Below are 72,089 nucleotides of genomic sequence, written 5' to 3' on the forward strand. Positions count from 1 at the left end.
CAGTAATTAGTATCTAGATTGCGGATTGTAGAGTGATTTATCTTTATCCTTTTTTTATATGGTACTTTATATTCAAGAAATCAAGTGCTAGGTAATTTTTTTTTTCATTTTTTTCTTCTTTTGTAAATTTTATTTTATTAAGTGGATTATATATATATATATTTATGATAGTTATTAGTATTTAGAGTGTGGACAAGAAGTGATTTATCTTTTTTTTTTTTTTTTTTCGTTTTATATGGTACTTTACTTTCAAGAAATCAAGTGCTAGATAATTTTTTTTTCTTCTTTTGTAAATTTTACGTTATTAAGTGCATTATAAATATCTATGATAGTTATTAGTATTTAGAGTGTGGAATAAGAAGTGATTTATCTTTATCCTTTTTTTTTATATGGTAATTTATTTTTAAGAAATCAAGTATTGGGTAAATTTTTTTCACTTTTTTTTTATATAAATTTTAGATTGTTAAGTGGATTATAAATGTTTAAGATAGCAATTAGTATTTAGATTGTGGAATATGGAGTGATTTATCTTTATCTTTTTCATTTTCATTTTTTTTTTGTATGATACTTTATTTTCAAGAAATAAAGTACTAGGTAAAATTTTTTTCACTTTTTTTTTTCTTTAGTAAGTTTTATATTATTAAGTGTCTTATAAATATTTAAGATTGTAATTAGTATTTAAAGTGTGGAATGTGAAGAGATTTATCTTTATTATTTTTTCTTTTCATTTTATATGGTACATTACTTTCGAGAAATCAAATACTAAGTAAATTTGTTTTTTCACTTTTTTTTTGTTGTAAATTTTAGATTATTAAGTGGATTATAAATATTTATATTGTAATAAGTATTTAGATTGTTGACTGCGAAATGATTTATCATTATTTTTTTTCTCTATTTTATATGGTACTTTAGTTTCAAGAAATCAAGTACTAGGTAAAAAAAATTTCACTTTTTTTTTTTTGTAAATTTTAGATTATTAATTGAATCACAAATATTTAAGATAGTAATTAATATTTAAATTATGGAATATGGAGTGATTTATCTTTATAATTTTCTTTTTCTTTTATGTTTTCTTTTTTTTATATGATACTTTACTTTCAGGAAATAAAGTATTAGGTACATTTTTTTTTGCACTTTTTTCTTTTGTAAATTATTAACTGTCTTATAAATATTTAAGATTGTAATTAGTATTTAAAGTGTGGAATGTGAAAAGATTTATATTTATTATTTTTTCTTTTCATTTTATATGGTAGTTTACTTTCTAGAAATCAAGTACTAAGTAAATTTTTTTTCACTTTTTTTTTGGGTATATTTTAGATTATTAAGTGGATTATAAATATTTAATATTGTAATAAGTATTTAGATAGTGGACTGTGAAGTGATTTATCATTATTCTTCTTTTTTTCCTATTTTATATGTTTCTTTACTTTTAAGAAATCAAGTACTAGGTAAAAGTTTTTTTTTTTTTCACTTTGTAAATTTTAAATTATTAATTGAATTATAAATATTTATGATAGTAATTAGTATTTAGATTGTGGACAATAGAGTGATTTATCTTTATCTTTTTTTTTCTTTTTTTATATGATACTTAGTTTCAAGAAATAAAGTACTAGGTAAATTTTTTTTAACTTTTTTTTCTTTAGTAAATTTTATATTATTAAGTGTCTTATAACTATTTAAGATTTTAGTTAGTATTTAAAGTGTGAAATGTGAAGTGATTTATCTATATTATTTTTTCTTTTCATTTTATATGGTACTTTACTTTCTAGAAATCAACTACTAAGTAAATTTTTTTTTTCACTTTTTTTTTTTGTAACTTTTAGATTATTAAGTGGGTTATAAATATTAAATATTGTAATAAGCATTTAGATTGTAGACTATGAAGTGATTCATCATTATTTTTTTTTCATTTTATATGGTACTTTACTTTTAAGAAATCAAGTAATAGGTAAAATATTTTTTTCACTTTTTTTTGTTGTTGTAAATTTTAGATTATTAATTGAATTATAAATATTTAAGATAGTAATTAGTATTTAGATTGTGGACTATAGAGTGATTTATCTTTATCTTTTTCTTTTTCTTTATCTGTGTGGTACTTTACTTTCATGAAATTAAGTACTATGTAATTTTTTTATCACTCATTTTTCTTTTGTAAATTTTATATTAATAAGTGGATTGTAAATAAATAAGATAGTAATTAGTATTTAGAGCATGGACTGCAGAGTGATTTACCTTTTCTTTTTCTTTTTCTTTTTCTTTTTATATGGTATTTTACTTTTAAGAAATCAAGTACTGAGAATTTTTTTTTTCACTTTTTTGGGGTAAATTATTTATTTTTAAGTGGATTAGAAATATTTAAGATAAAAATTAGTAGATTGTAGACTGTGGAGTGATTTATCTTTTCGTTTTCTTTTTCTTTTTTTTTTATAGTACTTTATTTTCAAGAAATTAAGTACTTGGTAAATTTTTTTTTTCACTTTTTTTTTTTATTTTGTAAATTTTATATTATTTAGCGGATTATAAATAATTAAGACAATCATTAGTCTCTAGATTATGGATTGTAGAGTGATTTATCTTTATCTTATTTTTTTATATGGTACTTTATTTTCAAGAAATCAAGTGCTAGGTAATTTTTTTTTTCATTTTTTCTTCTTTTATAAATTTTATATTATTAAGTGGATTATATATATATATTTATAATAGTTATTAGTATTGAGAGTGTGGATAAGAAGTGATTTATCTTTATTATTTTCTTTTTCGTTTTATATAGTACTTTACTTTCAAGAAATCAAGTGTTAGGTAATTTTTATTTTCATTTTTTTTCTTCGTTTGTAAATTTTATGTTATTAAGTGGATTATAAATATCTATGATAATTATTAGTATTTAGAGTGTGGAATAAGAAGTGATTTATCTTTATCCTTTTTTTTTTATATGGTACTTTATTTTCAAGAAATCAAGTATTAGGTAAATGTTTTTCACTTTTTTATTTTATTTTATAAATTTTAGATTGTTAAGTGGATTTTAAATGTTTAAGATAGTAATTAGTATTTAGATTGTGGAATATGGAGTGATTTATCTTTTTCTTTTTCTTTTTTTTATATGATACGTTACTTTCAAGAAATAAAGTACTAGGTAAATGTTTTTTTAACTTTTTTTTTTTCTTTAGTAAATTTTATATTATTAAGTGTCTTATAAATATTTAAGATTGTAATTAGTATTTAAAGTGTGGAATGTGATGAGATTTATCTTCATTACTTTTTCTTTTCATTTTATATGGTACTTTATTTTTGAGAAATCAAGTACTAAGTAAATTTTTTTTTTTTTTCAGTTTTTTATTTATTTTTAAATTTTAGATTATTAGGTGGATTATAAATATTTAATATTGTAATAAGTATTTAGATTGTTGACGGTGAAGTGATTTATCGTTATTCTTTTTTTTCTCCATTTTATATGGTACTTTATATGAAGCGAAGGAGTAGTGTATGATCAGTTATTAAATAACTGATGGTACACTACTCCTTCGCTTCATCGCTTATAAGGCAGAATAACTGATCATACACTACTCCTTCGCTTCATCGCTTATAAGGCAGAAAGTGGGGGAAGTTCTCTTCGATGTGGGACACAAATGTGTCAAGCCTACGAGATTACAAGGCCAGCCCTTGCTCCGAGGTGAAAATCCTGAGTACCCACAATACTTATTTGTAAAAATATCTCATACATGTGCATGAGGTTACATGCTAGTTTAACTAATGTAATATAGAGTGTATCTCAATAAATGTTTTTAATTAAAAAGAATGTTTAACCAACATTTTTCTTAACGGATTGGTTTGTTTGTTTTTTTTAAAGTGACAAGATTTAGGTACAGTACTTAGGTTCTGATATTTAGATTCTCCTTTTAAAATTCTGCCGTGTAACTTTTTTCTTAGGGATAATTACACTTTACTCACCTGTGGTTTGCCTCTAATTTGACTTGCTTACTAGTGATTTTAATTTTAACACTTTACCTAACTGTGATTTCCTCCGTTACTGATCCGTAACCCACTTCTTCTTCAGCCGTTATTCTAACACATAATATGTCAAAAACAAAAGCCCAAACAGATCAAAACACTCATCACATGAAGAACATACACAAACATGAAGAACATACACCCAGAAAACTAATACAAATCAAATCAAATCAAGCAATACTATCAAAGTATAAACCGCAGATCTATCAAAATACAACCCCAAAACCCAAGTCAAAATGCAAACATCAACACACCCACACACATTCAAACCCACGGATCCATCAGTAACCATGCCTCAAATCCCATTTTTCAAACCCCAACAACCAAAAGAAACCTAATTCCTAAATCAAAAAAATGGAGCAAAGCAGCTGTGATGTCCATCTCCTTTGCCCTCATCGCCCGAATGGGCCACATTCATAAACGCTCTGTCCCTAAATCATATTTCCTACTTCAAAGACATCAAAAGAGAAATGGAGAAGAAAACTCTGGCAAGTGTATGCTCGGTAAGTGTCAATCGCACCCTAAAATGACTTATTGGCCGAGTGCCGAATTTTTGTATTGAAAAAGAGCAAGCGGTGAAACAATAAATTGTTACAGTTCATCACTCTTCTTCTGGACCAAATATTTTTCAGGAAAATGAGGAAGCGATTGAACACTATCAATGCTGGGTTTGGAAATTTTTACTAGAGACAGGAGATGAAGATAAAACGGTTAGAATTGATTACAAAAATTTCATCACAGTTCAAGATACGAGTCGAACTAATATTGGTGCCGCTGAGGCTGGAGATCGGTTTGTGTGCTTGGATTGTTGTTTTTTATTTGCTGACTTGTCATGGTTCAATTTGGGTTTAAAGGGTTGGTTCGGTCATGGTGTTTCATGGTTGGGTTTTTCATGGTGTTTCATGGCTGGGTTTTTCATGGTGCTTTCTTGGCTGGGTTTCTTTTCTATCTGAATTCTTTTCTTTATCTGTGCTTGTTTCCATGTGCTTGGCTTCATTTGGATTTTTGTTTTGATTTTTCATTTGAATACCCAGAAAATAGATCAAAACAAAAATCCTAGATGCTACAATGCAGTTTGAGGTGTTGCAGTCTGCTTTGTTTATTGAGTACATACTTATTGAGGTGTTGCATGGTATTGCTTAATTTGATTTGTATTGGTTTGTTGGGTGTATGTTCTTCATGTGAGGAGTGTTTTGATCTGTTTGAGCTTTTGTTTTTGACATATTATGTGTTAGAGTAACGGCTGAAGGGGAGGTGGGTTACAGATTAGTAACGGAGGAAATCACAGGTGGGTAAAGTGTCAAAATTAAAACTACGGGTAGGCAAGTCAAATTAGAGGCAAACCACAGGTGAATAAGATGGAAGTGTATTTTTTTTTTTAGTTAAGTAATCACATGACTGAATTTTAAGTGCAAAATTAAAAAACAGCACTTAAAGTACTGTGCATCAATTAAGGTAACATTTTTTTAGGGACACATTTAGCATAAAATTACTAAAAATTATATTTTTGCTAGCAAAAACTAGGGGTGGCAATTCGTGTTCGCGTGTCGGGTTCGTGTCGTGTCAAGTCATGAGTATTCGATTACATAGCTCAACACTAACCCGACATGTTTATTAAACAGGTCAAGATTCCTCAACCCTAACACGACCCATTTATTAAACGGGTCAGTCGTGTCGACCTGTTTATCAACTTTTATCAAAATGAAAAATAATAATTAATGAAAATTTTTTTTTAATATAAAATTCAGAACTAATAAGTAATTGCATCACAAATAATTATCCAAAATTAAAGCATATCCTAATATCACAAATAATCAATCACAATATGTCAAAGAAAATAAATCACAACAACTAATAAGTTTATATACCAAGAGTTTGAAGGGTATATTGGTAAAATATCATTTAATTAAACGGGTCAGACGGGTCAAACGGGTTCTATGTGTTCAATACTAACCCAACCCATTTATTAAACGGGTTAGCCGTGTCAATCCGAATATGACACGAACTCGTTAAGCCTCAACCCATAACCTGTTAATTTTGTGTCGTGTCGTATCGGGTTCGCGGGTCATGTCAAATTTTGCCACCCCTAGCAAAAACTACAAGACACCAAATAGAAAATACTCATTTTGACAAAGTGATGGACTGAATTGGCAAAGAATAATTAAAAAAAGAAAAGAAAAGTGTACCGTAGAGAGGTTACGGGACACATCCATGGACTCCATGTAGTAATAATATGCAAAAGTCTCCGATTAGCGAAGAACAACTGAACAAGGCACTTACGTAGCACACACTACTGGCAGTGGCACTGCTCTTTACTCTTTAGATTAGTCCACTGCACTAATCTAGTAAAAAAACAAACAGCAAAAGAGACATGGGCTCGTCGTCAATGAGAGCATTTGGATCAATTCTTCACAGATTCTCTAATGGGTTTTCCTCCAAATGCCCCATTCCCATTCCCTTTGCTGTCAAAAGTAATTCTTTCTCAATTCACTCATTCTCACTTTTTTTTTTATAATCTTTGTGAGGAACTCATATCATATCACCTTATGATTCAGGAAACTGTTTGCTAAGCAGAAAGTTATCATCTTTATCAACAATATCAACGTATACCTCGTTGTTTTTGTATGAAAACAAGTGCATTGATAATAATAATGTTCTTCAAGTGAGAAAGTTATGGACTGTCTCTCCTCTCTGTATGGGCAGGCGTTCCAGCAAAATCGCTGGCAGAAAGGTTCTCTCTCTCTCTCTCTCTCAGTTTTTTGTTGTTGTGAATTATTAGTTTGGGGACTGATTATAGTGGTGTTTTGCTTGTTTGTGCTCACTGACTCAATGACCTGTTCGGTAAAGTTTTGTCTATGGTTTCCAATTTTATGTGTTTGATGAAATGCCTAATAGAAGTTAGGTGTTTTACTTCTATCCTAAAATGGGTGTGATTTGTTTGGAACCATTTTCTTACGTGAACACCATGTGTTTGATGCAATGTTTGTATCAATCGTCATGAGTCTGGAAAAGTTAGGAAGACATTTTTGTGGCCTTCTACTTCAGGTTTCTAAATGTGACAGTAATTGCAGGGGGCACAAGATGCAAAGAAGGCAAAGCTGTATTCGAGGATCGGGAAGGAAGTCGTATCTGCGTGAGTTGGTTACTCTCTATTTGACTCTTTCTTGGATTGACATGCTGAAACTGCTAAAAAATAAATAAATAAACATAAGAAAAGTATATAGAGCACTGCTCTTACCAATTACCAGTACCAAAAATTTCTTTAGAGTGGGTTCTGCTTGGTAGTAATTTCTAGTTTTGAGTGATATTAGGAAGAAAGTGCCAGGAATTTTTTACCTGCCATTATATACTTTAGATGTACATTAAATTTTTTATTGATTTTTTATGGGTCATACTTATAATATGCATTGAGCAGTGTTAAGAAAGGGGGTCCAAGTCCTATATCTAATATGACTTTGGCTGCTGTACTTGAGAAAGCCAAGGAGCTTGATGTACCAAAGGAAATTCTGGACCGCAACATCAAGAGAGCATCTGAGAAGGGACAAGAAGCTTACATCGAGAAAATCTATGAGGTTGGTGTGTGTATATATAATTTTTTATATTGGGGATACTATGATTTTTAACTATTGAGGGTAAGTTTGGTTTGGATTTTTCTCTATTATTTTACTTGATATTGATACATTGGGAAGTTTTTAAGCTCTTAAAAAGATCTAATTTATTATTTTCAGGTATATGGTTATGGTGGAGCTAGTATGGTAGTTGAGGTGTCAACTGATAAGATTAATCGCTCTGTGGCAAAAATTAGAGAGGTAGTGAAGGACTATGGGGGAAAGATGGCAGATTCAGGATCTGTAATGTTCAAGTTCAGACGTGTCCGGGTCGTAAATGTAAAGGTCACAGATGTTGACAAAGATCAGCTTCTTGTCATTGCATTAGATGCTGGTGCTGAGGATGTTATTGAACCTCCAGTGTATGAAGATGAAACTGAAGAAGATAGGTTGGAAAGGTAATATTCCACTTTTTCTCTGTAGAGATTATGTCTCTGATCTTATTTTAAATGCCTAAAACTCTAGTTTTTATGACCTTGTTGTCAATATAAAACTCTGCTAGATGTGCTGACAGTCTTTTTCTTCAATTACTTTTTTTTTTTTTTTAATGTTCTAATGGTAGAGGGAAGGGTATTAGATCCTGACAAGAGTAGAGCATTAGAGTTGGCATGTGCAAAAAAGTTAAGTTAGACAGAAATACCTCTTATGAGCAATGTTATAGTTGTGCATGTATCACAACATCAACACTGATCATCTTTCATTAAAGAAAAGGTAAGTGATTTATTCCATTGAGGTTTTACCCGGAATATTAAAGATTAGCAGGTTGTAAATGAATCAATTTGTAATTGTTAGTATAAATAATTATTTGTGTGAATTAAGCCGACCTCCATAGGGATTTTTGGAAATGTTAGGGACCACGACCTATTTTTAGAAATGATACTATAGCACTGAGCCTACTTGTTTTACTTTCTATTTCCCTGATTTTCCTTATCATCTAACCTGCCTGATTAATAACCAATATTTAAGGTGAATTGGAATTTTCTTATGTATTTGCTTAAGCAGTGTGGCTTTTCTAAAAAATAGAGAAGGTGGATTATGTGGTGTATATCAACTGTCAAATTTTCTATTCTAATCAATGGTCCTCCAGTTGATTTTTTTTGGAAGCACAAGGGGTGTTTGTCAAGGGGACCCATTATCTCCGCTCCTTTTTGATATTGTCATGGAGGCTTTGAGTCGTATGTTGGATGCGGCTGCTATGTTGGGACAGTTTTTGGGCTTCTCAGTAGGTAATTCAGCTAGGAAGTTGCTAATGGTGTCCCATCTCTTATTTGCAGATGATACACTTATTTTTTGCGATGTTGACCCACATCATTTAGCTGCTGTATGTGGAATTCTGGCCAGATTTGAAGTGGTATTAGGGTTAAAAATTAACTTATTGAAGTCAGAATTGATAACAATTGGTAACGTGCCTAATATGGATGAATTAGTGGAGATTTTGGGTTGTTAGCAGTCTTCACTTCCATTGAAATATTTGGGCCTTCCATTGGGTGCCTCCCATAAAGAGGAGACAATTTGGAACCCTGTTTTGGAAAAGATGGAGCAGCGTCTAGCTGGGTGGAAAAGATTGTATTTATCTAAGGGGGGCAAAGTAACTGTTATTAAGAGTACTTTGTCCAATTTACCTACTTATTTCCTTTCTCTCCTTTCTATTCCAATAAAGGTGGCAAATTGTATGGAGAAATTACAGAGAGACTTTCTTTGGAGTGGTATTGATGCTCCTAAGGTTCCTCTGGTGGAATGGGCTAAGGTTTGTATGCTGGTGCAGAAGGTTGGTTTAGGGATTTGACGGCTGAGAAGATTTAATTCTGCTTTGTTAGGCAAATGGTTGTGGAGATATGGAATGGAGAGAGATGCCCTTTGGAGGAAGGTCATTGAGGCTAAATATGGGGATGAAGGGGGTGGTTGGTATACCAAACCGGTGTTAGGGACCTATGGTGTTAGTGTGTGGAAATCCATTAGAAGTGGCTGGCTGGACTTTTCTAAATTTCTTCAGTTTGATGTGGGTGATGGTACTAGGATAAAGTTTTGGGAGGATGTATGGTGTAAAGATTGTTCCCTTAAGGAAGCATTTCCAGAATTGTATAGTATTAGTCGGGCAAGGGAGTTTTTGGTGTCAGAGGTGATGTGTTTCTCCAATAGGAGGCTTCATTGGGACATTCGGTTCTGTCGTTCACCTCAAGATTGGGAGTCATTTGATCGTTTTTGGGTTATGCTTTATTCCACGAATGTGCGGGGTGTTGGTGACGACAAACTTTGCTGGAAGCTAGCAATGAGGAGAGGTTTTGAGGTTCGAGGCTTCTACCACTCGTTATCTCCTTCTTCTATCATTGATTTTCCTTGGAAAATGGTGTGGCAATCCAAGGTTCCTCCTAGAGTAGCGTTCTTTTCTTGGACTGCTGCCTTAGGTAAGATCTTAACTACGGATAATCTATGGAAGAGGCATATTGCAGTGTTAGAGTGGTGCTTTATGTGTAAAAGGTGTGGAGAATCAGTGGATCATCTTCTTCTTCATTGTCCTGTAGCATATGAGTTGTGGTCTATGGTTTTTTGTTTGTTTGGTATACATTGGGTTATGTTGTATAGTGAGGAATTAGCTTCTTGGTAGGGGAAGTTTGGTAGACATTGAAATATAGGTTTATAGAGGTTTATGCCGTATATAAATTACAAACATGTGTAAACTGTCCTTGAAAATAGGAAGTAAATCCTAATATTTCCCTAAACCTTGACGGAGGTTAGTGTAATTTAAATTTTGGAGTGGACGTTCTTGTAAAAAATATGCGACTTGGTTTACCAATATAATGAAATCTCTCATCATTTCTCTAAATCAACTAAAAGCTTAGTTTTTTAGTTTCCACAAGTATGTTTTCTGTATCTCACATATGTTTCGTTACTTTCAATGGAAATGATAACTAGCTAGTGTTATTGGATGGGTTGGCACAACTGCGATCTTTCAGTCAGCATGCTATGCTATCTAAGCAGCTGTAATATCTGAAGAATGAGACATTGGGAACCCTTCTGTTTTTTGAGAAGGGGAGTTTTAAAAAATAATCATGTTAGCTGGAGAAAATATCAAATTTCTTGTGCTGTGAGCTGTACCCTGAGTTTGAAGTCCAGAATCTTTCTCTGCTTGATGGAAGTGTGTATTTGGTGTTGGAAGGGGCATGTCTGCTTGCGGGGTAGTGATTCTAGTGAAATTAACTTATGCGTATTCTTTTTCTTAGCTGTTGATATTAGGTTTAGTTGTTGTATTACCACCCTATATTCTCTTAATTTTCAACTTTTGCATATTTGCTTGATTTCTGACTGTTGTGATAGAATTTATGTAGGTAATATAAGTATTGTATTCAATTTTTCGAACCTAGTGGGTTTTGAACCTATGACCTCACTCTTCAGCTAAGATTTGTAAGGGGAGGATATTCTGATTACATTAGAGCTCATTGGCAATATATACATTTTTTTTCCTCATTATAAACTATACAACTTTCTCTACGAAGTTCTAATACTTTGTTGCTTTTTCTTGAAGCCAATATAAAATTGTAAGTTCATCAGATAACTATACAGCAATATTGTCAAAACTACGTGATGAAGGAATAAAGTTTGAGCCTGATAATGGTTCTGAGCTGCTTCCATTAACCGCTATAGAGGTATGTTGCTCTTGTACCCTATGGTTTTGTTGATACTTTGTATAGTACAAAATCTTTGTCCTCAACAGCAAAGGAAAATAGTTAGCTATAATTTCTTAGTTTGGCCTTTTTCCTGAGAATAGGCTACCGCTGAATATTTTGTTGTGCATTTGGATGGGTGTTTTTTTTGGTTGAAATTTTTATTCGCTTATTTGTAGAAAGTTGGCAAAAGCGCATTTGTAGCTAAAAAAAGCTGTAAATAAGCAAAAATAAGCCAAAAAGTAATCCAAAGATTCCAAACTCACAGTTGGCATTTGGATTCCCCCCTCGTCTTTCTTTCCAATATTTCATTCTCCATTTGCTATGTGCTAAGCCCTTTGGTTTATACACCATCTTTATAATGTGGTGAATCAATTTGTTGCTTTGTTTTTTGGTTTGTAATGACTCCAATTATCTCCTATAATTTTCCTATTTCATATGTTTAAAGTAATGACTACAATAAGTTGTTGGGTTTTAGGTAGATGATGAGGCTATGGACTTGAACAAAGAACTTATGAGCAAGTTACTTGAACTTGATGATGTTGATGCCGTTTATACGGACCAGCTGTGATTATATTTTACGTCTCTAGTTGCCATCTCAACAATGGAGATTTTGTTGCTGTTGGGCAATAGTTGGTACATCGGGTTCGTGTATAAAGTACGGTGATTGACTGGTCTTCTTACTTGATGGATAAAGATACCTTGCTGATATGAGCAGGTCCTTGTTTTGGGGGCATTGCTGTGGATGACAGGGGATGGTTGGGGAGACGAGCTTGATGCTTTGCTGCTTATATTATTATGCTTTCACAAGCAGAGAATTTCTGTGACAGCTTGGTTATTAGTTATTACTTCTGGAAGAACAGGGAATACTAAAAATACTATTTCTTTTTTGGTAGGTAAAGTGTTTATTTGTTTCTGAAGGATAAATCATAAAATTCTTTTCCTCCAATAAAAGTACAAGGATTAATTCTTGATGTCCATTGGCCAAGTGGTTCAACGCTTAGATAGGATCCTCTTAAACAACAAATTGTGTTGTCCATGCCAATAGGAATTTGTAGTTTTATCTGTACTATTTGTTGCTAAAGATTATAAGAGCATTCTCATCAAAGGTGTTAAAAATGTTAAATGTTATTTTTTAACATTTTTAACACCTCAAATCATAAAAACATGACTACATTACAGATACTAAATGCTAAATAATTTAGCATTAAGCTACAGTGAGCTGTCATTGATAACAACTCACTATAGCTTGATTGTAAATTTTTTATTTTATTTTTTATTCCTCACTGGTTTGATCTTTCCCACTATTCTATTCTTTCTTTTTCTCTCACAAGTCTCTTCTCTTTTTTCTTCTTTCTTTTGTCTCTCACTGGTCTTACTTCTTCTCTCTTTTCTTCTTTCACCGGCATCAACTGAAAAATCACTGTGGTAGTGGTGGTGTTGAATTTTTATTTTTTTATTTTTTGAAGAGGTAACTTGTGATTCTAATGGTGGTTGTCACGGTGGTGATATGAATATGATTTGGTGGTGATGTGGGTTTGATTTGGTGGGGCTCGGTGCTAGTGGGTCTTGGTTGTTTTGTATTGGTGGTGCCTCGACAATGGTTTTGATGGGTCTCAGTGGTGTTGTTGATGGGTTTGGTGGCACAGTTGGTTGTTGATGGGTCTTGGTTGCTCGGTTGATGGGTTGCTTGATGGGTCTCGGTGGTGTTTCTCAGCGGAAGTGGGTGGCTTAGCTCGTGGATCTTGCAATGGGTTTGGGTTTGTGATTTTGGTAGGTTGTTTTTCTTTTTCTTTTTCCGGTTGTTGGTGGTTATGAGGTTGTGGGTTTGGGTTTGTGAGTTTGGTGGGTTGTTTCTCTTTTTTAGCTTTTTGGTGGTGATGAGGTTGTGGGTTTAGGTTTTGTGATTTTGGTGGTTGGGGATTGTGGTGGCTGCCAAATTGTGGTTTTTTTTTTGTTTGCTTTTGGTGGTGGTGGCTAGCAGTGGCTAGCTGTGGGTGTGGCTATGGCTGTGGTTGTGGTTTGTTTGGATTGAGAAGAAAGTTGTGGGTTTTTTCGGAGAAAGAGAGAGACACAGATAAGAATAGAGAGAGAGAAAGAAATATAGTGAGAGAATAAAAATAATAATATTTAAATGTAGTTGTAAAAACAATAGAACCTTTGATGTTTGGTATACTATAAAATGAGGTGATAGAGCAACCTAAGAACCTACTTTTTCTATTTTATACTACAACTTTTCCAAAACATCTACATCAGTTCATCTATTTTACAATTTATTCTTTTTAAATAATAATATCTTTTTAATTTTTAATTACTATTCTTTTGTCACTGTCTCTTTATCTTTTCTTTCTACTTATCTCTTTATCTTTATCTTTTATCATTGACCTTATCTCTCTCAGACCACTCTCCGCTTCTTCTTCTTCCTTTCACGTGTCAAATCACCTCCCCCCCACAAGTAGATTCTTCTTCTTCTTATTCTTTCTCTCAAAGTCAGATCAGCTCTCCACCACAAGCACCAATCTCCACCACAAGCTCCACAAAAATCAAAACCCACAAGCATCGATCTCTGTCGACCCACACACGCTGACTCTGTCATGGGTCTCGCAGTGGGTTCGGGTTTGTGATTTTAGTAGGTTGTTTTTATTTTTCTTTTTCCAGTTGTTGGTGGTGATGAGGTTGTGGGTTTGGGTTTGTGATTTTGGTGGGTTGTTTCTCTTTTTCTGCTTGTTGGTGGTGATGAGGTTGTGAGTTTGGGTTTTGTGATTTTGGTGGTTGGGGATTGTGGTGGCTGTCGGCTTGTGGTTTTTTTTTTTTGGTGGTGGTGGTGGTTGGCAGTGGCTAGTTGTGGTTGTGGTTTGCTTGGATTGAGAAGAAAGTGGTGGGTTTCTTCAGAGAAAGAGAGAGACACAAATAAGAATAGAGAGAGAAAGAAATATAGTGAGAGAATAAAAATAATAATATTTAAATGAAATTGTAAAAAAAAAAAAAAGAACCTTTGATGTTTGGTATATTGTAAAATGAGGTGTTAGAGCAACCGCATCCGTTCGGCTAAATTTTTCCGTCTATTTTACACTAAGAACCTACTTTTTCCATTTTATACTACTACTTTTTCAAAACACACATATCAGTTCATCTATTTTACAATCTATTCTATTTAAATAATAATATCTTTTTAATTTTTTATTATTATTCTTTTGTCCCTATCTCTTTATCTTTTCTTTCTACTTTTCTTTTTATCTTTATCTTTTATCATTGACCTTATCTCTCTCAGACCACTCTTCGCTTCTTCTTCTTCCTTTCAAAACTACTTCTTCCTTTCATGTGTCAAATCACTTCCCCTCTACAAGTAGCTTCTCCTTCTTCTTCTTATTCTTTCTCTTATAGTCAGATCAGCTCTCCACCACAAGCACCAATCTCCAACACAAGCACCACAAAAATCAAAACCCACAAGCACCAATCTCTGTCGATCCACACTTACTAACTTCGTCGACCCATAAGTACTGATCTTTGTCGCTAGCACCAATCCACAAGCATCAAAACCTGTTATCGTCGACCCACAAGCACCCATCTCTGCCGCTAGCACCGATTCACAAGCATGCAAACCCATTTCCATCAACCCCCATCAACCCACAAACTCTGATCTCTGCCACCAGCACTGACCCACCGATCCACAAGCGGCCAACACTAGTACCAATCTCTCTCTCTCTCTCTCTCTCTCTCTCTCTCTCTCCGTTGGTTTGTCCGTGCGGGTGTGTTTTTGTATCTCTGTGTTGATTTGTCTGTGTGGATGTGTTTGTGTGAGTGTGTTTGTGTGTACATGAGGAAAAAGAAGATGAGGAGAGAAGTCTGAGACTGAGTGTGTTTTACACACGGAGAAGAGAGAGAAAAAAATGTGTGAAATTGTGAAATTAATAAAATAATTGAAAGTTCAATTAGCGTATAAAACACCAATGAATATTTAGACCTCTAATATTAAAATTACCAACACAAGCTTATACACAAACAATATATGTGCGGAATGATGAATATAAACTAAACTCAAATTGGTAACACACTCTAAATCAAAATTAATCACAAACATAGCAGTAATTAAAAGGTAAAAAGTAAGGGAAGAGAGATGCAAACACAAAGATAACACGGTGATGTGTTATCGAAGAGGAAATCGAAGTACTCGGCGAAAAATCTCTCCGCCGCACTCCAAGCGGTCAAATAATCCACTAGAGAATAAAGTTGGGATACATGAATAGCAATAGACCCTCCAAGCCTAATCTACCCGATGCACCTAAGGTCTCCAAGTTTCTTGCTCCAACAGAGTAACGCCAAACCTTGTCTTCTTTAGCTTACCGGATCTTGCAATAAGCCCATTGCATCAACCAAACGAATTGGTCATCTCTGAACTGCTTCCCAAGCACCAAAATACCTCCTCACTAATATGAGTATGGTGAGATAAGGATTTGACAAATGAACCTCTCAAGGATGTGTCAATGGAGAGGGTGAGAGTAGAGGAATTTGGAGAATCAAATAACAAAGATTGTAGATGAGTCAATCTTGTTTTTCTCTAGGATTATATCTCTCTCAATATTCTCTCTAGAAGCTCTTTACATTTTGTGGGTATAAGGGTATTTATAGTAGGATACATGAGGAATGTGAAAAGACACTTTTCATCCAAATAGGGCATTCTGGCGATTCGGCCTTGCGATTGGAACTAGTCGTGAGTCTGAGTTGCAGGTTAACTGCTAGGCCAGACTGTACTTTTTGTCATGTAGTGCTCCAGCTGTCGTGACCCTTCAGCTCCCTGCGTGCTTCACACGTATGTCACTTTGGCGACTTGCTAGTTGTGAGTCAGCCGCGAGATCCAGTCATGAGACTCCTTTGAGTGCACACATCTTGAGTTTTCTTCACACTCTCACACACACAATCCTTACATAATTCCCACCTAAATATAGGGTATCTACTTGCTAAATTACAAGCAAATTTGGCACAGAATAAAGTTAACACATAATTGAATAAATTCAACTTTACAATAATAATATGTACAGCTACAGTAACTGTGTATATATATGCACGATTATTGTAGTAAATGTGTAAATATACACAATTTTAAAAGAACTGATGTGGGAAGTTTTGTGACTTAAATGTGTAAAATTCATCTATTTTTTATTAATCAAGAGTATACAAGATCTGATGTGAATGCTCTTAAAATTATTAAAATAGTGTTTAAAAATGTTAAATACTAAAAATTTTAACTCCCTCTGTGGGAATGCTTTAATGCAGTGCAAAAATTCACAACTATGAATGTTGTGGGTTCTGTGCTATATGCAGTAGTCAGGGCTCTTAAATTCCTACTTTTCCACGTAATGCATCCACATATTTCTAGAATAAAATCGTGTTTGCAGCCGAAAATTGAACTGAGTTCCATAACTTTCTGCATTGAGAATATAATTTTTGTAGTACTGAGAGTCCTTTTCCCTTTAAATCAATCAGAGGTCCTTCCCTTCTAGTGTAACTTGGATTGCATAACTCGCTCAGTAAAATGTCCTTATTCATCAATAAGCAAAATTTAAATAATTCAGCAAGAGTTCTTATTCATCAATAAGAACTGATTATTATTGGAAGGTGAGATCGTTCATAAAGTGAATCCATTAATTTTTAGTGACTTTTTCTAAATACAAAATAAAAATAAAAATTATGCTCACCTTAGAATTCCCATCAACCACATTTGGTAATATAATTAACCTGTTCATGATCTTCAATTGACAGAATGGGTCCAAATTAACAAGTAGTGGTGTACATTTTAGGTAAATTAATTGCATATATGAAGTATAAACTATATGTATGTGTTCTAAGAAACCATTTGGCCTTTGCTAAGAATTTGGCTGGTAGCAAACAGTTTTAGTAATTTACAAAATTTTAAAACGCTAACTAAGATTTCATTCAACAAACAAAATAAGATTTACATAATTAATCAAATATCATGAGAAATAGAAGCCCTGACCTTGCACACTTCTTAAACATAGTAACCACACCAACTGACCTAGTAACCACTATATAAACATATAGCCTAAAAAAAAAAAACCACCATAACAATATAATGTCTGTGTACATTGCATATCCATGAGCATGGAGATGCATTTTGGATCAGTTTGGATGGGAGCATAATTTTTACTATGACTAAGGGTAAGGGATGCATGATACTTGTAATTTAATTAACCATTTTCACTTCTTTGGAACCCAGCAACCGTGCAAGCCGTATGGAAGACCATATGGGAACTTTGCTCTGGCAATCTCTTTGAAGCTGGATCCATCCAATAATAATGCATATCCCTCTCCATTTTTCTGACTAATCATAGAGATTACAACACCTGCAATTACATTGCAACGTTATTAATTAATTAGGATTTAATTTTGTCATTGTCCTCAAATTTGATATTAGGATTATTGAAAAAGATTTTCTTTAAAATAAGTTGTTGAAAATTTCGCAAACAAAACTTAAGAATTCACGTGACATTTACAGGTGCAAGAAGACAATGCCAAACTCATGCCCTTTTATTTTCTGGACATAACAAGGTTACACATTTTTTGAGTTCTGACACCAAATATACGAATATATTCTGGGAATTGAGAACAAAAATGGAAAGGAATCAAGGACTTGATCTTGATTAAAACGTTGTTGAGTGGGACACAGTAAACAACAAGAAAAAATATAGACTTACCGTCGTCTTCCTCTGTTGCCCCTGGCCTAGGCACAAAGTATGGTTCAGAGGGCACAGCACCCTCCTCGTACCAATTCTTGGCCTTCTTTCCAAATAAATCAAGCTGCAACATAATTTCAAATCGTATTATTATTAACCCATATGGACCATATCTAAAATACACACATAGCATAGCCTTACAAAATATTAACTTATTGTAGGTGTTTAATAGGGAAGTGTGTAAATTAATAATAAGTTTACCTTGGTGAGGATGTTGGGGAAATTGCATGGGCGATGGGCTCCGCAAGCATAAGCATATCTGTATTTTTTGCCTAGATATTTTGGGTTGATGCTACACATGTCCATGCCTCTCCCATGTTCATTTGGATCCAATGCTGTCTCCAATTTCCCATTTGAACTCCCATCAAAGGGTATAATGAACCGTCCAACCCTGTCACATATATATTCACCAATATTGTCAGATTCATCACTTTCAGGATTTATAAAAGCCAAGATGTTATTGGTCACGTCATGGCAGGGAAGGGTTTAAAATTTTGAATATGCATGTCATTTGATCATAATACTTCATCTATTGCACGGTCATGATTAATTTTCTGCCATGACAGATATCACCTAGCTTGATATCACACTTTAAAGGCTTCGCATAATTGGCCCACAGTAAATCAACCAAATAAAAAAATTTTGAAGGTCAACAATTTTGTCTTGTAAAAGCCATGTTTGTCTTGTAATAAGCCATGCATGCAAATTGACGTATACTAGATATGCTTAGGTACCACTACACGTATCTTTGCTGCATGAGACACCGGCGGGCTTGGATAAGAGTACTACTACTGCATTTAGATGGTGAGAGCATCCGCACGGGGAAAAGTTTGCAAAATGCAAAAAGTAATCAATTTTACACATTTTATCTTAAAATTTTTTCACATCAATCATTTTAAAATTGTGTATATTTACATATTTGCTACAGTAACCGTGCATATATACACGGTTACTGTAGATGTGTATCCTACTATTTTATTAATTTCATTTTTGGCTTTTTTATTTTTTATTTTATTTTTTATCTCCATTTGCAAAACCAACTTAGACTCATCATTTTCTTCTTCCTTTGATACATACAATTACACAAACACACCCACACTTGCACAGAACCTACAAGAGCACTACCACCAAAACGCAGATCTCACCATCCACCCAACATCATCCAACCATCACCACACAACCACCACCACCATCACCCGTTGAAACAACCACTACCACGACTACCAAAACCCATTAAAACAACGGAAACCCAAAATACAATGAAAATCAAACCTAATCTACCCAAAATCCACAAAAAATCCATAACCCAAACCCAAAAAATCAACTTAAAATGAAACCATCAACTGAAAATCCATAACCCAAAGCCAAAATCAGAATCAAAATACAATCTCAATGGTGGCAGAATGCTTAAAATTATATGAGAGAGATTCAACCATGCAAGCTTCGACCGAGAGGGATTTCTTTAGATCTTTGAGATCGGTGCTTGTGGTGGAGATTGGTGCTTGTGGTGGAGAGTTGATCTGACCATGGGACAAAGAAGAAAAAAGAAAAGGAAGAAAAAAGAAGAAGAAGATGGTTGTGCTTGACTTGTGGTGGAAAGGTAATCTGACCGTAAAAGTGAAAAAATGAGATCAAATGAAAATGGTAAAGGAGTGGAAATGAAAGTGAAAAAATGAGATCAAATGAAATGGGATAAGGACAAAAGAAAAAGAGATAAGGACAATAGAAAAGGATAAGATAATAATAAAATATTATAGAAATATTATTATTTAAATAGAATAGATTGTAAAATAGATGAACTGATGTGAGTGTTTTAAAAAAGTAGTAGTGTAAAATAGAAAAAGTAGATTCTTAGTGTAAAATGGACGGAAAAAATTGACTAGACTGATGCGGTTGCTCCGAGGGTTCTTCTTTTTTTCTTTCTAAAATTTTCAATTATTATTTTCCAAATTGATGCTCCATGACCATGAGGAGCAACTTTAACTAATAGGCTAAGCAACATAAAGGGTATAAAAAAGTGTATACTCTAGATGTCTAAGAGCATCCACACTAGCTCCTCTATTTTACACATTCACTTTTACACTAAAAACCCACTTTTTCTATTTTACACATTTAATTTTACAAAACCTCCACATCAGTTCATCTATCTTACCATCCTTTTTAATTAAATAATTAATTTTCTTTAATATTTTATTATTTTACACCAACTAACTCTTAAATTACCGCTCTCTCTCTCTCTCTACCAGCTCATTTCTCACTTTTGCTCTCTCTCTCCAAATCCATCTCTCAGACTCTCCCTCTCCCTCTCCCTCTCCATCAACTACCTCTCGGATCACCACCTCAGATCAGCGTCCGCGAGTCCGATCGGCGAGCTCAGATCACCAACCGCGAGCTCCGATCGGCGATCCGAGAGCGATCGGAGCTCGCGGATCGGCGATCCGCGCTCTGCGATCGGGGCTCTCGGATCGGCGATCCGCGAGCTCGGATCGCGATCCGCGAGCTCGGATCGCCGATCCTCAAGCTCCGATCGCGATCCGCGAGCTCCGGTCGCCTGTCCACCAGCTCCGATCGCCGATCCGCCAGCTCCGATCCACGGCAAGACCCACGAGCTCCGACCAGTCAAGCACCGATCCATGTTTGTTTGTGTATGTCTGTGTTTTTTTTTTTTGAGCAAAGTTTATATCTGTATATTCTGTGTTGTGAAAAAGATGAGAGGATGAGTCTGTTGCAAACGGATCAGAGAGAGAAAAAAAGGAGCGAAGGAAAATCATAAAATATTGTATAAACGAGCTACAGTAACCGTGTATATTTACACGGAACTGTAGCTCGGGGATGGGTTTACACTATTTTAGCCAGTTTTAGCTCTACTGATGTAGTTCAAAATGTGTAAAATTGAAAAAAATTTGTATTATACATGATTTTAGATACACTGATGTGGATGCTCTAATACCATTGTTATAGGGATTTCGTTGCAAATATACATATGAAATGATATATACCTAGCATCTGGTAAGACATCTTCCCCGTTGAATGATCGAAGATTTTGCAGCCTGAGCTTCTCCAGAATCGCTGCGTCAGCATTGTGTTCACAACAATCTGCAATTATTGCAGTCACCCTCCCATCTTCATCCTCCTCTTCATACGCATTAATGAAGTGGAATGTTACATATAATGGCACTTCCACGCTAGCAACCTTCAAAATTCAGTGAAATTTAGAACTCTTTTTTTCGATGAATAAAGTTCAAACAAAAAGATTACAACAAACCCATCTATAACAAATAACATCATAAGAAAATTATTGTTTCACACTTTATTAGGTATAAACTCCGAACAATAATATTTACACTTTTAACACAAAACGTCCATAATTTTAAAAAATGTTTACATGATGTAAAAGAATGTGAATACGATTAGATTCGAAACTATAAAACCCCTTTTATATATATATATATATGAATTTTTAATGTATTTATATTATTTCTTAATTCTATAGAAAAAATTTGAGTTTGAATCCGCAGGTGTGGAAAGAAACAAGAAGAAGAAAAGAAATCTACTTTAATGGAAGAGAGAAGTGAACTTACAATTTTGCCACTAGCTTTACACACGACATGCATAAACGCTTTAGAATCAGGGTGCCATTCAAACTTGTACAGTGGAGTGGGCTCGGCCTTGAGCAAATTTTGGGCACAATACCTTAGTGGCATCTCAGGCACAATAACATAGTGCTCAGTCACCGGGAAAGAGTGAACCCACCCTGCTGCCGGACCGCCACGGCAATCCACCCGCCCGATCACCTTCCGCTCATTCGTTCCCGGCTCCATCCTCACCACCAAGTACCCCGGAATCACCAAATCAGGTAGCAAAGTCAAGAATTCTGTGTCAGTCACAATAGGGTGTGCTGAGTGAATTAGACCACCTAATGTGTCACTATACTCAAATTTCCCCAATGTGTCCAATGTGTCGGGGTCTACGACTATTGACCCTTTTTGTGTCTCCGTTAGACAAACCACACGACCATCACCAAGTTTGACAACCCCAGTGTTTGCATTATCGGTTAGTGATACACCTGAGAATAAATTTGCAAGCTCACCAACATAGGAAAGGAAATTGTCAGTTTTAGGAACCTCAGAGAATTCACGGTAGCATAATTTTTTGTTCTTCTTTGCAGCCTTATAGGCCTCGGACTCAATTTGGCGATGGCCTGCGATTACTCGACCATTTTCAAAGTAGAGCTTGACTAGAGTGGCGTAGCCATCAAATAGGTGGCGAAAGTTGTAGTCCCCTATGTGCCACAAGCCTGGACCATTTCTTAGGTACGTTCCACTCTGCATGAAATTAATTAAATTTTAGGCTATCCATTAATTAATCCAAATAGCTAAAACATAGGATGTCTACTATTATAGGCATTATCTGGTTTTTTGTGAATAATTTTTGTCATATAGAGTGGACTTTTGCTTGTTCCCACCTCTGGCCCATCTATAATATTTATGTAAGTAAGACCCTCTTATGAAAAATAATTTGGAATGAGACTCATATACATACGTCACCCTCCTAAGATCTCCATTAATGTATGAAAAGAAAGGGACAATGGGCACGATGCACAATACTATTTTTGTCGATATTATATGGCAATATTAAATGAATTTATATACTGTAATGAATATGCTTAATATCTCCTCCTATTTTTTATTTTATTTTTTTTATACTCATATGAGGAAGGTACAATCCAACCATCGATTTGATCAATTTTGTAATCTAATGTTATAACTTAAAGCGCGTGTTTTGTTTTATACTACAGTAATCATCTGTCTGTTTTGGATTAGCTGTTTAAAAATAATAATTTTAAAAGCATACCTCTAGGACTAAGAGTTTGGTAAAATCCGTGAAAAGTTTTGTTTCTTTCAATTCTTGTTTCGATGCATATTACCAAAAAAGAGAGAGGATAAATTGCAGCCTTAACTTTTTTTTTTTTGATTCAAAACCATAGGCAGCTTTAATAGTTAAAATTCCTGCATGTTCTCCATTCGGCAACTACAAATCCATTACAAATCCAAATTGTGCATACCTAATTCAATTAGAGTGCCACCTGATTGAACCAAAAAATATAGTTTTTTTTTTTCATTAATACTTACATAATATTAAAGTTGTAGTTCTGCAAATAGATAAGCATAAAAATAGATGGTTAGCCGAAAAAAAAGAGAGCATAAAAATAGATATATATTGGCACCAAAAGAATGAGTGTATGTTTGAATACTTAAGACTGAAAAATGTGTCTGTCAGTGGCTCCGGTGCGTTGTTCATGGGACCCATAAACTCTTTTTTTCAGCAAAATTTTCATTAAAAATAAGTTCTACGGCACTATTTACACATTTAAAAATTATTTTGTTATAGTATTTTCAATATTCAGTTATCAGCAATAAGCGGTATCCAAACAGAGCTGAACATAATTAGATGAAAGTTGAAACACTATGCATAGCCTATTGACATCATGTCATGGCAAGTTTCATGCTATGTAGAATTGTAGTATATGGATGGAAATAGGTTTTAAAAAAAGAAACCAAAAGAATGAACATAATTAGTTGAAAGTTGAAACATCATACTTAGCCTGTTGACATCATGTCATGGCAAGTTTCATTCTATGTAGAATTATCGTATAGGGAAGGAAATAGGTTTAAAAAAAAGGAAAACATGCACCACTGATATTGGGTACGGTTGTGAATACAAAATAGGCCATGACATGACAGAAATATTCAGATTGTATCTTAGGTAGCAAGAAGAATTACCCATTAGGAGAATAATAGAATATGAGGTCTTTTCTATTTTAATACACAACATGCACATGTTATTATGATTATAAAGAAACTATTCCAAAAAAAGAAAAGAAAAGAAAAGTGGACACATACCAACCACAACGGTATTTCTCCTTCTACAGCCAGCTCTCCTTCCCATCTTTCCTGTCTCACACTTGTCCATGCGACATGATTCCAGTCGCCATGATCACTTTGTTTTTCCCTTGATGATGGAGGAGCAACGTCTATTTCCGGCAACTGATGAGTTGCAACACTCATGATCCTCAAGTCTCGAACATTGCGCTTCCTAGTAAAGTTGCTACTCCTAAAGGAAAACCCATCTAATACACAACCTGACTTATCTGAAACCTCCACTGTGGCTGGACAAATGGAGTTTCCGATTGCCAGATATTTCATGGAAGCCATGAGTTAAAACTTAAAAGAGAGGTGGAAGATGTTTAAAGGGTTTTTGTTTTGTGGTTGATATCTAGGACGAGTTAAAGGAGAGTGAAATTAATGGTATATTTATAGAATGGCTTGAAGCCAAAAGTTTATGGAGTTAGTAACTATGCTCGATCATGTTGGAATCTTGATTGGTAGAATGCCTTTCTACCAGCGGACGTATACGTCATTGTTTCATAAAATATTAAGTCAAAGTCAAAATATTAAGCGTCTTTTTTAATATCGTTTATTTTGTTGAAAATTAAAAATTTATTGCTGAAAAAACTGTAACAAAATAATTTTTAAATATGAAAAGTGCCGTTTGGAACCTAAGAATGCATGGTTATGCGCGTTTTTCAAGTTTTTGGCTAGGTTATAAATAGTGCTGTGGGATCTAGCCAAAAACACAAACGCAAAATAATTTGCACGCAAACACATGCTAAGGCAGAAATGGAAGGAAAATTATTAGGCATCACACTGATGATAGTATTTCATTCTCTTATATTAATGTTGGATCCTATCATAAACTTAACTATTGGAATCCATCATATTCATATAACATCAATGTATTTCAAAAATATCTAATAATTACTCAAAAAATCACTAGCTATACTCGACACATATTGAGAAGAATCATTAAATTGATTAATTCTGGATCTTGCCATATCCAACCATAGTTCAACTAGATGTGGTAGTTTTCAACCAGTTCCTACTGAATTTCAGCCAGATCTAGCGAGTTTCAACCAAAGCCCTCTTCCCCAAAGCTAGAACTAACTCATCTTACCAATTGGCGATAGGTCCAAATCTTAGAGAAACACCAATCTGTAGATAGCCTTAATTTTAAGATTTTTTTTTTGGGATAAATTTGGAAATTTGCAATATAATTTAGGCCTATTATGTAAATTTTAATAATTTATTAAAAAGTAATTAAATGATTAATGAAAATTTATTTTTTTTATAAGGCTTGAAACATGTAAGTACAACCTACCAACCCAATTTAACCCATGTGGGTTGGGTTGAAAAAACTTTCAAACCTGATTCATGCACGCTTTTAAATAGAATGTATAGTTTCATATACAAACATAACAATAATAAAAACCTATTAATAATTCCCATAATTATATATTTAATAGTTTCATATAAAAAAAATCGTAATAAAAACTCATTAATATCTATCATAATGATCGAATTTCATATTCAATAATGTTTCATATAAAAAAAATAATTATAATAAATTTCTGTTAATAACTATCAAAATATCAACTTTCATATTTACATAAAAAAAATATAAGAATTGTTTTTATAAATCATATTTTATTAGATTGTTTGGTGCATTGCATAGGTTGTTGACTAGTATATATAAAATTGAAGAGATTTGCCTTTTAGTTGCACTCATAATATTTAGTGGAATAAGCTTTTAGGGTCACATAATTTTACACATCATTATTTAATTATATATTTTCTAATTAATTATAAGTTTTTTTAATATTTAAATTCTCTGTTAAAATCTTACTAAATCATATTTTCTTTTAGTAGTAGAATATATATTTCCTTATACAAACACAATAAAAAAAAACATATTAATAATTATCATAATTATTAAATTTCATATTTAGAATTTTTTTGTGTGTTGCACAAATTGCAGACTACTAATATATAAAAATACTGAAGATGTTTGACTTTGGTTGATCTCATGATATTGTGAAACATAAAAAAGTTATACAATTTTACATGTCAATATTCTAAAATATGTATATTTTAATTTCTTTTGAATTATCTACTTTAAATTTAAATTATCCATTAAAATCTTGCCAAATGATATATTATCAATATATTGTAGAATAGATAGTTAGAAAATGATCATAATAAATACCATAATTATTAAATTTCATATTTATACAAAAAAATGAAAAAGGGAAAAAATATCATATTCAATTAAACATTTCCGTGCATTGCTCGGGATACTGACTAGTTTTATATTAAAAATCTAAAAATGTATAACACTCTGTACATGAAAAACTCTTGTTGGCTTTGGAATAGAGGGGTACAATGTTCTAAACTTCTTCAATGACATGATTATCTTTTTCAAATATAAATGACAGCCTTATAATTGTCCATCATGCACCCAACTAGATACATGCAAGAAAATGACCATAAAAGATGCAAGTTTAAAATACAAGGGGAAATTACTACATAAATAGGAAGTACAAAAAGCATTAACTTTTACATCCATTAATGTTTTATTGTGTGACACCCAACATTTCACTAAGGTATTGAAACTTATTTCTTAGAAGAGCTTTAATAAAGATGTTAGCTAGTTGATCTTTGGTCCTGCAATATTTAAGTTGAATCTCATCATCTACCACGACCCCTCTAATGAAGTGTCGTTTGATGATGATATGCTTTGTGCAACCATGGTAAACAAGATTCTTTGTCATAGTTAGATTTTTTGTTACTTAAAATTGGAGTAGTTTCTTCTTTCTTCTCACCAACATCTACTAAAATTCTCCTTAGCCGTATTGATTGTAAAGCAATATTTAAAGGTTAAGAGAAGGGTGAACAAAGTGTGCACACAGAAAAAAAAAAAAAAAAAATCTATTTGGGCATATAATAGAAACAAGCTTGATTAGTGACTTAAGTATTAATTGGAACACCAATGGTTGACATTACACCAGTGGCCTTTAGTTGACCTTTCTCGTATAGTTCAACTAGTTTACATGCTAGTTTAACTAATGTAATATAGAGTGTATCTCAATAAATGTTTTTAATTAATAAGAATGTTTAACCAACATTTTTCTTAACGGATTGGTTTGTTTGTTTTTTTTGAAAGTGACAAGATTTAGGTACAGTATTTAGGTTCTGATATTTAGATTCTCCTTTTAAAATTTTGCCGTGTAACTTTTTTCTTAGGAATAATTACACTTTACTCATCTGTGGTTTGCCTCTAATTTGACTTGCTTACCAGTGATTTTAATTTTGACACTTTACCTACCTGTGATTTCCTTCATTACTGATCCGTAACCCACCTCTTCTTCAGCCGTTACTCTAACACATAATATGTTAAAAACAAAAGCCCAAACATATCAAAACACTCCTCACATGAAGAACATACATAAACATGAAGAACATACACCCAGAAAACTAATACAAATCAAATCAAGCAATACCATCAAAGTATAAATCGCAGATCTATCAAAATACAACCCCAAAACCCAAGTCAAAATGCAAACATCAACACACCCACACACATTCAAACACACGGATCCATCAGTAACCATGCCTCAAATCCCATTTTTCAAACCCCAACAACCAAAAGAAACCTAATCTCTAAATCAAATAAATGGAGCAAAGCAACTGTGATGTCCATCTCCTTTGCCCTCATCACCTGAATGTGCCACATTCATAAACGCTCTGTCCCTAAATCACATTTCCTACTTCAAAGACATCAAAAGAGAAATGGAGAAGAAAACTTTGGCAAGTGTATGCTCGGTCAGTGTCAATGGCACCCTAAAATGACTTATTGGCCGAGTGCCGAATTTTTGCATTGAAAAAGAGCAAGCGGCAAAACAATAAATTGTTATAGTTCATCGCTCTTCTTCTGGACCAAATATTTTTCAGGAAAATGAGGAAGTGATTGAACACTATCAATGCTGGGGTTGGAAAATTTTTACTAGAGATAGGAGATGAAGATAAAACGGTTAGAATTGATTACAAAAATTTCATCACAGTTCAAGATACGAGTCGAACTGATATTGGTGTTGCTAAGGTTGGCGATCGGTTTGTGTGCTTGGATTGTTGTTTTTTATTTGCTGACCTGTCATGGTTCAATTTGGGTTTAAAGGGTTGGTCAGGTCATGGTGTTTCATGGCTGGGTTTTTCATGGTGCTTTCTTGGCTGGGTTTCTTTTCTATTTGAGTTCTTTTCTTTATCTGTGCTTGTTTCCATGTGCTTGGCTTCATTTGGTTTTTTGTTTTGATTTTTCATTTGAATACCCAGAAAATAGATCAAAACAAAAATCCTAGATGCTACAATGCAGTTTGAGGTGTTGCAATCTGCTTTATTTATTGAGTACATACTTATTGAGGTGTTGCATGGTATTACTTGATTTGATTTGTATTGGTTTGTTGGGTATATGTTCTTCATGTGAGCAATGTTTTGATCTGTTTGGGCTTTTGTTTTTGACATATTATGTGTTAGAGTAACGGTTGAAGGGGAGGTGGGTTACAGATCAGTAACGAAGGAAATCACAGGTAGGTAAAGTGTCAAAATTGAAACCACAGGTAGACAAGTCAAATTAGAGGTAAACCACAAGTGAATAAAGTGTAATTATCCCATTTTTTTAATAAGATGAAAGTATATTTTTTTAGTTAAGTAATCACATGACTGAATTTTAAGTGAAAAATAAAAAAACAATACCTAAAGTACAATGCATCAATTAAGGTAACATTTTTTTTGGGACACATTTAGCATAAAATTACTAAAAATTATATTTTTGCTAGCAAAAACTACAAGATACCAAATAGAAAAGACTCATTTTGACAAAGTGATGGACTGAATTGCCAAAGAATAATTAAAAAAAAGAAAAGAAAGGGGTACCATACAGAGGTTACGGGTCACATCCATGGACTCCATGTAGTGATAATATGCAAAAGTCTCCGATTAGCGAAGAACACCTGAACAAGGCACTTACGTAGCACACACTACTGGCAGTGGCACTGCAATTTACTCTTTAGATTAGTCCACTGCACTAATCCAATAAAAAATCAAACAGCAAAAGCGAATGGGCTCGTCGTCAATGAGAGCATTTGGATCAATTCTTCACAGATTCTCTAATGGGTTTTCCTCCAAATGCCCCATTCCCATTCCCTTTGCTGTCAAAAGTAATTCTTTCTCAATTCACTCATTCTCACTTTTTTTTTTTTTGATAATCTTTGTGGGGAACTCATATCATATCACCTTATGATTCAGGAAACTGTTTGCTAGGCAGAAAGTTATCATCTTTATCAACAATATCAACGTATACGTCGTTGTTTTTGTATGAAAACAAGTGCATTGATAAGAATAATGTTCTTCAAGTGAGAAAGTTATGGACTTTCTCTCCTCTCTGTATGGGCAGGCGTTCCAGCAAAATCGCTGGCAGAAAGGTTCTCTCTCTCCCTCCCTCTCTCTCTCTCTCTCAGTTTTTTGTTGTTGTGAATTATTAGTTTGGGGACTGATTATAGTGGTGTTTTGCTTGTTTGTGCTCACTGACTCAATGACCTGTTCGGTAAAGTTTTGTCTATGATTTCCAATTTTATGTGTTTGATGAAATGCCTAATAGAAGTTAGGTGTTTTACTTCTATCCTAATATGGATGTGATTTGTTTGGAACCATTCTTTTACGTGAACACCATGTGTTTGATGCAATGTTCGTATCAATCGTCATGAGTCTGGAAAAGTTGGGAAGACATTTTTGTGGCCTTCTACTTCAGGTTTCTAAATGTGACAGTAAATGCAGGGGGCACAAGATGCAAAGAAGGCAAAGCTGTATTCGAGGATCGGGAAGGAAGTCGTATCTGCGTGAGTTGGTTACTCTCTATTTGACTCTTTCTTGGATTGACATGCTGAAACTGCTAAAATAAATAAATAAATAAACATAAGAAAAGTATATAGAGCACTGCTCTTACCAATTACCAGTACCACAAATTTCTTTAGAGTGGGTTCTGCTTGGTAGTAATTTCTAGTTTTGAGTGATATTAGGAAGAAAGTGCCAGGAATTTTTTACCTGCCATTATATACTTTAGATGTACATTAAATTATTTATTGATTTTTTATGGGTCATACTTAAAATATGCATTGAGCAGTTTTAAGAAAGGGGGTCCAAGTCCTATATCTAATATGACTTTGGCTGCTGTACTTGAGAAAGCGAAGGAGCTTGATGTACCAAAGGAAATTCTGGACCGCAACATCAAGAGAGCATCTGAGAAGGGACAAGAAGCTTACATTGAGAAAATCTATGAGGTTGGTGTGTGTATATATAATTTTTTATATTGGGGATACTATGATTTTTAACTATTGAGGGTAAGTTTGGTTTGGATTTTTCTCTATTATTTTACTTGATGTTGACACATTGGGAAGTTTTTAAGCTCTTAAAAAGATCAAATTTATTATTTTCAGGTATATGGTTATGGTGGAGCTAGTATGGTAGTTGAGGTGTCAACTGATAAGATTAATCGCTCTGTGGCAAAAATTAGAGAGGTAGTGAAGGACTATGGGGGAAAGATGGCAGATTCAGGATCTGTAATGTTCAAGTTCAGACGTGTCCGGGTCGTAAATTTAAAGGTCACAGATGTTGACAAAGATCAGCTTCTTGTCATTGCATTAGATGCTGGTCCTGAGGATGTTATTGAACCTCCAGTGTATGAAGATGAAACTGAAGAAGATAGGTTGGAAATGTAATATTCCACTTTTTCTCTGTAGAGATTATGTCTCTGATCTTATTTTAAATGCCTAAAACTCTAGTTTTTATGACCTTGTTGTCAATATAAAACTCTGCTAGATGTGCTGACAGTCTTTTTCTTCAATTACTTTTTTTTTTTTTTAATGTTCTAATGGTAGAGGGAAGGGTATTAGATTCTGACAAGAGTAGAGCATTAGAGTTGGCATGTGCAAAAAAGTTAAGTTAGACAGAAATACCTCTTATGAGCAATGTTATAGTTGTGCATGTATCACAACATCAACACTGATCATCTTTCATTAAAGAAAAGGTAAGTGATTTATTCCATTGAGGTTTTACCCGGAATATTAAACATTAGCAGGGTGTAAATGAATCAATTTGTAATTGTTAGTATAAAATAATGATTTGTGTGAATTAAGCCAACCTCCATAGGGATTTTTGGAAATGTTAGGGATCACGACCTATTTTTAGAAATGATACTATAGCACTGAGCCTACTTGTTTTACTTTCTATTTCCCTGATTTTCCTTATCATCTAACCTGCCTGATTAATAACCATTATTTAAGGTGAATTGGAATTTTCTTATGTATTTGCTTAAGCAGTGTGGCTTTTCTAAAAAATGGAGAAGGTGGATTATGTGGTGTATATCAACTGTCAAATTTTCTATTCTAATCAATGGTACTCCAATTGATTTTTTTTGGAAGCACAAGGGGTGTTTGTCAAGGGGACCCATTATCTCCGCTCCTTTTTGATATTGTCATGGAGGCTTTGAGTCGTATGTTGGATGCGGCTGCTATGTTGGGACAGTTTTTGGGCTTCTCAGTGGGTAATTCAGCTAGTAAGTTGCTAACGGTGTCCCATCTCTTATTTGCAGATGATACACTTATTTTTTGCGATGTTGACCCACATCATTTAGCTGCTTTACGTGGAATTCTGGCCAGATTTGAAGTGGTATTAGGGTTAAAAATTAACTTACTGAAGTTAGAATTGGTACCAATTGGTAATGTGCCTAATATGGATGAATTAGTGGAGATTTTGGGTTGTTAGCAGTCTTCACTTCCATTGAAATATTTGGGCCTTCCATTGGGTGCCTCCCATATAGAGGAGACAATTTGGAACCCTGTTTTGGACAAGATGAAGCAGCGTCTAGCTGGGTGGAAAAGATTGTATTAATCTAAGGGGGGCAAAGTAACTGTTATTAAAAGTACTTTGTCCAATTTACCTACTTATTTTCTTTCTCTCCTTTCTATTCCAATAAAGGTGGCAAATCGTATGGAGAAATTACAGAGAGACTTTCTTTGGAGTGGTATTGATGCTCCTAAGGTTCCTCTGGTGGAATGGGCTAAGGTTTGTATGCCGATGCAGAAGGGTGGTTTAGGGATTTGACGACTGAGAAGATTTAATTATGCTTTGTTAGGCAAATGGTTGTGGAGATATGGAATGGAGAGAGATGCCCTTTGGAGGAAGATCATTGAGGCTAAATATGGGGATGAAGGGGGTGGTTGGTGTACCAAACCGGTGTTAGGGACCTATGGTGTTAGTGTGTGGAAATCCATTAGAAAAGGCTGGCTGGACTTTTCTAAATTTCTTCGGTTTGATGTGGGTGATGGTACTAGGATAAAGTTTTGGGAGGATGTATGGTGTAGGGATTGTTCCCTTAAGTAATCATTTCCAGAATTGTATAGTATTAGTCGGGCAGGGGAGTTTTTGGTGTCAGAGGTGATGTGTTTCTCCAATAGGAGGCTTCATTGGGACATTCAGTTCTGTCGTTCACCACAAGATTGGGAGTCATTTGATTGTTTTTGGGCTATGCTTTATTCCACGAATGTGCGGGGTGTTGGTGACGACAAACTTTGCTGGAAGCTAGCAATGAGGAGAGGTTTTGAGGTTCGAGGCTTCTACCACTCGTTATCTCCTTCTTCTATCATTGATTTTCCTTGGAAAATGGTGTGGCAATCCAAGGTTCCTCCTAGAGTAGCGTTCTTTTCTTGGACTGCTGCCTTAGGTAAGATCTTAACTACGGATAATCTATGGAAGAGGCATATTGCAGTGTTAGAGTGGTGCTTTATGTGTAAAAGGTGTGGAGAATCAGTGGATCATCTTCTTCTTCATTGTCTTATAGCATATGAGTTGTGGTCTATGGTTTTTTGTTTGTTTGGTATACATTGGGTTATGCTGTATAAAGTTAGTGAGGAATTAGCTTCTTGGTTGGGGAAAATATAGGTTTATAGAGGTTTATTACGTATATAAATTACAAACAGGTGTAAACTATCCTTGAAAATAGGAAGTAAATCCTAATATTTCCCTAAACCTTGACGGAGGTTAGTGTAATTTAACTTTTGGAGTGGACCTTCTTGTTAAAAATATGCAACTTGGTTTACCAATATGATGAAATCTCTCATCATTGCTCTAAATCAACTAAAAGCTTAGTTTTTTAGTTTCCACAAGTATGTTTTCTGTATCTCACATATGTTTCGTTACTTTCAATGGAAATGATAACTAGCTAGTGTTATTGGATGGGTTGGCACAACTGCGATCTTTCAGTCAGCATGATATGCTATCTAAGCAGCTGTAATATCTGAAGAATGAGACATTGGGAACCCTTCTGTTTTTTGAGAAGGGGAGTTTTAAAAAATAATCATGTTAGCTGGAGAAAATATCAAATTTCTTGTGCTGTGAGCTGTACCCTGAGTTTGAAGCCCAGAATCTTTCTCTGCTTGATGGAAGTGTGTATTTGGTGTTGGAAGGGGCATGTCTGCTTGCGGGGTAGTGATTCTAGTGAAATTAACTTATGCGTATTCTTTTTCTTAGCTGTTGATATTAGGTTTAGTTGTCGTATTACCACCCTATATTCTCTTAATTTTCAACTTTTGCATATTTGCTTGATTTCTGACTGTTGTGATAGAATTTATGTAGGTAATATAAGTATTGTATTCAATTTTTCAAACCTAGTGGGTTTTGAACCTATGACCTCACTCTTCAGCTAAGATTTGTAAGGGGAGGATATTCTGATTACATTAGAGCTCATTGGCAATATATACATTTTTTTTCCTCATTATAAACTATACAACTTTCTCTACGAAGTTCTAATACTTTGTTGCTTTTTCTTGAAGCCAAAATAAAATTGTAAGTTCATCAGATAACTATACAGCAATATTGTCAAAACTACGTGAGGAAGGAATAAAGTTTGAGCCTGATAATGGTTCTGAGCTGCTTCCATTAACCGCTATAGCGGTATGTCTCTCTTGTACACTATGGTTTTGTTGATACTTTGTATAGTACAAAATCTTTGTCCTCAACAGCAAAGGAAAATAGTTAGCTATAATTTCTTAGTTTGGCCTTTTTCCTGAGAATAGGCTACCGCTGAATATTTTGTTGTGCGTTTGGATGGGTTTTTTTTTTGGTTGAAATTTTTATTCGCTTATTTGTAGAAAGTTGGCAAAAGCGCATTTGTAGCTAAAAAAAGCTGTAAATAAGCAAAAATAAGCCAAAAAGTAATCCAAAGATTCCAAACTCATAGTTGGCATTTGGATTCCCCGCTCGTCTTTCTTTCCAATATTTCATTCTCCATTTGCAATGTGCTAAGCCCTTTGGTTTATACACCATCTTTATAATGTGGTGAATCAATTTGTTGCTTTGTTTTTTGGTTTGTAATGACTCCAATTATCTCCTATAATTTTCCTATTTCATATGTTTAAAGTAATGACTACAATAAGTTGTTGGGTTTTAGGTAGATGATGAGGCTATGGACTTGAACAAAGAACTTATGAGCAAGTTACTTGAACTTGATGATGTTGATGCCGTTTATACGGACCAGCTGTGATTATATTTTACGTCTCTAGTTGCCATCTCAACAATGGAGATTTTGTTGCTGTTGGGCAATAGTTGGTACATCGGGTTCGTGTATAAAGTACGGTGATTGACTGGTCTTCTTACTTGATGGATAAAGATACCTTGCTGATATGAGCAGGTCCTTGTTTTGGGGGCATTGCTGTGGATGACAGGGGATGGTTGGGGAGACGAGCTTGATGCTTTGCTGCTTATATTATTATGCTTTCACAAGCGGAGAATTTCTGTGACAGCTTGGCTATTAGTTATTACTTCTGGAAGGACAGGGAATACTAAAAATACTATTTCTTTTTTGGTAGGTAAAGTGTTTATTTGTTTCTGAAGGATAAATCATAAAATTCTTTTCCTCCAATAAAAGTACAAGGATTAATTCTTGATGTCCATTGGCCAAGTGGTTCAACGCTTAGATAGGATCCTCTTAAACAACAAATTGTGTTGTCCATGCCAATAGGAATTTGTAGTTTTATCTGTACTATTTGTTGCTAAAGATTATAAGAGCATTCTCATCAAAGGTGTTAAAAATGCTAAATGTTATTTTTTAACATTTTTAACACCTCAAATCATAAAAACATGACTACATTAAAGATACTAAATGCTAAATAATTTAGCATTAAGCTACAGTGAGCTGTCATTGATAACAACTCACTATAGCTTGATTGTAAATTTTTTATTTTATTTTTTATTCCTCATTGGTCTGATCTTTCCCACTATTCTCTTATTTCTTTTTCTCTCACAAGTCTCTTCTCTTTTTTCTTCTTTCTTTTGTCTCTCACTGGTCTTACTTCTTCTCTCTTTTCTTCTTTCACCGGCATCAACTGAAAAATCACGGTGGTAGTGGTGGTGTTGAGTTTTTATTTTTTATTTATTTATTTTTTGTAGAGGTAACTTGTGATTCTAATGGTGGTTGTCACGGTGGTGATATGAGTATGATTTGGTGGTGATGTGGGTCTGATTTGGTGGGGCTCGGTGCTAGTGGGTCTTGGTTGTTTTGTATTGGTGGTGCCTCGACAACGGTTTTGATGGGTCTCAGTGGTGTTGTTGATGGGTTTGGTGGCACAGTGGTTTGTTGATGAGTCTTGGTTGCTCGGTTGATGGGTTGCTCGATGGGTCTCAGTGGTGTTTCTCAGCGAAAGTGGGTGGCTTAGCTCGTGGGTCTTGCAATGGGTTCGGGTTTGTGATTTTGGTAGGTTGTTTTTCTTTATCTTTTTCTAGTTGTTGGTGGTTATGAGGTTGTGGGTTTGAGTTTGTGATTTTGGTGGGTTGTTTCTCTTTTTTAGCTTCTTGGTGGTGATGAGGTTGTGGGTTTAGGTTTTGTGATTTTGGTGGTTGGGGATTGTGGTGGCTGCCAAATTGTGGTTTTTTTTGTTGTTTGCTTTTGGTGGTGGTGGCTAGTAGTGTCTAGCTGTGAGTGTGGCTATGGCTGTGGGTGTGGTTTGTTTGGATTGAGAAGAAAGTTGTGGGTTTTTTTGGAGAAAGAGAGAGACACAGATAAGAATAGAGAGAGAAAGAAATATAGTGAGAGAATAAAAATAATAATATTTAAATGAAGTTGTAAAAACAATAGAACCTTTGATGTTTGGTATATTGTAAAATGAGGTGATAGAGCAACCGCATCAGTCCGGCTAAATTTTTCCGTCTGTTTTACACTAAGAACCTACTTTTTCTATTTTATACTACCACTTTTCCAAAACATCCACATTGGTTTATCTATTTTATAATTTATTCTTTTTAAATAATAATATCTTTTTAATTTTTAATTACTATTCTTTTGTCCCTGTCTCTTTATCTTTTCTTTCTACTTATCTCTTTATCTTTATCTTTTATCATTGACCTTATCTCTCTCAGACCACTCTCCGCTTCTTCTTCTTCCTTTCACGTGTCAAATCACCTCCCCTCCACAAGTAGATTCTTCTTCTTTTTATTCTTTCTCTCAAAGTCAGATCAGCTCTCCACCACAAACTCCACAAAAATAAAAACCCACAAGCATCAATCTGTCGACCCACACGCGCTGACTCTGTCGTGGGTCTCGCAGTGGGTTCGGGTTTGTGATTTTGGTAGGTTGTTTTTCTTCTTCTTTTTCCAGTTGCAGGTGGCGATGAGGTTGTAGGTTTGGGTTTGTGATTTATGTGGGTTGTTTCTCTTTTTCTGCTTGTTGGTGGTGATGAGGTTGTGAGTTTGGGTTTTGTGATTTTGGTGGTTGGGGATTGTGGTGGCTATCGGCTTGTGGTTTTTTTTTTTTTGTTTTGGTGGTGGTGGTGGTTGGCAGTGGCTAGTTGTGGTTGTGGTTTGCTTGGATTGAGAAGAAAGTGGTGGGTTTCATCAGAGAAAGAGAGAGACACAAATAAGAATAGAGAGAGAACGAAATATAGTGAGAGAATCAAAATAATAATATTTAAATGAAGTTGTAAAAAAAAAAAAAAAAAGAACCTTTGATGTTTGGTATATTGTAGAATGAGGTACTAGAGCAACCGCATCTGTTCGGCTAAATTTTTCCGTCTATTTTACACTAAAAACTTACTTTTTCTATTTTATACTACCACTTTTTCAAAACACACAAATTAGTTCATCTATTTTACAATCTATTCTATTTAAATAATAATATCTTTTTAATTTTTTATTATTATTCTTTTGTCCCTATCTCTTTATCTTTTCTTTCTACTTATCTCTTTATCTTTATCTTTTATCATTGACCTTATCTCTCTCAGACCACTCTCCGCTTCTTCTTCTTCCTTTCAAAACTACTTCTTCCTTTCATGTGTCAAATCACTTCCCCTCTACAAGTAGCTTCTCCTTCTTCTTCTTATTCTTTCTCTTACAGTCAGATCAGCTCTCCACCACAAGCACATCTCCATCACAAGTATCACAAAAATCAAAACCCACAAGCACCAATCTTTGTCGATCCACACTCACTAACTCTGTCGACCCACAAGTACCGATCTTTGTCGCTAGCATCAATCCACAAGCATCAAAACCCGTTATCATCGACCCACAAGCACCCATCTCTGCCGCTGGCACCGATTCACAAGCATGCAAACCCATTTCCATCAACCCCCATCAACCTACAAACTTTGATCTCTGCCACCAGCATTGACCCACCGATCCACAAGCGGCTAACACCAGTACCAATCTCTCTCTCTCTCTCTCTCTCTCTGTCTTTCTCTCTCCGTTGGTTTGTCTGTGCGGGTGTGTTTTTGTATCTCTGTGTTGATTTGTCTGTGTGGATGTGTTTGTGTGAGTGTGTTTGTGTGTACCTGAGGAAAAAGAAGATGAGGAGAGAAATTTGAGACTGAGTTTGTTTAACACATGAAAAAGAGAGAGAAAAAAATGTGTGAAATTGTGAAATTAATAAAATAATTGAAAGTTCAATTAGCATATAAAACACCAATGAATATTTAGACCTCTAATATTAAAATTACTAACACAAGCTTATACACAAACAACATATGTGGGGAATGATGAATATAAGCTAAACCCAGATTGGTAACATACTCTAAACCAAAATTAATCACAAACACATCAGTAATTAAAAGGTATAGAGTAAGAGAAGAGAGATACAAACACAAAGATAACACGGTGATGTGTTATCGAAGAGGAAACCGAAGTACTCGGCGAAAAATCTCTTTACCGCCTTCCAAGCGGTCAAATAATCCACTAGAGAATAAAGTTGGGATACGTGAATAGTAATAGATCCTCCAAGCCTAATCTACCCGATGCACCTAAGCCCTCCAAGCTTCTTGCTCCAACAGAGTAATGCCAAACCTTGTCTTCTTTAGTTTACCGGATCTTGCAATAAGCCCATTGCATCAACCAAACGAATTGTTCCTCTCTGAACTACTTTCCAAGCACCAAAATACCTCCTCACTAATATGGGCATGGTGAGATAAGGATTTGACAAATGAACCTCTCAAGGATGTGTCAATGGAGAGGGTAAGAGTAGAGGAATTTGGAGAATCAAATAACAAAGATTGTAGATGAGTCAATCTTGTTTTTCTCTAGGGTCATATCTCTCTCAATATTCTCTCTAGAAGCTCTTTACATTTCGTGGGTATAAGGGTATTTATAGTAGGGTATATGAGGAATGTGAAAAGACATTTTTCATCCAAATAGGGTATTCTGGCGATTCGGCCTTGTGACTGGAACTAGTCGTGAGTCTGAGTTGCGGGTTAACTGCTAGGCTAGACTGTACTTTTTGTCATGTAGTGTTTCAGCTGTCGTGACCCTTCAGCTCCCTGCACGCTTCACACGTATGCCACTTTGGCAACTTGCCAGTTGTGAGTCAGCCGCGAGATCCAGTCATGAGACTCCTTTGAGTGTACATATCTTGAGTTTTCTTCACACTCTCACACACACTTACATAATTCCCACCTAAATACATAATATCTACTTGCTAAATTACAAGCAAATTTGGCACAGAATAAAGTTAACACATAATTGAATAAATTCAACTTTACAATAATAATATGTACAATTACAGTAACTGTGTATATATATGTATGGTTACTGTAGCAAATGTGTAAATATACACAATTTTAAAAGAACTGATGTGGGAAGTTTTGTAACTTAAATGTGTAAAATTCATCTATTTTTTATTAATCAAGAGTATACAAGATCTAATGCAGATGCTCTTAAAATTATTAAAGTAGTGTTTAAAAATGTTAAATACTAAAAAATTTTAACTCTCTCTGTGGGAATGCTTTAATACAGTGCAAAAATTCACAACTATGAATGTTGTGGGTTCTGTGCTATATGCAGTAGTCAGGGCTCTTAAATTCCTACTTTTCCACGTAATGCATCCACATATTTCTAGAATAAAACCGTGTTTGCAGCCGAAAATTGAACTGAGTTCCATAACTTTCTGCATTGAGAATATAATTTTTGTAGTACTGAGAGTCCTTTTCCCTTTAAATCAATCAGAGGTCCTTCCCTTCTAGTGTAACTTGGATTGCATAACTCGCTCAGTAAAATGTCCTTATTCATCAATAAGCAAAATTTAAATAATTCAGCAAGTGTTCTTATTCATCAATAAGAACTGATTATTATTGGAAGGTGAGATCGTTCATAAAGTGAATCCATTAATTTTTAGTGACTTTTTCTAAATATAAAATAAAAATAAAAATTATGCTCACCTTAGAATTCCCATCAACCACATTTGGTAATATAATTAACCTGTTCATGATCTTCAATTGACAGAATGGGTCCAAATTAACAAGTAGTGGTGTACATTTTAGGTAAATTAATTGCATATATGAAGTAAACTATATGTATGTGTTCTAAGAAACCATTTGGCCTTTGCTAAGAATTTGGCTGGTAGCAAACAGTTTTAGTAATTTACACAATTTTAAAACGCTAACTAAGATTTCATTCAACAAACAAAATAAGATTTACATAATTAATCAAATATCATGAGAAATAGAAGCCCTGACCTTGCACACTTCTTAAACATAGTAACCACACCAACTGACCTAGTAACCACTATATAAACATATAGCCTAAAAAAAAAAAAAAAATTACCATAAGAATATAATGTCTGTGTACATTGCATATCCATGAACATGGAGATGCATTTTGGATCAGTTTGAATGGGAGCATAATTTTTACTATGACTACGGGTAAGGGATGCATGATACTTGTAAATTAATTAACCATTTTCACTTCTTTGGAACCCAGCAACCGTGCAAGCCGTATGGAAGACCATATGGGAACTTTGCTCTGGCAATCTCTTTGAAGCTGGATCCATCCAATAATAATGCATATCCCTCTCCATTTTTCTGACTAATCATAGAGATTACAACACCTGCAATTACATTGCAACGTTATTAATTAATTAGGATTTAATTTTGTCATTGTCCTCAAATTTGATATTAGGATTATTGAAAAAGATTTTCTTTAAAATAAGTTGTTGAAAATTTCGCAAACAAAACTTAAGAATTCAAGTGACATTTACAGGTGCAAGAAATCAATGCCAAACTCATGCCCTTTTATTTTCTGGACATAACAAGGTTACACATTTTTTGACTTATCAAAAAAAGTTACACATTTTTTGAGTTCTGACACCAAATATACGAATATATTCTGGGAATTGAGAACAAAAATGGAAAGGAATCAAGGACTTGATCTTGATTAAAACGTTGTTGAGTGGGACACAATAAACAACAAGAAACAATATAGACTTACCGTCGTCTTCCTCTGTTGCCCCTGGCCTAGGCACAAAGTATGGTTCAGAGGGCACAGCACCCTCCTCGTACCAATTCTTGGCCTTCTTTCCAAATAAATCAAGCTGCAACATAATTTCAAATCGTATTATTATTAACCCATATGGACCATATCTAAAATACACATAGCATAGCCTTACAAAATATTAACTTATTGTAGGTGTTTAATAGGGAAGTGTGTAAATTAATAATAAGTTTGCCTTGGTGAGGGTGTTGGGGAAATTGCATGGGCGATGGGCTCCGCAAGCATAAGCATATCTGTATTTTTTGCCTAGATATTTGGGGTTGATGCTACACATGTCCATGCCTCTTCCATGTTCATTTGGATCCAATGCTGTCTCCAATTTCCCATTTGAACTCCCATCAAAGGGTATAATGAACCGTCCAACCCTGTCACATATATTCACCAATATTGTCAGATTCATCACTTTCAGGATTTATAAAAGCCAAGATGTTATTGGTCACGTCATGGAAGGGAAGGGTTTAAAATTTTGAATATGCATGTCATTTGATCATAATACTTCATCTATTGCACGGTCATGATTAATTTTCTGCCATGACAGATATCACCTAGCTTGATATCACATTTTAAAGGCTTCGCATAATTGGCCAACAGTAAATCAACCAAATAAAATTTTTTTGAAGGTCAACAATTTTGTCTTGTAATAAGCCATGCATGCAAATTGACGTATACTAGATATGCTTAGGTACCACTACACGTATCTTTGCTGCATGAGGCACCGGCGGGCTTGGATAAGAGTACTACTGCATTTAGATTGTGAGAGCATCCCATCAGCATAGGTAAAAGTTTGCAAAATGTAACAAGTAACCAATTTTACACATTTTATTTTAAAATTTTTCCACATCAGTCATTCTAAAATTGTGTATATTTACACATTTGCTACAGTAACCGTGCATATATACACGGTTACTGTAGATGTGTATCCTACTATTTTAATAATTTCATTTTTGGCTTTTTTTTTTCCCTCTATTTGCAAAACCAACTCAGACTCATCATCTTCTTTTTCCTTTGATACATACAAACACAAACACACCCACACCTGCACAGAACCTACAAGAGCACTACCACCAAAACGCAGATTCCACCATCCACCCAACATCGTCCAACCATCACCACACAACCACCACCACCACCACCCGTTAAAACAACCACCACCACTACTACCAAAACCCATTAAAACAACAGAAACCCAAAATACAATGAAAATCAAACCTAATCTACCCAAAATCCACAAAAAATCCATAACCCAAACCCAAAAAATCAACTTAAAATTAAACCATCAACTGAAAATCCATAACCCAAACCCAAAATCAGAATCAAAATACAATCTCAATGGTGGCAGAATGCTTAAAATCATATGAGAGAGATTCAACCATGCAAGCTTCGACAGAGAGGGATTTCTTCAGATCTTTGAGATCGGTGCTTGTGGTGGAGATTGGTTCTTGTGGTGGAGAGTTGATCTGACCATGGGACAAAGAAGAAAAAAGAAAAGGAAGAAAAAAGAAGAAGAAGATGGTTGTGCTTGACTTGTGCTTGACTTGGGTTCTTTTTTTTCTTTCTAAAATTTTCAATTATTATTTTTCAAATTGATGCTCCATGACCATGAGGAACAACTTTAACTAATAAGCTAAGCAACATAAAGGGTATAAAAAAGTGTATATTCTAGATGTCTAATACCATTGTTATAGGGATTTCATTGCAAATATACATATGAAATGATATATACCTAGCATCTGGTAAGACATCTTCCCCGTTGAATGATCGAAGATTTTGCATCCTGAGCTTCTCCAGAATCGCCGCGTCAGCATTGTGTTCACAACAATCTGCAATTATTGCAGTCACCCTCCCATCTTCATCCTCCTCTTCATACGCATTAATGAAGTGGAATGTTACATATAATGGCACTTCCACGCTAGCAACCTTCAAAATTCAGTGAAATTTAGAACTCTTTTTTTCGATGAATAAAGTTCAAACAAAAAGATTACAACAAACCCATCTATAATAAATAACATCATAAGAAAATTATTGTTTCACACTTTATTAGGTATAAACTCCGAACAATAATATTTACACTTTTAACACAAAATGTCCATAATTTTAAAAAATGTTTACATGATGTAAAAGAATGTGAATACGATTAGATTTGAAACCATAAAACCTCTTTTATATATATATATATATACATATATATGAATTTTTAATGTTTTTATATTATTTCTTAATTCTATAGAAAAAATTTGAGTTTGAATCCGCAGGTGTGGTAAGAAAAAAGAAGAAGAAAAGAAATCTACTTTAATGGAAGAGAGAAGTGAACTTACAATTTTGCCACTAGCTTTACACACGACATGCATAAACGCTTTAGAATCAGGGTGCCATTCAAACTTGTACAGTGGAGTGGGCTCGGCCTTGAGCAAATTTTGGGCACAATACCTTAGTGGCATCTCAGGCACAATAACATAGTGCTCAGTCACCGGGAAGGAGTGAACCCACCCTGCTGCCGGACCGCCACGGCAATCCACCCGCCCGATCACCTTCCGCTCATTCGTTCCCGGCTCCATCCTCACCACCAAGTACCCCGGAATCACCAAATCAGGTAGCAAAGTCAAGAATTCTGTGTCAGTCACAATAGGGTGTGCTGAGTGAATTAGACCACCTAATGTGTCACTATACTCAAGTTTCCCCAATGTGTCCAATGTGTCGGGGTCTATGACTATTGACCCTTTTTGTGTCTCCGTTAGACAAACCACACGACCATCACCAAGTTTGACAACCCCAGTGTTTGCATTATCGGTTAGTGATGCACCTGTGAATAAATTTGCGAGCTCACCAACATAGGAAAGGAAATTGTCAGTTTTAGGAACCTCAGAGAATTCACGGTAGCATAATTTTTTGTTCTTCTTTGCAGCCTTATAGGCCTCGGACTCAATTTGGCGATGGCCTGCGATTACTCGACCATTTTCAAAGTAGAGCTTGACTAGAGTGGCGTAGCCATCAAATAGGTGGCGAAAGTTGTAGTCCCCTATGTGCCACAAGCCTGGACCATTTCTTAGGTACGTTCCACTCTGCATGAAATTAATTAAATTTTAGGCTATCCATTAATTAATCCGAATAGCTAAAACATAGGATGTCTACTATTATAGGCATTATCTGGTTTTTTGTGAATAATTTTTGTCATATAGAGTGGACTTTTGCTTGTTCCCACTTCTGGCCCATCTATAATATTTATATAAGTAAGACCCTCTTATGAAAAATAATTTGGAATGAGACTCATGTACATACGTCACCCTCCTAAGATCTCCATTAATGTATGAAAAGAAAGGGACAATGGGCACGATGCACAATACTATTTTTGTCGATATTATATGGCAATATTAAATGTATTTATATACTGTAATGAATATGCTTAATATCTCCTCCTATTTTTTTTTAATTTTTTTATACTCATATGAGGAAGGTACAATCCAATCATCGATTTCATCAATTTTGTAATCTAATGTTATAACTTAAAGCTCGTCGTTTTGTTTTATACTACAGTAATCATCTGTCTGTTTTGGATTAGCTGTTTAAAAATAATAATTTTAAAAGCATACCTCTAGTACTAAGAGTTTGGAAAAATCTGTCAAAAGTTTTGTTTCTTTCAATTTTTGTTTCGGTGCATATTACCCAAAAAAAAGTGAGGATAAATTGCAGCCTTAACTTTTTTTTTTTTTTTTTTTGATTCAAAACCATAGGCAGCTTTAATAGTTAAAATTCCTGCATGTTCTCCATTCGGCAACTACAAATCCAAATTGTGCATACCTCATTCAATTAGAGTGCCACCTGATTGAACCAAAAAAATATAGTTTTTTTTTTTTTTAATTAATACTTACATAATATTAAAGTTGTAGTTCTGCAAATAGCTAAGCATAAAAATAGATGGTTAGCCAAAAAAAAAAAAGCATAAAAATAGATATATATTCGCACCAAAAGAATGAGTGTATGTTTAAATTGCGTTTAAAGTCTGCGTTTGTGAGTTTGCGTTTTACACACAGTGGAACCCACGATTACAGTAGTTAAAATATCACGCACAAGACTGAAAAATGCGTCTGTCAGTGGGTCCTGTGTGCGGTTTATGGGACCCATAAACTCTTTTTTTCAACAAATTTTTCATTACAAATAGACCCCACGACATTATTCATACATTTAAAAATTATTTTGTTACAGTATTTTCAATTTTCAGTTATCAACAATAAGCAGTATTCAAATAGAATCGAACATAATTAGATGAAAGTTGAAATACTATGCATAGCCTATTGACATCATGTCATGGCAAGTTTCGTGCTATGTAGAATTGTCGTATATGGATGGAAATAGGTTTTAAAAAAAGAAACCAAAAGAATGAACATAATTAGTTGAAAGTTGAAACACCATACTTAGCCTGTTGACATCATGTCATGGCAAGTTTCCTTCTATGTAGAATTATCGTATACGGAAGGAAATAGGTTTTAAAAAAAGGAAAACATGCACCACTGATATTGGGTACGGTTGTGAATACAAAATAGGCCATGACATGACAGAAATATTCAGATTGTATCTTAGGTAGCAAGAAGAATTACCCATTAGGAGAATAATAGAATATGAGGTCTTTTCTATTTTAATACACAACATGCACATGTTATTATGATTATAAAGAAACTATTCCAAAAAAAAAAGAAGAAAAGAAAAGTGGACACATACCAACCACAATGGTATTTCTCCTTCTACAGCCAGCTCTCCTTCCCATCTTTCCTGTCTCACACTTGTCCATGCGACATGATTCCAGTTGCCATGATCACTTTGTTTTTCCCTCGATGATGGAGGAGCAACGTCTATTTCCGGCAACTGATGAGTTGCAACACTCATGACCCTCAAGTCTCGAACATTGCGCTTCCTAGTAAAGTTGCTACTCCTAAAGGAAAACCCATCTAATACACAACCTGACGTATCTGAAACCTCCACTGTGGCTGGACAAATGGAGTTTCCGATTGCCAGATATTTCATGGAAGCCATGAGTTAAAACTTAAAAGAGAGGTGGAAGATGTTTAAAGGGTTTTTGTTTTGTGGTTGATATCTAGGACGAGTTAAAGGAGAGTGAAATTAATGGTATATTTATAGAATGGCTTGAAGCCAAAAGTTTATGGAGTTAGTAACTATGCTCGATCATGTTGGAATCTTGATTGGTAGAATGCCTTTCTACTAGCGGACGTATACGTCATTGTTTCATAAAATATTAAGTCAAAGTCAAAATATTAAGCTTCTTTTTTAATATCGTTTATTTTGCTGAAAATTAAAAATTTATTACTGAAAATACTGTAACAAAATAATTTTTAAATATGAATAGTGCTGTTTGGAACTTAGGAATGCATGGTTATGCGCGTTTTTCAAGTTTTTGGCTAGGTTATAAATAGTGCTGTGGGATCCAGCCAAAAACACAAACGCAAAATAATTTGCACGCAAACACATGCTAAGGCAGAAATGGAAGGAAAATTATTAGGCATCACACTGATGATAGTATTTCATTCTCTTATATTAATGTTGGATCCTATCATAAACTTAACTATTGGAATCCATCATATTCATATAACATCAATGTATTTAAAAAATATCTAATAATTACTCAAAAAATCACTAGCTATACTCGACACATATTGAGAAGAATCATTAAATTGATTAATTTTGGATCTTGCCATATCCAACCATAGTTCAACCAGATGTGGTAGTTTTCAACCAGTTCCTACTGAATTTCAGCCAGATCTAGTGAGTTTCAGCCAAAGCCCTCTTCCCCAAAGCTAGAACTAACTCATCTTACCAATTGGCAATAGGTCCAAATCTTAGAGAAACACCAATCTGTAGATAGCCTTAATTTTAAGAATTTTTTTTTGATAAATTTGGAAATTTGCAATATAATTTAGGCCTATTATGTAAATTTTAATAATTTATTAAAAAGTAATTAAATGATTAATGAAAGTTTATTTTTTTTATAAGGCTTGAAACATGTAAGTACAACCTACCAACCCAATTTAACCCATGTGGGTTGGGTTGAAAAAACTTTCAAACCTGATTCATGCACGCTTTTAAATAGAATGTATAGTTTCATATACAAACATAACAATAATAAAAACCTATTAATAATTCCCATAATTATATATTTAATAGTTTCATATAAAAAAAAATTGTAATAAAAACTCATTAATATCTATCATAATGATCAAATTTCATATTTAATAATGTTTCATATAAAAAAAATAATTATAATAAATTTCTGTTCATAACTATCAAAATATCAACTTTCATATTTACATAAAAAAAATATAAGAATTGTTTTTATAAATCATATTTTATTAGATTGTTTGGTGCATTGCATAGGTTGTTGACTAGTATATATAAAATTGAAGACATTTGCCTTTTAGTTGCACTCATAATATTTAGTGGAATAAGCTTTTAGGGTCACATAATTTTACACATCATTATTTAATTATATATTTTCTAATTAATTATAATTTTTTTAATATTTAAATTCTCTGTTAAAATCTTACTAAATCATATTTTCTTTTAGTACTAGAATATATATTTCCTTATACAAACACAATAAAAAAAACATATTAATAATTATCATAATTATTAAATTTCATATTTAGAATTTTTTTGTGTGTTGCACAAATTGCAGACTACTAATATATAAAAATACTGAAGATGTTTGACTTTGGTTGATCTCATTATATTGTGAAACATAAAAAAGTTATACAATTTTACATGTCAATATTCTAAAATATGTATATTTTAATTTCTTTTGAATTATCTACTTTAAATTTAAATTATCCATTAAAATCTTGCCAAATGATATATTATCAATATATTGTAGAATAGATAGTTAGAAAATGATCATAATAAATACCATAATTATTAAATTTCATATTTATACAAAAAAATGAAAAAGGGAAAAAATATCATATTCAATTAAACATTTCCGTGCATTGCTCGGGATACTGACTAGTTTTATATTAAAAATCTAAAAATGTATAACACTGTACGTGAAAAACTCTTGTTGGCTTTGGAATAGAGGGGTACAATGTTCTAAACTTCTTCAATGACATGATTATCTTTTTCAAATATAAATGACAGCCTTATAATTGTCCATCATGCACCCAACTAGATACATGCAAGAAAATGACCATAAAAGATGCAAGTTTAAAATACAAGGGGAAATTACTACATAAATAGGAAGTACAAAAAGCATTAACTTTTACATCCATTAATGTTTTATTGTGTGACACCCAACATTTCACTAAGGTATTGAGACTTATTTCTTAGAAGAGCTTTAATAAAGATGTTAGCTAGTTGATCTTTGGTCCTGCAATATTTAAGTTGAATCTCATCATCTACCACGACCCCTCTAATGAAGTGTCGTTTGATGATGATATGCTTTGTGCAACCATGGTAAACAAGATTCTTTGTCATAGTTAGATTTTTTGTTACTTAAAATTGGAGTAGTTTCTTCTTTCTTCTCACCACCATCTACTAAAATTCTCCTTAGCCGTATTGATTGTAAAGCAATATTTAAAGGTTAAGAGAAGGGTGAACAAGGTGTGCACACAGAAAAAAAAAAAATAATAATAATAATTTGGGCATATAATAGAAACAAGCTTGATTAGTGACTTAAGTATTAATTGGAACACCAATGGTTGACATTACACCAGTGGCCTTTAGTTGACCTTTCTCGTATAGTTCAAACTTAATCAATAGATGCTCACCAAAATGCTACCATTAAGTTAAGCAAACTTATGCCTATAATGACCCATTAATTGAAGGTACTGGTACTTGAGCAACAAGCGAAAGCCTTGGCACATGGTTTCCTTTCCCTCCCTTGTCCTGGGCTTTATCTTGTCTCCCTCTAAAATTAAAATAATAATAATAATAATTACAAATATCATTATTGTGGTTCCCCCACCACTTTCTTTCTTTTTACTTTCTTTTTTAAAATTCAAATTATTGTGGTTGCCCGTAAAATATGGAGTTACTCATGATTTGATTTGTGACATTTAACTTAAAAAAAGAGGGATTCGGATCGGGTGCAATACCATCAGTGTACTTAATCTCGTTTTTTCTCACAAATTTTTTTTTCACACTTATTTTTTAACTCTCTCTTATTATTTACATTTAATAGAAGAGATTGAAAGTTATATTTTTTTTTTAAACTCTCAATTTTAACCATCCAAAATTATTGCATCATGCGCAATACCACTTGATCTCAATATTGAAAAGAAGGTTTCATTAAAAAAATAATTGTCAAACTATGTAAGTTCCTACGAATAAAAAATATATTTACTCGATACCTATTACCATTGTTTCACACTAGTACTTGTGCTGACAAGTGACAAGTGAAAAGAAGCTCAACTTGTTAACATCAGATTTAAGCGATCCTTCAACCCCTTGCAAGGTGTAGTTTTTGGAACAGTCTGTAATTAAGGCTTACGTTGACGAGAATGTTAAAGTTGGCCTCAAATCAACTAGATGTGGTTGCAAATGTAATCAAATTATCAATCAACTAGATAGCGAAGCCTTGGTGTACTTGGCGGAGCTTGACTTGGTTGTTGAGATAAGTTGCAACCATGGTGTATTGTGCTGAAACGACATCGAAGAGGAGCAACCCCATGGATTTGAGTTTGGATTGCACTGCCATAGCTCCACCTCAGAGAGAGAGAGAGAGAGAGAGAGAGAGAGAGAGAGAGAGAGAGAGAGAGAGAGAGAGAGAGAGAGAGAGAGAGAGAGAGAGAGAGAGTAGTCATATGAAATTTGTATAATGATTTTGAATATTGGAGTATACTAAAAAATAAAGTTCTTAATCTTATTAGTATAAAAAGACATTTGATCAATTTGGCTTTGTTGATTTGTGGCCTAATTTGTTATTAATTTTTAATTCGATTACCTATTTCTGTTAGTTTTGTTTTTTAATTCAACAATTACAATAACATATATGGAAGAATCCAAATAACCAACCTTAATTCTCTGACATTATTTACAAAAAAGTAACAGTTGAGTTCAATTGGGACTAATAGATTTAGTTGGCCTTTAGCTTTGATATTTAGTAAGTTTGTAGGATATACTTCCTTTTGGAATTCGAATCCCCATTTCTATTCTTTCCGTTTGTCAAGAAAGTGTAAAATATGAGTAAGTAATGGCATGTGAAGATTTCTGCGTCATATTGCTTGAGAAGGTGTATCTATGGTGTGTCAGAGAGATAGGATGGTCTTTTTTCTAATTTTTGTCTCAACAAATGATATTGGCATTTGTCATATATATTCTGTCAAATTAACGAAATTGTCTCTGAGTTAAGCGCAAGAGTAATAAATGCTACTAATCAAAGCACAACATGGACGATAGAAAAATATAATCCATGAAACTAAATGTCCTAGTATCATATCATATGTATAAAATTTTAGCCAAAATCCCACAATATTTTGAAAAGGGAGAAGCAAAATAGAAAAATTCGAATCGGTTTGCTCTAATGTGTCAAAACTCAACAATCGGCATTAATGTGAACAAGGCTAAGGAAACCTAAAAAAAATTCCTCGGAAAACTCAATTTAGAAAAAAGACAAGAAGAAAAAGGTTAAAGAATGTAAAAGAACATTCATGAATGGAATATTAGGCCGTCCAAAGTGGAGCCAATTAAGCAAAGCAGCCTTGTTGGTTGGGAAAAAATCAATTCCAAAGCAAATAATTATGTTTTCCATGAAGAATACAACCATTTTTAATGAATCTGAGTTTAATTTTCCCACTCAGTTTCCTGGTCCATACCTCTTTCGGAAAGTGGGAGCCCTAGAATAATGCCACTTTATGATTTTATACTGTAATTTTAGGTTCGGTGACACGTATTATCGGGGTCCTTATGTTTGCCACCAATTTCTGACTTCATGTAAAACATTTCTAGATTTTAATTTTTCGTCCATATGGAAACAAAAGTGTACCTCTTACCATACTTTGTCATCATAAAATATAGAATCTAATCATTAGCTGCTTCGGTGGAAAGAAAAGTGTTGCGTAAGGGCTAACGTGGATTTGCCCATTTGTACGTACTCATACTCTGTCAATATTCTTTTAAATTTAAGTTTTATATTTATAATAAAAAATTTTAATTTCTTAAAAAAAATATCACAAATTTGATAGGAAAATATAATACTCGGTCTCCTCTATAAGGAAAACTAAGAAACAGAAACAAAAAAAATAAAAACCTAAGGTTCAAATTTTCCTCCCACTTTTTGTAATAAATATATAAATGTTGTAAGATTCTAATGGAATGTATAAATAAATGATATTTTATAGGAAGGAAAATGCTAAATATGCTACGAGTTTTACAAAATCACATTTACAAATTTACGTGACAAAATATGTGATTAGAGAATTTTAAAAGGAAAATGCTAAACTTTTGACAAATTTTACTATATAAAACTTACGAATTGATGTGATAATTAATGTAATTGGTGAACTAAAACTATCTAATACATGAATAATTGAATTGTTTAAACAATTTAAATATTTACCAACAAATTTGTTGATGATTGATGGCACATTAGTTTGTAAGTTTTATGTTGAAAAAACGAGCTTAAGGGTCCTCTGTGTACTTGGCGCTAGTAACTATTTCAACAAAGTTTTAAGAATTATAAGTCTCTTCAATAATGACCTTTCAATGGTATTTCTTCATTGATTATATATACAATTATAATCCATTTTTTTTATAGTAATTATTACCCACTTTTAAAGGAAAATTCCCATAATTCTCTTGAATCACTATATGTATTATTTTGACTTTGTTGTATCTCGGAGACAAACACTTGTAACTTTTTAACAAACTCTTTGAACGAACAAAATTTCATCTAAAGAAAGTGATTAATTATGCCTCTATGGCTACATTAATTCCTTTTCTTTCTTCCATTATTTCCCTAATTTTCCCAACAAGGAACACCATGTACATTTGGTGCAATGAAAAGCAAAATTCTACTTTGGATGGAGAGTAAACAATTTTTTTTTTTTTTTTTTTTTTTTTTTTTTTTTTTTTTTGTATATAGTTATGTTAACTAGCCTAAACATAATTATTTTGCTCTAGAAGAATAATAAATGAGTGATCCTCATTCTCACATAATAGCGAGTTTTAAATAATTATTCCTAGGTTGAGAAAATTATATGAGAACTTTGGTTTTGGGTAGAGGTGGCAAAATTTGACACGATCCGTAAACTCGACACGACACGAAATTAGCAAGTTATGGGTTGAGGCTTAATGGGTTCGTGTTATATTCGGATTGACATGGCTTACCCGTTTAATAAATGGGTTGGGTTAGTGTTGAATACATAAAACCTGTTTAATTAAATGATATTTTACCAATATACCCTTCAAACTCTAGGTATATAAACTTATTAGTTGTTGTGATTTATTTTCTTTGACATATTGTGATTGATTATTTGTGATATTGGGATATGCTTTAATTTTGAATGATTATTTGTGATGCAGTTACTTGTTAGTTCTGAATTTTATATTAAAAATATTTATTTGTTTGTTTTTTCATTAATTTTTATTTTTCATTTTGATAAAATCTGATAAATAGGTCAACATGACTAACCCGTTTAATAAATGGGTTGTGTTAAGGTTGAAGAATCTTGACCCGTTTAATAAACATATCGGGTTAGTGTTGACCTATGTAGTCGAATACTAATGACTTGACACGACACGAACCCGACACGCGAACATGAATTGCCACCCCTAGTTTTGGGTAAGGAATTGATTAAACTTATTCAACTTTTATGATCAACTTGAATAGTAAAATATAGTTTAGATTAAATAGTAAATAATAAATAAATAAATAAATAAAAACTCTCAAACAATTGTTTAGCTTCATCTTCATTAGGGGTGGCAAAATTTGACATGACTCGCGAACCCGACACGACACGACACGAAATTAGCAGGTTATGGGTTGAGACTTAACGGGTCCGTGTCATATTCAAGTTGACACGGCTAACCCGTTTAATAAACGGGTTGGGTTAGTGTTGAACACATAGAACCCGTTTGACCTGTTTAATTAAATGACATTTTACCAATATACCCTTCAAACTCTAGGTATATAAACTTATTAGTTGTTGTGATTTATTTTCTTTGACATATTGTGATTGATTAATTATGATATTGAGATATGCTTTAGTTTTGAATGATTATTTGTGATGTAGTTACTCGTTAGTTTTGAATTTTATATTAAAAATATTTATTTGTTTGTTTTTTCATTAATTTTTATTTTTGATTTTGATAAAATCTGATAAACAGGTCGACACAACTGACCCGTTTAATAAATGGGTCGTATTAGAGTTGAGGAATTTTGACCCGTTTAATAAACATGTCAGGTTAGTGTTGACCTATGCAGTCGAATACTCATAACTTGACACGACACGAACCCATCACACGAACACGAATTGCCGTCTCTAATCTTAATGCATTCAATCATCTAGGCACCTTTGGCTGCCTTGGATTTGCTGCCAAACATGCAGTAGTTATTCGGTAGTATTTTCACACACTCTCTTTTTATATATATATATATATATATATATATATGTGTGTGTGTGTGTGTGTGTCACATGTTTGGCATATTTATAGTTAGAAAAATATAATTGACCTATGAAGAAAGCTTGAATCAATATTTGTTAACCTTCTACAAATATATCTTGATTAATTTTTTTATTTGCATGAATCAACATTGGAGTTAATAAATGTGCCATATTCACCATGATCAAATGTTTTTTAACCTTCCTCCATACATCTTTTTTTTTTGTTGTTGGATTGAACCTTCCATACATCTTGATCAGTTGTAGAACAGATCTTTTACACCATATCTTTGAATATACGTACGGTACATGGCGTTCCACTAATTATTCTGTAAAATAGATTTTTAATAAAAGATAAGTTATACTTTTTTTTTTTTTTTTGGTGTGGAGAAACACTAAAAGATAAGTTATACTTAAGTCGTTAATAAAAAAAAAAAAAACATAATACGCAAATCAAATGCTATTATTCGATGAAATTTTAAATTAATAAAAAAATGTGAGGCACTCTGATTTGTAATAGTAATATATTAATTATCTATCCTTTGTTTTCTTTTTGTGTTTTTTTTTAATATCTCTTTTATATGTCTAAGTTTCATCAAATAAATAAATAGATATATATATATATATATATATATATATATACATATATTTTTTTTTCCTTAGGTTCAAAAGTTAATAACAAAATAAAGAAAATACTAACAGATGCTCTTAGGGTATTGGTTAACAATCCATTTAAAGAAAGTTTTTATGAGAAAAGAAAAGAAAAAAACAATTAATATTATGACAATTTTTTTTTCATTTTCCATAAAAGTGAAGTTAAAACTTTCATAAAATGAATTGTTAACTATTGCCCTAATGACACTTGTTAACAAAGAAACAAAATTTTTTAATTAAGGACAAAAATTAGGTACAGTATTTTAAATGTTGTTCCTTAGGTTCTCCTTTTAAGATTTAGCCATGTGGTACTTAATAATAAAATGCACTTCCATCCCATGAGAAAAAATTCACATGACAGAATCTTAAAAGGAGAATATAAAAGCATCTGCATCAGTAGATGCAAAGTCTTGCATAATAGAAAAAATAACTGGTTTTACACATTTTGAGCAAAGAAAACTCACATCAGTGGGTGTAAAATTGTGCATAAATTCACAAGAACTACAGTAATTATGCAAATATGCACGGTTACTGTAGCTCTTGCATTTAATATTTTAATAATTTCTAATTCGCTCCTTTTTTTTCTCTCTCTTCTCTATTTGCAAAAATAATGCATTCTCTCCCTCATCATGTTCTTTCTTCCTCTGATACACACACTCCCACAAACACAAAATCAGAAATCAACTACAAAAATCAACCACAAAAATAAAAAATCAACCACAAAATCAACCCCTGGAACAAAATCTTTGGATCGGTGATCGGTGATCGTGGATCATGGATTGGAGAGGCAATTTGGATCGGTGATCTGTAATCGTTGGATCGGTGATCGATGATGTGAGTTTTGATGGTTGATCGGTGATGTGGGATTTGATCAATGATGTGGGCTTTGATTGGTGCTTTTGGGTTTTGATGGTTGTAGTGCTTGTGATGGAGTGTTGACGGAGATCGGTGGATTGGAGAGGCGTTCATCATTGTCGCCATTGTCGCCACTGTATGTGGATCAGAGTGCTTGTGATGGTGATTCTGGGTATTGATGGTTGTGGTGTTGATGGAATGCTTGTGATGGTGCTTTTGGGTTTTGACTGTGAGAGAAAGAAGAAGAAAGAAGAGGAAGAAAAGAAAGAGGAAATGGTAGAGAGATAAGGAAAAGGAAAGAGAAGAAGAAAGAAGAGGAAGAATAGGAAAAAGAAATAGAAGATAAAATAATATTAAAAAAAGAATATAAAAATATTATTTATATAAAATATAGTGTATAATAGATGGACTGATGTGAGTGTTTTGTAAAAATTGGTATATAAAATAGAAAAAGTATTTCTTTTTTGGTGCAAAATAGATGGAATATCAGTGGATGCTCTAAGGAAAAGTACCTAAGTATTGTACTTAAGTTTTCTCTTTAATTAAAGATCAAAAAGTACAAATAATATTGTCACCTTTCAATACTGATGAATTTAAATTCCTTATGTTGTAACTTATTGTTTCATAAATAAGTGCATGTAATTAGATTTGGAAATAATTGTATAATAAAATTCATAAATTGATATTGTTGCAAGTTAAATTCAAAAGGTTTAGACACACAAATAGTTACTATATAGTTTAAAATTGTTATAGGTTTATCATATTATGAGTTTAACAAAACTGATCATAAACTTAACGTTTATCTAATTACTAAAATTATTATTTGAGAATGATAACTTGATAAGTGAAATTTTTTGAATATGAAAAATTTACAACACAAATTATATAGATATATATATATATATATATATATATATATATATATATATATATAAAACTTAGCTAATAAATATAATATAATAGACATACTATATTTTGTGATTTTTCTAACATTAAAGATATCATTTGATATTGTGGCTTTTAGTTAGCTAAACCGGTAAAACTTCTGATAGTTGAATAAGAAATTTGAGGTTTAATCTCCATCTAGACAAAAAACCGATTGGTTTCTTGGTCTGATGATAAAGAGTTATAGGTTGAAACTCTCTATAAAAAAAAAAAAAAAAATACCATTTGATATTCACATGAGTGACATTTTATTGTATATCATATGTGCATGGGTACATGTCAGTTCTAGTTAGGTCAACTGGTAAAAGTTTTTGTCGTCGAATAAAAAATGTTGAATAAAAGATCTAAAATCTGATCCTTGTCTACACTAAAAACCGTCGAATAAGAGATCTAAAGTTTGATTTCTGTCTACACTAAAAATCAATTGGAATATTGATCTAATGATAATTATCAAGAGTGTAGAAATATGAGGTTTGATCCTCATCAACATAAAAAATCAATTAGTATCTTGGTCTGATAATAAAGAACAATTATTAGGAGTGGACAGCTTACCAACCTTATGCAACAAAGCAACAAATAAATGAGTAACCAACCTGCCGACATTACAAACTACAACCCAAGTCCTCTTTTTGTATATCTTTAATCATGACGGAGAAAGAAAATCAAAAAGAACAAACTAGTACCAAGATATGATTTCAAGAAACATTAAATTGACCAAAAGATAAAAGAGTAGGTTAATGATCGAGAGAGAGAGACATCTACGTACACTACACTCACAATCACAACCAAAATAGAATCTTTTTTTTTGGGGGGGGGGGGGGTGGGGGGGGGGTTTAACAGCACACAGTAGAAGTTTTAAATAAGGCAAATATATTCTCGAAAAGAAAAGAAAATATATGAGGCACTGCCACTAGCATATAGTGATAGCTATATGCTAGAAATGAGATTTGTGTAATATTACATAAATCTCATGTGGAGTAATCTTACATGGGTATGCTAATTAACGTAATGTAGGGCATCTACGATATTACACAAATCTCATGTTGAGTCATTTTACATCGGTAAGGTGTGATATTGAGAAGGAGTTTATCACTTGTTTCCCAACACTAACTGCCGCATGCAGTTTTGGTGTTAGTGTGTGCGTGTATTTTCTTAATTTATCTCCCTTCTCCAATATATGTGCGTGTGTTTATCAAATAATAAAAAAAAAAAAAATTTGTTTAGTCATAGGACTAATATTTGTAGGTCACGTTTTTAGTTATGAATTCCCTTCTTTAATGGTAGGACTTGTGGCAAGTGGTTCTTCATAACTTACAAATCCACAAAAAATTATTAATTGATTACAATATTATTTTATTTAAATAATTAGACCTTTGTTTAAAGCACCCATTGTTTTTTCTTTGGATAGAGTAGTCGAGACGTCGAGCACATTCTCTACCACCAAAAAACATAAATGTATATCAGACTATTTGTATTGCTAATTTGCCATCTCTGTATCGTTTTCCAATATATATTAACTATCTATTTAAATGCTTATCTGTCAAAATAATAATAATATCTAATTCATAGATATGGCTTAGTACTGTACAGCTCTGTATGTACCAACAGAAATAACTTTTTCACATTTTTATCTTGTCATTGTAAATTGTAAGTCCCCATTGCAATGGCTTTATTTTTTTAACAATTCAAAATTTTAATTAGACAAATATTTGAGGTAGTATAGAGCCAATAGAAGGCTTTTAGTTGTAAAATATGAAGATCTACGCAATATCTTAGCTAGAAATGAGATTTGTGTAATATCAGATATGCTGTATAGAGCCAATAGAAGCCTTTTAGTTGTAAAATATGAAGATCTATGCAATATATTGGCTAGAAATGAGATTTGTGTAATATCAGATATCCAAACTAACGTAATGTGGGGCATCTAGGATATTTAAAATTCATAATTTTAATCAGCTTTTGTTTTTATATATGGTGGATTGGTTCTATTGCAAATACAAATCAAGACCATTGTAATTGCTTGTCTCTTCGTGCCCTTGTTGATTCCCACAAAACTGTTAAAGAGTGTGGCAGACAAAATTAGGATTTCCCCACAACGACGAGCAATTCGTTTAAATTATTTGACAATTAATTAAACTATAATTAGTGGAGAGTAAAACCATGATTGCAATGTGGGCCGATGCTGATCGATGCCCACTGAGTTATTTATCTCATTGATCACAACTTGTTAACCTGTAGTCCTGAGATCATTGACTTATTGTTTGATATAACTTACCTGCGATGATTAGGACTTGGATTTGTAGTGTTCTATTCAAGCAAATTCAGGTCAGCAAAACAACTCATTCTAATAGTAGGTTTTCAAGAATTTCTGACGTCAAGTACCGCAAATGCTAGCTCTCTTAGAAGCTAGAAGAAGTGCAGCAACAAATATCCTTATTTTCTTCTCTCCATTTATTCTTCAATACTTTCAAGTATTTTTCTTCTTGACATTTTATAGATTCGATAATGACAGGTTCGGCCTTGATCAGTGTTATTAGTATTTACTATTTACCATTAAGGCTTGTCCTTGACTGTAGTGGCTGCTGAATTTCGATGTAAGGGTGCACTTTGTAATCATATGCCTCCATATAAGCCCATCAGATCTACTAGTTGCATGATGGAAAAAAAAAAAAAAAAAAAAAAAAAAGCTGCCTCCTACCTTTGAAACCTTAAGTAGGTTTAAATCCTAAATTAAAGCTCTTAAAATATTATCAAAAACCTTTTATCTCCTAAGTTATGTGAATTACTTCAAGACATACAAAATGGTATATAATTAGATATATATTTGTCAGGATTTTGTAAAAAGATAAGCTCTCGGGATAGGATGTGTCAATATACTCGATTTCGATTATCCGAAATGGCAAATATGTATTCATCCCTCACACATGCTTTGTGTTTGTACGGAGACTTAAACAGGTGAAAAGTGGAAAAATTTGTGATTTACGAAGTCATAATCAATCATTATGATTCTAAGTTTAAGGTGTGATTGGTTACTTATGTTTAATTAATTTTAATCACCCAAGTTAGAGCAAAAAAGGTCTCAACATCTCCTAGCCTAAGTAATCGAGTGATCTTGAACAAGAAACACGAGTTGTGTGTGCATATCGTGTTCTACTATGGCACTTGTGCGTTGTTACGTACGTGACTATTATGATGATGATTGGGACACTAAACTTCTTTCCACCATGGGATATTGCTTCTTGCAAAGCGATGTATTGATTTTCTTGGAAGATTAGAAAAAGCATATTGTTGTTTCTTGATCTAGTTTGGGTTGTTTATAAATAAACAAATGTGAACAAATAAATTTTATTGAGACAAGTCTGAGTTGTATATGAACAATTTGATCTAGCTTGGCTTGTATATAAACAAACATGAACAAATAATTTTTAATTGAAATAAACTCAGAGTTGTATATGAATAGCTTGGTTCATTTACAATTCAAAATAACCTTAGACTTGTCACTTCAATTTGAAGGGTGATATTAAATCCATTAGGACCCAAACCTATTGTAAATAGCCCTAGCCTATTGTAATTTTGTACTTATTGGACAAGTAACCTAGTCCTACTAATTAAACACGCAGTGTTATATAGTTTTTTCACTATACTCTTTTTTATCAAGATAAAATAATCAAAAGACTATTTTGAATTTTATATTAGTTCTAATTTTAATATGTTAAATCTGCTCAGGAGATATTAAATTATTAATATTTTTTTATACAAGATAGAATTCTACTTTAACCTCATCTAAGTGTATATGTGTGTGAAATTCTCTCTTGAATACTTGAACCCCATCCCTTGTCCCCCACACCCCACAAGTACTTATATTTGTGGAGTGACCATCGCACCAAGGGTGTGCGATGGTAAATTATTCATTAACATATGCATGTTACGGGCATTGCAATTCAATGGCATCAAGGCTGGCTTATTATAGTTTGAGGCTTATGATAATACATTTAAGTGGAGGGTTTTTAATATTTAAATATCAATTAATAATATTTATTTAAATTTATACATTTAATTTTTTTTTTTATTTAAGAAACAACTTTTCTTGTTTTTTTTTTTAAGATACAAAATTATTAATTAAATTTTTGTATTTAGGCCTTAAGCTTTTTCAATGGATAATAGCTGTAGGTATGGAAGGCCCAGATATGGGTATTGGGCCGTGTTCAAGGATATCAGATGGTTTGAGGACGGGTAAATACTAATGAAGGCATACAAGCTAATGGGTTGTGGAAAGAGCCTGGTCATGAGGAGTTGAAAATGTTGTCCGAAGAGAAGTACCTCATCGACTAGAACAAGGTAGAGGTCAAAGGTCCGATCCTTTGTCAAGAACAAGGAGCTAGACAATTGTGTTGGCAAGGATAAACACTTGATAGAGATAAAACAAAAGAGAGTGAGGAAATATCTAGGAAGAAAAGTTGTTACCATTGCATTGAATGCTCTGCGGCTAACCTTTTGGCTGCATTAATGTAGATGTAATACCTGAACAACAACATTTAGCTTTATAGTTGTGGGGGGTAAAAATGTTTAAAGGCAAGTTTGGGCCTTGGGTCTGGTTAGTTGGTATAAGTCTGTTCAATTAGAGTTTTCTGGGCCCACAGGTTAGTTCGCACTATAATGGTCCGAGGAGCAGTCCGAGGTGGAGAACCTCCTCGGACAAGCCTAGTAAAGGCCATGGAACTTGCTAAAGGGCTTAGAGACTGAATTCTGGATGGTCTGTTGGGTAAAGGCGTGATCCAAGCACCCATTAGAAGCAGGAACGTAGGAGAAATATCTGAGGAAAAAGTTGCTACCGCCGCATTAAAGGCCCTACATCTACCTCTCTGGCTGCATTAATGGAGAAATGACCTTTGAATAGTAGTATTCAACCTTTCAACTATTATTTGAAGATTTTAAGAAGGTAGTGGATGGGACAAGTATCTGAGAAAAAGATCTGTGTTACACGTTGATGAAACAGGAAAGAAGAAGAAGGATATAAGAAGATGAGAGAGGAAGGAAAGAAAGAGGAGGCTCCCTTTTTGGAAACTAAAAAATTGTAATTTTTTGCTTAGAGAAAGAAATGCTATACAAATTGTCTTCGGCTTACGTCCAAGGAGGGTTTTTTTGTCACATTCATCTATTACTTGCATAGACTACGGTATTCTAGCCTGTTTATCAACTTTCCAATATTCCCAACCTAGGTTTCAAACCCATACTCTACAAATTTCATTGTATAAGGTTCTTTGAGCCTGAGTCCATCACTTGTTTTGGGTTTGGGTACAAATTGTGCACTTACAATAGCTACCTACAAAGACTTCATGAAGGGGTTGATGAGACAAGTATCAAAGCCAGTAATCTAATCTGTACGTGGAGGGTTGAGATGAAGGAATGAAAGGGATATATAAAGGAGAAAAACCCCATTGTGGGGGGATATAGAAAAGTTAGGGAAAAATTACTGTAAACCTAAGAACTGTAACTTTGTATAAGTTTAAGAGAGATATATATAAAAACAAAACATCCTCGGACTTGGTCGAGGAGAACTTTTCTTGCTAAAAACTATTTATTTGATCATTGCTAGTAATAACTAACCTTCCGTGATTAGTGTCTTTTTAGCTCATTATTGAAAATTCATCTTCAAGTCCACATTCTAACAAATTCATTGTTTAGGGCTTCTTGAGTCATTGATTCCTTCATTTGGGCTTTGGTCGCCAAAAATCATGTCCTTACAATAGCTAATTCACTTAAATTTCCTATGACATAATCAATTTTAACGATGATTTTATCATTTTTTATTTTTAATTAAGTATTGGTGATCACAAGAATACAAAGAATAAGTGGTTGATCTAAGTATAATTGGGTCCTAATCTATAATATTAAACCTTGGGTTAGAGTGGCGTCACATCATTTAACATCCTTTCTCAAAAAAAAAAAAAAAAAATTTCATTTAACATCCAATTATAGGCATCTCAATTCTCAATCAATACTTCTTCAAAAAAATAAAAGGAAAATCTCAATCAATAATCTCTTTCCCGACAGAAATTTCAGCTTCCTGCCTGCTGAACAACCAAATTGCTTGGCCTGCAGCCAAAAGACATGAAATAAGTACAGGAAAGACATACTATTATAAATTGAATGTATTTTTATACTTTAAACATTCTTTATCAAGTTTTAGTAAAATTATATTTTATCGTAGATTTGTACATTTAGTGTCCTTAAGAGAATATTGGACAATTATTTTTGTCCTTTAATTTACGTACAGGGGATGCATACATAAGATACCTCATTTTTTTTTTAAACTTCGTCTTTATTTCTGGGTGCAACAAAAAATTAATATTAAACTGATTAATTAAATATGTTAATACGGCTAGTTATTCTCGGTTTTTGTCACATTTCATGATTCCAGATGCTCCCATTGGTTAATTTTGTCTGCAGTGCCTCCAGTTATCAAATGAAGGAAATATTCTTTGTCCCATTATTTTTAAGTTTCGTCTTGTCATGTTTAGACTTTTGGGAAGTGAAATCGCCCAGGCATTTTCAATGACGAAGTATTTCGTGTACATAATTTAATAACATAAACGTTTTTTTTTTGTTGTTGTTGGTGTGTATGTACGTGTCGAAATGCATGCGGGTATCAATTGTCTGCATGCACTGATGATTAGGGAATAGGGCGTTAAGTTTGACCTGTTTTTTTCTGGAAGAGTGTGAGCTGGTGACCAGGTAACCCTAAGGCTGAACTCGAAGATCTTTTGTTCCTGATGGTGATAATTTAAGAAAGTTAATATCGTATTAGTGACTGTACCGGTTTAGTCATCGGTATGATATATTTCGAGTACTGGTCAATACCGGTGTACCGTTTTGAATTTACCGCTATTTTATATATTTAATATATATATATATATATAAAACTAACAATAAATGTGAATTTCAAGATTACCTACTTAAAAAATATATTTATATATTAATATTATATATTAATTACATATTTATAAATTTAATTATTTGATAATAACCCATATAAATTCTTACAAATGCAAATTTCATACCTATTTCAATATGCCACAGCCCATTTTTTATTAAAAGACTTAGAGTGTCAGCTCAATTACAACCGAAAAAAAAGAAAATGTTACAAGTTTTAAAAAGAAAAAGAAAAAGTGAAGTGGGGGTCGGAAAAGTTGTTGGTAAAACCAAAAAATGAATTAATTCATTTGGTATTTGATTGATGGGCATGGGTGATAAAACCAAAGACTGTTGTTTTTTTCAATTTTTACAAGTTCCAACGTTTTTTTTTTTCAAATTTTCGTGGGTTCCAACCAATTTTTCTGCTACATGGACAGTATTGACTGACTTATCAAGTATTATTACTCTATCAACATTATTTATTTTCATTTCACTTGTTTTCATCTCTCTCTCTCTCAGCTTTGCTTAGCAACCCCATTAAGCATCATTTTTGCCAACGTGAAGCTCATAAAATGATGGCTTAAGGAGGAAAAAGAGACAAGGAAGGTCATATTCAATGCGAGGAGGAGAGAGATAGTCATTGCAATGGCATTTTTGGGTCATTTGGTGTAATTTCAATTCTGGTCTGGTAATCATTATCCGGCTGAAATCCGGTATGTATCGCGGTATGGCCAAAACAATGCCGGTATAGCCGGTATTTAAACTAGCACGAATTTACTATGTTTCTGTACCGGTTTAACCACCGGAACGGAAAATTGCGGCCGTACCAGCCGGTATGGTACGAAATTAACTACCTTGTGATAAACTAAGGCTTAGGCAGCAAAAGGCTGATTATAATATAGGAATGGGATGTAGACACAACATTAGGTTTAAATTCTAGGGTAAAATGGGTTCAGTAACTTGATTCTTAGGTGCGCTAGATTAGGTTTCTCAACTAAATTTAAAAATATGGTTGCATTGGAATTAATTTTCTTTAGGGACAATGTGTTTGAATTTAATTAAGAAACCTAGTATACGGTACCTAAGATATTATAATTAAGTTTTTCCCTAAATTCTAGAGGCTGATGAGAGACTCAAATTTACCCGAAATCCAAAAAAGAATACAAGGACAACGAAAAAAAACTAAATTAAGTCCTAATCAAGATAGAGCCAGGTTAAAATAGTAAATTAAGAGAAACTATACTACCGTTGATTTTTTCACCCAAAAAAAGAAAAAAAATCACACCATGACATTTATTTTAGTAACGCTAAAACTATAATTTTGCCACAATTTGTTCACATAGCGAGTTGTGAGTGGTGGAGTTGTGAATTCACATGAACCCACCACTTTTACTTTATCACTCATAACTCTTTATGTGGGTAAGTTGTGAATTTTATTATGGTCTTCAACCTTTTTTTTTTTTTTTTTTACTTTTCTTTTTGTACTGTATTGGGATCCAGTAAGATGAGTTTGTGAGAGGGTGTAATTTGTTTCTACGAAAAAAGTCAGTTGATGTAGTAGGTCTCATCAATTAAAGCAGTTGATTCATGAGATTGCAAAAGGTATACTGATCAGAAAGACAAGTTAACAACTAAAATTGCTCAGCTAAAGTCGGCAGCAACTGAGCGATATTATATCAAGACAACTTAACGCATGCATCTTGCGTCTATCATTGGAACCGGCTTAGGTTAATATTTTGCGAACTAATCACGTTGGGATTTGAACATGTATTAAATAATTGTTACGTGCTCACGTCACAATAAATTCAGCGTACAGAAGCATTAGAAACCAACCCTTGTCTATAATAAACCTTAGAGCAATGTAGGATTTATCAATTTTTTATCGTTGTTTAAAAGTTAACTCCAACTTATGTAGATTTTGAATTAATAAGAGTATTTTTTATATAATTATTTTTGAAAGGAGAAACCATTAACTTTCATTTTTTCATTCAATGTTGAATATAAAATTATAAATAGAATTAAATTACAAAACCAATATAGTTGGTTGGTGAAGAGAATCTTCTATACAAACCATATCATCGCTGACAAATCTAACATGTCTATCTAACAAATGTGCTATAGAATTCGCACTCCATTTTTTTTTTCCAATATTTACAATTATTTTCTTATAGAAAAATAGTCCAATTTGACCAAAAATTAGTACTCTTAAGTCTTATCAGTAATATAAGTGTTTATCATGCCAAGTTATGTTCTTTTATACAGCAATGCATGAATACCAAGCTACATATTTTATTATTTATATTAGACACCAAAATATATTTATTTATAAATCAAGAATTTTATATAATTTGGATTATTTGATATTAATGCAAATATAAATAGATAAAAAAAAAAAATTATGTTATATTCCTGAATGCAACAATGAAAGTTGAAAAAATAAATATGAAGTATATCGAATTACTGAACTAGCATCCAAAGATAGTTGGTTTTCGGTGAAATATATAGTATTATATCTAGTAAGAGAAACAACTTAACATCTAAAGATAGTAGGATTTAAAAGTCAAATTTTGAGAGAGTTTCAACCTATATATGGTTAGGGGTCTCAAGTTTGAATTTCTCTAATTAAATTTTTCTTAAATTCATTCTCAAGACTTTTTCTCAGGAAGACCTTATATTGTTAATATGGGCCCAAATAAAAAGGTTTCAAACATAAATTCCAAAAAACACAAGCTTATTTGAGATGGGGCTGTGAAGTTATTAGTTTACAAAGGAATCACTGTAGAAAGAAAATTTTGAAACCCTTTTACTACAAAGTACAAATTAAACAGGAGTGATCCTCACAAATATAACATTTTCCAGGTGAAAATAGTAAAATATCATGTTTTGGCAAAATTTATGACAAACTAGCACTGTTTCAGAAATATTTAGCAAAGTACCACTTTTTTAGTACTCGAGTTTCACAAAATCGAGTTTTAAATAGTACTTGAGTTCAGTGAAATCGAGTTCCTAGTGAGTCACCAACATGGCATTGGTGATGGGGAACAAAAATAATCTGATACTCGATATTACTGAAATCGAGTATCTCTTTATAATACTCGAGCTTAGTGCAGTCGAGCACTTTTTTTTTTTTTTAATCTTTTTGTTTATGTTGGAATGGATTGAATATTCAAACTTATGGTGTTGACATTAGCCAACAAACCATTAAACGGCTTGCATGCCCATGTCAGGAAGATGCATGATATTCAAGAAGTTTCATGCGTGAAGAAATACAAGAGTTTGCATTAAATGTTCCTTATGAATTGTCAAAGAAGATAGCCAGGAACAACACCTGACATGCAAACCAAATTCATGCTTTTTTTCTTTTGGCCGAAATGGATGATACTTTGGCCATAAATGCTTGCCATTTTCTTTGACTTGACAAGTTTCATGTCGGTGTAACTATTGATATTTCGACTGAACTTTGGCTATAAATAGATGGTGAATTTGAGAGAAAAAGGAAAAAAAAACAAAACAAAAGGTACTCAACTGTATGAAGCTCGAGTACTATAAAGAAGTACTCGATTTCAGTAATTTTGAGTACCACACTATTTTTTTAATCACACAAATTCTAGGTCAGTAGTGACACGCTGGCGACTCACTAGGAACTCGAGTTCATTGAACTCGAGTACTATTTAAAACTCAATTTTGTAAAACTTGAGTACTAAAAAAGTGGTAGAAGAGTGTTAAATTAATTGATCGAAGGAAATTTGATCATTAATAAGCAATAATAACAATCATTCTACAAAATTAACAAAAACATATTTTATTACATGTAAAAACGCATAGAGTATATACCGATGCACAAGATAATACCTCCTACTTAGATCTAGTAAATCTTGGGAAAGGATTAAAGGCATATATAGTCTCTTGGTAAGAAAAGAATATTATAATTTTCAATCATTTATGTTAAGAAAAAAAATTGTAGTAAACAAGCAATAACTTTGAGCCAATGAAAAAGTAGACAGGATCAAAACATAATAATTTGAGAGAATAAGATTATAAAATTTCAATTTGTAATATATGTGAAAAAAAATATATATAGAAGAATTAAATCTGTTGCATGTGCAATCTATTGTATGTGCAATAAAAGTTTCATTATTTCCATATTATATAGTTCTATAATTTCAAAATTTAGTCCAAAAAATAAACCAAACAAACATACCCCACAAGCTACAACAACATTAATATTAATAAATTATTTTTTAAAAATAGTTAATAATTCATAAAATAAACTAACAAATAAGCATTATCAATTAATAATATTTATTACTAACTACTCCGCACATTTGATTCATATAGTTTCCACAGGCTTCATTCTTTGATTGCCAGTGTCCAGTTTTTCTATTCTTTTATTTTTTATTTTTTATCTCATTTGTCCTTATCTGACCATCTCTTTTTTTCAAATTCAAGAGTCAAAACTCAATCATTATTGCAAAGGATGACTTCTTAAAAAGTACACAGTAAACTCACACACGCAAAACACATTGCACTATCAGTCTATCATAGTGGCAAAATAGAGAGGATGGACATCATACAGTGCTATATTTTTTTCAAAATGGGGGGGGGGGGGGGGGGGGCATGGCCCCCTCTGCCCTAACGTGGGTCCGCCTGTGCTTACACATAATGAAAATGAAGAAATCTTTTAGATTAAGTTAAAAAACATGCACATAAGGCCTTACCAAATTAGTGCAATATGAGATCCATAAACAGAATACTGGAAAACAAGTGTGAGATCTATTTTAGAGGACAATATATATTGATCGGAAATTTTTTTAAAAAAATCATATCTTTTGAAAATTAATGAAATTCACAAGTTTATAGGCAGAATAATATTAATCTATTAGGAACCCGGTGATTCCTAACGGAGATTGATAGGAATTATAGGGGAATGGATGGGAATTGTAGGAAGATTGACTTAATTCAAGGTAGTCACCCTCCATAGAGAAATAGAGAGATTAAAAGAGAGAGAGAGATACACTAATGCACTAAGAAGTTGGTTTATTCTTCAATTGATATCTCATATTGGATTACAATCATGTATTTGTAGAAAATTAGCTCTAATCTCATTGGCCCACATGGCCTCATCTTATTGGTTCTATTATTCTCTATGTGCATTAGTAATTCCAACATGTGCTAAATGTGATTAACATGCTTGGAATTGTAACTAACTAACTAACTAAATCTCAATACAATAATTATTATCCATATGCTTATAGTATTCCTAACATAATCTGTCTATGTATGTAATTCGAAAGCTAATTGTCCCTCAAACACATAAATGAAATAAAAATGGTTGGAATGAAAGTGCTCTAATAGAATGAATATTATAAAACATGTATATAAAGGCTTGTGAAAACCCTAACCATGCAATTAAGTGTAAAAAAAGAAGCTAAATTCAAAGAGGATTGAAATCTCTTTAAACAAAAAAAAAAAAAGTTTGTTTGTTTGTTTAGACCTTTGAATACTCAGATTGTTTAACCTAATTAATCAACCAAGTTGACACTTAGGTTTATTATTCAGATCTAGGTTAAACAGTAATAAATCGTATCATGTAGTGCGGAAAAATAAAGAAGACAATGATAAATAAAGAAAACACAATATGATTACCCAAGAAAACCAATGAAACCAACAGTTTCAAGGTAAAAAATCTAGGAAGGATTTAACTTGACCTATCCTCAAGGCAAACAAATTCACTATGATAGAATGTAAGATTTCAATACATTTAAATACTAAATCTAAAGCTACCTCTTGTAGAACTTACTAACACGACTATGTGCAGCTCTGACACTATGGATTCTTCTATCTTGGATTTGATGTGCACAAATACCACGTTTGTGACTTTGAGATCCCACTCAAAGGTTTAGATCATCAGCAGTTGTTGATCTTGTAGCAACAACTTTAGATCTACCAGTTTTAATGATATGAGAATGATTTTCGGTAGTGAGTTTGAAAGTGGAAGGCTCAACAACACCTTTTAGATTTCACAAGAGCACCTCTAAAGTCTTCTAAGAGTCATAAAAACGTAGTTAGAGTTTTCCTTTTATATATAGGAGTGTTGGATTGAAACCCTAAACATTTTTGGGGGCTTAGGCCTGTTTAAAAATCTGAAAAAATTCTTTTTCTGCAATTTTCGATTGATCGAGCTTTACCATTCAATCGGTTGAGCTTCATAGAAAGTTATTCCTTTTTCTTGCAGCTTGTACATTTTTTAGTCTTGACCTGAACCACTTTGAGCAATGTCTAACACTTATCCTAGACATGTTTTTGTTCTCAATTGGCCAACACATACAAATTGAAATTCTAAACATTTAATCCTAAATCTTTATAACCTAACAAAGTACCTTCATATTTTTATGTTCTAAGCATTGCAGAAACAATGGCAAGAGATGTAGCATCATCATCTACCACCAAAATATGGACATCTACAATGGAGGTTTTGTTTTTGAAAGATTGGTCTACTCTAACTCTCTCACCCACCATGGCCATGGTCAATATACTATGAACAAAAATGGGGAGAAGAGGGAGACATATTTATAATAGAAGGAGCTAATAAAATCAAAAAGTGGACGCAAAGAATGTGCAACACTTGTAATATGGCTGCTTTTTTAGGGATAGATGGAAGGAGGGAGCTTTTATCACAATTTTGTTTTGATTTTTATCTCTAAATAAATGTATGCAATTTCTATCAAAAAATTTATTTTTTGACAAACAAAGGTATTTAGACCTCTTTAAATATCTAACTATTCTCTCGAATATATACAGTCTCCCTCATCCCTCACATATCTATCAAATTCTGAAGGAAACATACATGCATCAACCCATAAATTTTCATACTAATTAGATTAAAAAATCTATCCCAACATAATCATTCAATGCAGTTTAGCTAAAATAGAAGGTTTCTATAAAAGATTTCGCAGCCTTTTCATTTAAATTGCCTCGTCATGTACTTCTTAGTGGATGACCTTTCATTGTTGAAAAAAGAAGACATTTTTAATGCAAAAATAGATGGTGTTTAGTTATGTACATATTGATTTGATTTTGGCAATTTGCATTGGTAAAATAATGTTTCTTCTCTTTAAACACATTTGATTGCATCCGTAATTAGCAAATCCACTTCCAACAACATAGTATTAGAGTTCCTTTGCTTAAATATTTTCAAATTGAATCACTTATACTAATTTTTTTATAGATAATTTCAATTTATTGCGTCTGCTCTTGATAAGGAAACATAATTTTGATGTGGAGTTACATAATGAGATTTTAGGGTTTTTTTTTTCCCTCAAACTAGTTATAACAATTATAGAATCAAATTATATTTTTGAATTAAATGATGTTTAGTTCCTTTATTTTGTCATAAAAATCATATAATCATAATAATGACATGGGATATTGGGATCAATGGTAATAATGATTTACCATTAACGACCAATCATGCATCTTAAATACAAGATCATCTACGTGTCATGAATCTTTCTGATATTTCATTCCATCTTATTAATAAATTTTGGATCCTTTAAATATTACTCATTAATGTAATAAAATGTTAAAATTGTTACTGACTGTTATTGTTGGGGCAAAATAGTAATTTCAGTGGTAGGTTCAAATTTGAACCAATAACAATTAACCACCTGTGATTTGTTGTGAAAATATTATGAATATAGCACTTCTCTAAAACAATTTAGATTTTACCACCAATCCAGCTAGTTCTCTAATATTATCATGATAGGTATAATTAAAAGAAGGATTTATTCATATCATCTATTCTCATTTTAAATTTTAAGTGGTTACTATTTAAAGATGAAGAAAACAAATTCACATGACTTCATTGTTTTTTCCCATTAAATTAGGATATTGCCAATAAATAAATTGAGATTTCAAGTTTTTTTATTCAAGTTTTATTTATTTATTCATCAAATTGAGATTTACCTCTTTTATTACTTAAAAAGAGGATTTCTATCCTTGAAAAGAATCAAAACATTCATAAACATCAAACAAAGACAAACTTATTGGGCCAGTTTGGTGGGCTTCTGAAAGAATCTTTATGGATATCAATGGATCCACTTCCAGATGTCCCTTATCCCATATAATACAGAAACTTACTCCTAATAAAATTTTGTTTGTTCACATTATAACATGTTTAAAGTAGGCAATGATAGTGAGTTGCAATTAGCTAAATCGGTAAAATTTCTTCTCATTTTTTAAAAGATTTGAAATTCAAATTTCGTCTACTCCAAAAATCAATTGGTATCTTAATTTGATAATAAAGAACAATCTTCGTAAAGATGAAGCCATAGAGACAACTACCCTTATTACAATGGTAAAATAAAAAAAACAAAAAAACCCACAAAACAGTAGTAATTGTAATTATTGATAGAAAAATATTTTTTCTTTTTTAAATAAATAAAAAAAGAGATAGAAAACCAGGTCCGACCTATGGAGATTGTAAAACCGCTGAATTAGTTTATATATGAAATTGTCTTTGCATTTCACTTTGAAATGACTCCATAGTATGGATCAAATCGAGTCAAATGTCTAAAATGCCACCAATGGCTGATATATGTAATTGAAATTTGCAAGTGATGCAGAGCCATGCCATTATATCACAGTGATGAAACGAGGTCCTAAACGAGTCCAAATCTTCTGTCTCACTTTTCCTGCTCCACTCTATACTCCACCAATAAAAACTTGCCACGTGTCCACCTAATTAATTAAATACTATCATTATTGACTTATTAATGCTACCGTTATTAATTAATAGTAGTATTTAATTAATTAGATGGACACGTGACAAGTTTTTATTGGTGGAGTATAGAGTGGAGCAGGAAAAGTGGGACAGAAAATTTGGACTCGTCCTAAACCCACAATTTGAGAGCACTACATTTCACTTAATTAAAAAGGATCCAAAATCCCAATCAAATCGTGTTAATAAGTTTCTTAGATAAGGATGTACCATAAAGCCTGATCCTCATTAAATAAGTCTCAATTTTACTCATTTTACATCAACTTATTTAGAGGAGGAATCCTCCCTCCCCCCAAATAAAGAAGAAGAAAAAAAAAAAAGGCAAGCCCTGGCTCATTAGTATTTAAATTATTTTATTAGAAAGAAAAAGTAATAAATAAATTTATAATTGGAGGTTCCAATATGGAAAAAGTTTAACTTGAGACAGGTTTGAAGCTCTCTTCCTCCACCTCTCCCCATTCCTCGCTATATATATATATTGAAAGCTCGAATTTGTATTAAAAACACAAGAGCTGTTTAGACCCTAAATTAATAAATTACAGCTCGGTTGATTTTACTCTA

General features: G+C 33.0%; 4 protein-coding genes across 5 annotated transcripts; 2 read left to right on the forward strand and 2 right to left on the reverse strand.

Moving 5' to 3' along the window:
- The first annotated feature begins 6,246 nt into the window (after nt 1-6,246).
- Nucleotides 6,247-12,256, forward strand: LOC142612930 (putative transcriptional regulatory protein At2g25830). The gene is made up of 7 exons (XM_075785103.1): nt 6,247-6,479; nt 6,564-6,739; nt 7,080-7,141; nt 7,424-7,580; nt 7,737-8,014; nt 11,140-11,260; nt 11,757-12,256. Exons 1-7 carry the CDS (start codon nt 6,380-6,382, stop codon nt 11,847-11,849), a joined length of 987 nt encoding a protein of 328 aa, XP_075641218.1. The 5' UTR covers nt 6,247-6,379; the 3' UTR covers nt 11,850-12,256.
- A 4,930-nt stretch (nt 12,257-17,186) lies between these two features.
- LOC142614198 (carotenoid cleavage dioxygenase 8 homolog B, chloroplastic) lies at nt 17,187-24,318 on the reverse strand. The gene is made up of 6 exons (XM_075786749.1): nt 23,934-24,318; nt 21,612-22,355; nt 21,030-21,223; nt 18,232-18,421; nt 17,992-18,094; nt 17,187-17,640 (listed from the first exon to the last, which is right to left on the reverse strand). The coding sequence occupies exons 1-6, from the start codon at nt 24,243-24,245 to the stop codon at nt 17,495-17,497; spliced, it is 1,689 nt and encodes a 562-aa protein (XP_075642864.1). The 5' UTR covers nt 24,246-24,318; the 3' UTR covers nt 17,187-17,494.
- Nucleotides 24,319-28,830: 4,512 nt separating this feature from the next.
- Nucleotides 28,831-35,041, forward strand: LOC142613025 (putative transcriptional regulatory protein At2g25830). 2 transcript variants are annotated; one of them, XM_075785204.1, is made up of 7 exons: nt 28,831-29,140; nt 29,229-29,404; nt 29,757-29,818; nt 30,103-30,259; nt 30,416-30,684; nt 33,809-33,929; nt 34,426-35,041. In XM_075785204.1, exons 1-7 carry the CDS (start codon nt 29,041-29,043, stop codon nt 34,516-34,518), a joined length of 978 nt encoding a protein of 325 aa, XP_075641319.1. In that variant the 5' UTR covers nt 28,831-29,040; the 3' UTR covers nt 34,519-35,041. The 2 variants fall into 2 exon arrangements, with proteins under 2 accessions (XP_075641319.1, XP_075641318.1); XM_075785203.1 differs by having other exon boundaries at nt 30,416-30,693; nt 34,426-35,040.
- A 4,839-nt stretch (nt 35,042-39,880) lies between these two features.
- Nucleotides 39,881-45,878, reverse strand: LOC142613877 (carotenoid cleavage dioxygenase 8 homolog B, chloroplastic-like). The gene is made up of 6 exons (XM_075786392.1): nt 45,495-45,878; nt 43,097-43,840; nt 42,505-42,698; nt 40,957-41,146; nt 40,719-40,821; nt 39,881-40,338 (listed from the first exon to the last, which is right to left on the reverse strand). Exons 1-6 carry the CDS (start codon nt 45,804-45,806, stop codon nt 40,193-40,195), a joined length of 1,689 nt encoding a protein of 562 aa, XP_075642507.1. The 5' UTR covers nt 45,807-45,878; the 3' UTR covers nt 39,881-40,192.
- Between the last annotated feature and the right edge of the window lie 26,211 nt (nt 45,879-72,089).

This window comes from Castanea sativa, chromosome 10 (genome assembly GCF_040712315.1).
Source record: "Castanea sativa cultivar Marrone di Chiusa Pesio chromosome 10, ASM4071231v1".
Taxonomy (NCBI): Eukaryota; Viridiplantae; Streptophyta; class Magnoliopsida; order Fagales; family Fagaceae; genus Castanea; species Castanea sativa.

Excerpts from the sequence above, each read along its gene's own strand:
- LOC142614198 (XM_075786749.1), bottom strand. The coding sequence starts at position 24,245 with ATGGCTTCCATGAAATATCTGGCAATCGGAAACTCCATTTGTCCAGCC. Across the intron at positions 18,095-18,231 it reads TCCCCAACATCCTCACCAAG|CTTGATTTATTTGGAAAGAA; the intron begins GTAAACTTATTA and ends ATTATGTTGCAG. Across the intron at positions 17,641-17,991 it reads GGCAACAGAGGAAGACGACG|GTGTTGTAATCTCTATGATT; the intron begins GTAAGTCTATAT and ends ATGTAATTGCAG.
- LOC142613025 (XM_075785203.1), top strand. The coding sequence starts at position 29,041 with ATGGGCTCGTCGTCAATGAGAGCATTTGGATCAATTCTTCACAGATTC. Across the intron at positions 29,819-30,102 it reads GGGAAGGAAGTCGTATCTGC|TTTTAAGAAAGGGGGTCCAA; the intron begins GTGAGTTGGTTA and ends TGCATTGAGCAG. Across the intron at positions 30,260-30,415 it reads ACATTGAGAAAATCTATGAG|GTATATGGTTATGGTGGAGC; the intron begins GTTGGTGTGTGT and ends TATTATTTTCAG.
- LOC142612930 (XM_075785103.1), top strand. The coding sequence starts at position 6,380 with ATGGGCTCGTCGTCAATGAGAGCATTTGGATCAATTCTTCACAGATTC. Across the intron at positions 6,740-7,079 it reads GCAAAATCGCTGGCAGAAAG|GGGGCACAAGATGCAAAGAA; the intron begins GTTCTCTCTCTC and ends CAGTAATTGCAG. Across the intron at positions 8,015-11,139 it reads GAAGAAGATAGGTTGGAAAG|CCAATATAAAATTGTAAGTT; the intron begins GTAATATTCCAC and ends TTTTTCTTGAAG.
- LOC142613877 (XM_075786392.1), bottom strand. The coding sequence starts at position 45,806 with ATGGCTTCCATGAAATATCTGGCAATCGGAAACTCCATTTGTCCAGCC. Across the intron at positions 42,699-43,096 it reads GTAAAGCTAGTGGCAAAATT|GTTGCTAGCGTGGAAGTGCC; the intron begins GTAAGTTCACTT and ends TGAATTTTGAAG. Across the intron at positions 40,822-40,956 it reads TCCCCAACACCCTCACCAAG|CTTGATTTATTTGGAAAGAA; the intron begins GCAAACTTATTA and ends ATTATGTTGCAG.